Below are 72,089 nucleotides of genomic sequence, written 5' to 3' on the forward strand. Positions count from 1 at the left end.
TCCTGATTTTTTAAAATTGGAAATAATGACTCTGAACTTAGAGAATTCCTCTAAGTATTAGAAACGATTACATATGTACATTGCTTGATGAAGTATCTGAAACACTGTTGTTCAACAAATAATAATTTCTCTCTATTATCCACTATTATGTGAGACCAATCAAGATGTGCATGCATTCTTTAATACAAATGGAATCCTACGATTAGCCCATATTCTGTATATCTACAATTTAGCTGCATTTTGTTTACATTTACAATATCATTAGATTTCTATATTATCAAGTCAGGTTTTTTTGCCCACGTACTATATTCTTCACTCTGTGCTAATAAAAATATTAACATTGCAAATTAATGTAATGAATAGCTACCTTATAGGAACTAAGAATTGCATTGAAAGACAAGGTTACCATCTTCTCTCCACTCCTCACCTTCCACTTACACACACACACACTTATAAATATCAAAGCACCAAATAGAATACAAGGTGATTTAGGAACAAGAGCTACACAATCAGATCATATAAAGTATTTGATCTTGATGACAAAAACTGGCAGAGTTTTCATGAAGAAAATAGATTGTAACTTGAACCTTGAGGGTTGAATTTGGATGGGCAAAGAGGAACAGGGGATATTTTGAGGTTGGAGACAAAAAATGCAGGATATTATATGATCAAGAGACTGAACAGAATAAAAGGGGCAAAGATACATGACTGAGAGGTGTAGGTGTTAGAGATTTAACCTTGAATACTATTAATAAATTGACAAGTTAAAAGAACCTCTACTGGAAGAGATGCTAGATTCCTTAGCTACTATTATACATTCTATGTTTTTTCCAGACATTGGACTCCCAAATTTGGACTCAAATACACAGGACTAATTAGGTAACCAGAAATCAAAACAGTTTTACATTAAATTATGACCTGATTTTTAGGATTTTCCTTTTTTCAGTTCAGTTCAGTTCAGTCGCTCAGTCGTGTCCGACTCTTTGCGACCCCATGAATTGCAGCACACCAGGCCTCCCTGTCCATCACCAACTCCCGGAGTTCACTCAAACTCATGTCCATCAAGTCGGTAATGCCATCCAGCTATCTCATCCTCTGTTGTCCCCTTCTCCTCCTGCTCCCAATCCCTCCCAGCATCAGAGTCTTTTTCAGTGAGTCAACTCTTCGCATGAGGTGGCCAAAGTACTGGAGTTTCAGCTTTAGCATCATTCCTTCCAAAGAACACCCAGGACTGATCTCCTTTAGAATGAACTGGTTGGATCTCCTTTCAGTCCAAGGGACTTTAAAGAGTCTTCTCCAACACCACAGTTCAAAAGCATCAATTCTTTTTTAGTTTCTCCTAAATTTAAGAGTCAATATTTGTAAGGCATACTGTGCTGTACTTCATTTTATTGCTTTTTGCAGATAAGTGCATTTTTTACGAATTTAAGGTTTGTAGCAACCCTGTACCAAGCAAGTCTACTCATTTTTCCAACAGCATTTGCTCACTTTGTGTCTCTGTGTCGTAGTTTCATAATTATCACAATATTTCAAACTTTCCTATTATTATTTTATTTTTTGTGGTGATCTGTGACCAGTAGTCTTGGATATTACTATTGAAAAAGATTATGACTCACTGAAGGCTAAGATGATGGTTAACATTTTTCAGCAATAAAATATATCCAATTAAAATACGGACATTTAAAAAAATATAGCATTAGTTTTCTAGGGTTTCCATGACCAAATATAACAATTGGATGGCTTAAAACAGGAGCAATTTATTTTCTCACAGTCCTGGAGCAAACAAGTCTGAGATCAAGGTATTGACAGGGTCATGCTCTTTCTGAGATCTATAGGGGTGAATCCTTACTGGCTTCTTCTCACCTCAAATGTTTGCCCGCCACCCTTGGTTAGCAGAGGTGTCACTCTGATTTCTGCCTCCACTGTCACATGGCTTTTTCCTTCCCGTGTGTACCTGTCTCTGTGTCTGCTCTCCTTTCTTATAAGGGCATTGCTTATTTTGTATTAAGGGTCCATGCTACTACAGTATGACTTCATTATAATTTGATTTCATCTGCAAAGACCATATTTCCAAAAACAGATCACATTCAGGTCCTAGGTTCTAGGATTTCAAAATCCAACTCATAACAAAGACTGTTGTTACCTGAGAGACAGGAATGAGCCCTTCACAGATCACAGAACACAGCACACTTTACCTGAAGTTGAGGCATCCTGGAAGTGCCCCAGGATTTGGTAAACATCCCTGAGCCACAACCCCATGCTTCCACTGTTATTTCTACTTTTGACAGTTGAGTTTTAAGAATAAAGTATTTTGCCAGAATAAAAATGTACACATTTATATACAGATTTGAATTTGTGCAACAGTTCCATATTCATCATCACACTTGATTCTCAGAACAAAACTGTAATTCACGAATTATTATTGTTAAGTTATTTAAACTCAAGAACTTGTCTTCCACAACAGGAGACATTAAAAATGAAAATTCTAAGTAGATCTGCACATTATTGCCTTATCGTCTTAATTCTTGATCTTGAAGAATCTCATCAAGCTTCTTAACACTGACTGACTCATCCACCTGTCAATCAGCTCGTCAGTGGTTCCTCCCCATGGGAATACCTGTCCCTTTCATAGCTCCTTCCCAAAAGAGAAAAGAAAAGAACTAAAAGGGCACAACTAGATTATTTTCCATAAATTTACCATCCCAATGAAATTGTTCCAATTTTTTTGGAACAGACAAAGGGACAGAGAAGCCAGAATTGCTACCTTGATTGTATTCCTTTCACCTGGAAGGAAACATCAGAAGAAGCAAAGAGATGTTTACTTGCAAAATTTATTACCCACACTTTTTTCAGATAAGAAAAGTGAGGTTCCATGTGATAAGGTCATTAAGTTTTTTTTCCTGTTTTCAATGTTTGTACTTCTTTCCATTACATCACAGTTGTCCTCTTTTTGTAATAAGTATACTTATTAAACGTGGGCTTCCCTGGTGGCTCAGTGGTAAAGAATCCTCCTGCCAATGCAGGTGATGCAGGTTTGATCCCTGGTTTGGGAAGATGCCCTGGAAAAAGAAATGGCAACCCACTCCAGTGTTCTTGCCTAGGAAATCCAATAGACAGAGGATGCTGGGCTACAGTCCATGGGGTTGCACAGAGTTGGACACCATTTAGCTACTGAACAACAACAACATTAACCATGATCTGGTCTCTTCATTGTACACTTGTGCTATGGATTCTATCAGTTTCAATTCTTAGACCGGCAGAGCCTACTGTCACATATCTCAAATGATATAATTAATTCTTAGAAATTATGCTTTGCCATATTTTCCCAGTCAGAATGTATCAGGTTGGCATTTTGAACTTCACTTGAACTCTTAAGTGCTAAAAATAACTGACTCTTGAGAAAATAAATCCTTTATATTCTAAGCACAAAAGTTGAACTTTCTCAAAAGAAGTTAAGGATGTTGAGTTGCCCCTTTACAGCAGGAATCAATGTATCCATCAATCAATTATGTTCCTCTTAACATGTCACCCATCTAGTCTCATTTCTGAAAAATCATCCCATAAGCCTATCTGAAATACCAAAACTGTCCAAATTCTATTTACTTCATAGCACTTTACAAGATCATAAATTATAAAAATTGTATTGATTTTCTATATTTTCCATTAGAATGTGTGCTCAATTAGGACAGAAATTTCATTTGTCTTATTTACCCTTCTTTCCAAGCATAATTTCTAACAAATAAATACAAAGTCAGTTGAAGAAAAAAGCAGTGTGATCTTTTTACACTTGTTGGACAATATAATACTGTTTTATTTGTGCTTTACACAGATAATTCACTAATTTTTGACAGTCTTTAGACACTAAAACATTTCTTTTTAAAATTTTTAATATGGACCATTTTTTTGAGTCTTTATTTAATTTGTTACAGTATTATTTGTGTTTTAGTATTTTGGCCATGAGGTGTATGGAATCTTAGCTCCCTGACCAGACATCAAACCGACACCCTCTGGATTAGAAAGTAAAATCCTAATGACTGGACCACGAGGGAAGTCCCTAGGCACTAAAACATTTCTGACAGTTTTAATGTTCTCACTCTTAGATTCTGAATTTAGTGATGATGCAATGTTGGGAAAATGTCCTCTGCCTCTACAACCATCCCCACTGTATTGTATCTTCCAATATACTGTGTTCTGTTTTGTTTTGTTTTTTTTTTCCCAGTTCTTAGGATCATACCTGTCCTATTTAGGATCAATCCATTCAGACCTGAGTGTAACTATTTGGAGATATTTGATAAGTAAGTTATTGAAATGTACTGAATTTCTACATTTGTTCCAGGTATTGGAAATAATTATCTACTAATATTAAAATAATGCTAAAAATGTGGAAAATTTATTTTTGCCTTCATTATTTAATGTTAGCATACCTTAAATGTTATCATTAATTCCTTTGAAAACATTAAAAAAAACCCAAAACCCTAAAATTAAGAAAAGTTGAGTAACTTTTCTAATGTTCTACAACTTTCTCTTCCTATCTACTGGCTCACATTTTGTTATGAATAGGAACCTATACACATATAATAAGCTGATGAAGGGAATTGTCATTAGAGTTTAATTGATTTGGATTTGCATTCTAACTGGCATCAGCTTTTGCTTGTTCTATGACTTCTCTGAACCTTAGTTTCTTCATCTATGTGTTAGAGAAATAGTGATTTAATCATGGCCTGTTGTGGTGGGTCTTAGCATATTGACATCATGTGCTTATAAAAGGATGTTAAACTCCTGTGGTGTCAATCTGCTTCCCTGTACTGATAATAAGTCAGTAGTGATCTGAGAATTGTGCAAACTACTTGACAATCATGGGCAAGACATCTCATAGCAATTGCTAAGAATTCACTTTCTTCAAATATGGATAGCTTCTTGTGAATATAGCCTGCTGTCTTCTGTGGACCATTCCTATAAAAGCAGCTGTGACCTTTTACCTTGCAGTAGTCCCTTTGTTCTTGGCTGTTTTCACCTCCCACTTCAGCTAGCCATTCATAAGTATTTTGCTGCACCACTTTCTGCAGATACACCTTTTCTTAACATGACCTCTTAACACTTCTGTCCTTGGCAATGCATAAAAATCCATTGCCAGTTGAGGATTTAATCTTCATGTTTAACTGACAGCCCTGCGCACCAGACTCAATAGCTTTATAAAATATCTTGCTGTTAAGAAGTAATATTTTATAGCTTCTTGAGTTTTTTCCATATTTCTAGCGTACTTGTTGCCCTTAAAACTTCTAGTGAATGATAAATATCTTCCTAGAACAACCAATAAACATGCACATATGCTACTGAGCAAAAGACAATATCGGTTCATTCACTGTGGGAGCCATTATGTTTGATTAAGTGCTCATTGGGTCCTAAGATATAAAATATAAGAATAGGTAAAGTGACAATCACCCTCTTAGGCTGGGGCCTTGGAGCACTCTTGAGAAACTCTCTATCACTCCTTTTTCTTTCTCTCCTTTCTTTTTCATCTTCGCTATCTATTGCTTTTTTTTTTTTTTTCTGGCTAGGTATAGTTGGAGACACTCTTAAGATAAAATATTGGTTAGGAAAATAAATTCAAGTCTCCAGTAGCTAAATCCAATCAACACAAAAACCAAAGAAAGATGCCAGGAAAGGAAGAGTCACAGAACAGCTCATGATTTCCAAAGGTTTTCATTATATTCCACCAAGTTTTAGCAACTTCATTCATTGCTCCTACTAGTTAGTTAGGCTTCCCAGATGGTGCTTGTGGTAAAAAAGCTGCCTGCCAATGCAGGAGATGTAAGAAATGTGGGTTTGATCTCTGAGTCAGAAAGATCCCCAGGAGGAGGGCATGGCAACCCATTCCAGTATTCATGCCTGGAGAATCCCATGGACAGAGGAGCCTGGTAAGATATGGTCCATAGGGTCACAAAGAACTAAACACGACTGAAGTGAATTCACACACATGTACTAGTTAGCTATTGGCTATGTCTGTAAGGCCATATTTCTTAACGTCATTTAAAAATCCTTAAAAGATAATGTCTTTGCCTCTGAAAGTAAAATTCTTAGTATATGTTATAAAGAATATTGCATTTCGTTTTCCCATTTGTTGACCCTTTACAGTAGGCATGATGGGAAATTTTGTTTCAATTTTCCAAATGAGACTTGTAGAAGTGACTTAGGTAAGGCCACAGAGCTAATAAGGGCCTTATTAACAGAGGCTAATAACCTAATACGTGTCACAGCTGTACTTTGTTTCAGTTTAGAATGGTATGTTCTAAGGACACCCAAGGCAGTGCCTATGAAGCTCCTAAAAGTTGTTCACATAAGCATCTAGGGAGCCAAGGCCTCATAGACTGGCCTGAGTTTCCAGACCTGAGTGTCTGGAAGAGTCTGATACTCTTTGGTGAGAGCATGGGAGCATTACTTCTGCCCTGCATCTTCTTATCTGTGTAATACCCCAGATACTGTCTGCATCAAAATCACCCCAAGGGTAAAATTACAGCCTGGAAGATGATTCATCATCACAGTCCTGTGTGATGTACATCAGAACTCTAGGAAGGTGTCCAGGCCAGTACAGCAAAAAAGACTGGCGTCAGAAATCACTGCCTAGCATACTGAGACATTTGTTTTAAGATTCAATATCTATCTTCATGGAGAGAATTTTATTCTGGAGTTGCTATCAACATTTTAGAGGGCATATAATTGAGCACCTACTGGTGCCAAGCATTTGGCTGGGCACATTAAAATAATTATTTTATGAAATGTCAATAATACAACTATGAAGAAGTTATGTTTTACCTAGCTTACCATATGAAAATTATACCAAGAAGGTGACTATCTCTTTTACATAAGTAAATCAAGTTTTAGGATTATTCAGGACAAAATTCTTCCAAAACCTAAATTCTAGGGCTTGTCTCCTATTAACTAATAATGGTTTATTAATCAAATGATTCTTTTATTTATTGTTATACCTCCTAACTGTATTGGAACTTTTGTAAATTTTTATTTTATTCACTTTTTGGTTGCGGGAGAAGGCAATGGCAGCCCACTCCAGTACTCTTGCCTGGAAAAACCCATGGACAGAGGAGCCTGGTAGGGTGCAGTCCATGGGGCCTCTAAGAGTCGGACACGACTTCACTTTCACTTTTACTTTTCACTTTCATGCATTGGAGAAAGAAATGGCAACCCACTCCAGTGTTCTTGCCTGGAGAATCCCAGGGATGGGGCAGCCTGGTGGGCTGCTGTCTATGGGGTCCAACAGAGTCACACATGACTGAAGTGACTTAGCAGCAGCAGCAGCAGTTTTGGCTGCATTGGATCTCCGGTGCTGCGTGGGCTTTTTCTAGTTGCCGTGAACAGGGCTACTCTCTGGTTGCAGCGCGCTGGCTTTTCATTGTGGTGGCTTCTCTTGTTGCAGAGCACAGGCTCCAGGTACATGGGCCTCAGTAGCTGTGGCTCATGGGCTGTAGAGCACAGGCTCAGGAGCTGTGGTGCATGGGCTTAGTTGTCCCACAGCATGAGGAATCTTCCTGGATCAGGGATCAAACCTGTGTTCCTTCATTGGCAGGTGGATTCCCAACCACTGAACCACCAGGGAAGTCCTAAATCTTTTCTAAATTTAACTTTATTCATGTATGTATCAGTTCAGTTCAGTCGTTCAGTCGTGTCCGACTCTTTGTGACCCCATGAATCACAGCACGCCAGGCCTCCCTGTCCATCACCAACTCCTGGAGTTCACTTAAACTCACGTCCATCAAGTCAGTGATGCCATCCAGCCATCTCATCCTCTGTCATCCCCTTCTCCTCCTGCCCCCAATCCCTCCCAGCATCAGAGTCTTTTCCAATGAGTCAACTCTTCACATCAGATGGCCAAAGTATTGGAGCTTCAGCTTCAGCATCAGTCCTTCCAATGAACACCCAGGACTGATCTCCTTTAGGATGGATGGGTTGGATCTCCTTGCAGTCCAAGGGACTCTCAGGAGTCTTCTCCAACACCACAGTTCAAAAGCATCAATTCTTCAGCACTCAGCTTTCTTCACAGTCCAACTCCCACATCCAGACATGACCACTGGAAAAACCATAGCCTTGACTAGACGGACCTTTGTTGGCAAAGTAATGTCTCTGCTTTTCAATATGCTATCTAGGTTGGTCATAACTTTCCTTCCAAGGAGTAAGCGTCTTTTAATTTCATGGCTGCAATCACCATCTACAGTGATTTTGGAGCCCAGAAAAATAAAGTCTGACACTGTTTCCACTGTTTCCCCATCTATTTCCCATGAAATGATGGGACCAGATGCCATGATCTTAGTTTACTGAATGTTGAGCTTTAAGACAACTTTTTCACTCTCTTTTTTCACTTTCATCAAGAGGCTTTTTAGTTCCTCTTCACTTTCTGCCATAAGGGTGGTGTCATCTGCATATCTGAGGTTATTGATATTTCTCCTGGAAATCTTGATTCCAGCTTGTGCTTCTTCCAGACCAGCATTTCTCATGACGTACTCTGCATATAAGTTAAATAAGCAGGGTGACAATATACATTCTTGATGTACTCCGCTGGATCATGGAAAAAGCAAGAGAGTTCCAGAAAAACATCTATTTCTTCTTTATTGACTATGCCAAAGCCTTTGACTGTGTGGATCACAATAAACTATGGAAAATTCTGAAAAAGATGAGAATACCAGAACACCTGATCTGTCTCTTGAGAAATTTGTATGCAGGTCAGGAAGCAACAGTTAGAACTGGACATGGAACAACAGACTGGTTCCAAATGGGAAAAGGAGTTTGTCAAGGCTGTATATTGTCACCCTGTTTATTTAACTTCTATGCAGAGTACATCATGAGAAATGCTGGACTGGAAGAAACACAAGCTGGAATCAAGATTGCCAGGAGAAATATCAATAACCTCAGATATGCAGATGACACCACCCTAATGGCAGAAAGTGAAGAAGAACTAAAAAGCCTCTTGATGAAAGTGAAAGTGGAGAGTGAAAAAGTTGGCTTAAAGCTCAACATTCAGAAAACAAAGATCATGGCATCTGGTCCCATCACTTCATGGGAAATGGATGGGGAAACAGTGGAAACAGTGTCAGACTTTATTTTTCTGGGCTCCAAAATCACTACAGATGGTGACTGCAGCCATGAAATTAAAAGATGCTTACTCCTTGGAAGGAAAGTTATGACCAACCTAGATAGCATATTCAAAAGCAGTGACATTACTTTGCCAACAAAGGTTCATCTAGTCAAGGCTATGGTTTTTCCTGTGGTCATGTATGGATGTGAGAGTTGGACTGTGAAGAAGGCTGAGCGCCTAAGAATTGATGCTTTTGAACTGTGGTGTTGGAGAAGACTCTTGAGAGTCCCTTGGACTGCAAGGAGATCCAACCAGTCCATCCTGAAGGAGATCAGCCCTGGGATTTCTTTGGAAGGAATGATGCTAAAGCTGAAACTCCAGTACTTTGGCCACCTCATGTGAAGAGTTGACTCATTGGAAAAGACTCTGATGCTGGGAAGGATTGGGGGCAGGAGGAGAAGGGGACGGTAGAGGATGAGATGGCTGGATGGCATCACTGACTCAATAGACATGAGTCTCAGTGACCTCTGGGAGTTGGTGATGGACAGGGAGGCCTGGCGTGCTGCGATTCTTGGGATCGCAAAGAGTTGGACACGACTGAGCGACTGATCTGATCTGATATATATAAAATTTCCTACCATTTTTTTTTCTATGAAACATCTTTTTTCCTTCTTATTTCAGCCTCAAAGCCAGTGTTATAATTTTGAGGGCCTCAAATACATTGCTACCAATCATGTCACCATCTTTTCTCTAGTTTATCAATTCTTTTTTTTTTTTAATTTAATTTTATTTTTAAACTTTACATAACTGTATTAGTTTTGCCAAATATCAAAATGAATCCGCCACAGGTATACATGTCTTCCCCATCCTGAACCCTCCTCCCTCCTCCCTCCCCATTCCATCCCTCTGGGTCGTCCCAGTGCACCAGCCCCAAGCATCCAGTATCGTGCATCGAACCTGGACTGGCAACTCGTTTCATACATGATATTTTACATGTTTCAATGCCATTCTCCCAAATCTTCTCACCCTCTCCCTCTCTCACAGAGTCCATAAGACTAATGTTTGAGCTTTCAGCCAGTGATTCAGTGTAAGAATCCATAGTTGAACAATGGTTTCATCATCAGTGCTCTATTAGTAGAACACTTCCAATACTGGGTTCTGTAAATGTTAACATTTTAATATTGACTTTTTATGTTATAATTGTGGGAATCCACATCACTAGACAATGAAGATGATTACTAAAATTTAAATTTATTGAACTCCTACTATGTGTTTTCTAAAATTACATCATTTAACATTATCGACAAGCCTACAAGATAAGAAAAGATTATTTGCATTTTGCAGAAGTAGAATCCATAACCAGTATAAAGTTGGGCAGATAATAAATAATGAAGCTTCTGTTTGAATATAGTTCTGTCTGATTTTAAAGTCCGTGCTGGGTCCAGTAATACCTTCAGTTCTCAGGATCAAGCAATATTTTCCTGCAAGGATTTGTCACTGCCTTCTTTGTTTTAGAAATTTCAGCTTCCAATATAGACCTAAACTGCTGCTGCTGCTAAGTCGCTTCAGTCATGTCCGACTCTGTGTGACCCCATAGATGGCAACCTAACAGGCTCCCCCATCCTTGGGATTCTCCAGGCAAGAACACTGGAGTGGGCTGCCATTTCCTTCTCCAATGCATGAAAGTGAAAAGTGAAAGTGAAGTCGCTCAGTCATGTCCGATTCCTAGAGACCCCATGGACTGCAGCCTACAAGGCTCCTCCGTCCATGGGATTTTCCAGGCAAGAGTACTGGAGTGGGGTGCCATTGCCTTCTCCGAGACCTAAACTACAGGCAGAATATTAGCTCTGCCGAGGTTTTAAAATCCAAAAAGATATATCATATATCTACTTTGTAATATTAAAATATTTTTGGTAGATTGATTCCATTTTTCATCAGGAGCAAGAAGTAGTCCTGGAAGAACTAGTGCAAACAAAAAATTTGCCTGCCAAGGCTATTTATAAACTCCTTCTAGATAACCTTACTGCATCCAGTATGTTTTTTGAGCTGGAACAAAATCTCTGGCAATGTGAGGAATGTAAATTTACATTAATGATCAGGGTCTCAGACCAATCTACTCATTCTCCAAATTTATCATAGACATATTTAATGAATGCTGACTCTGAGGAAACTGGCTTCTCAGCACAGGATTCTGCCTCAAAATTTCAGGATCCATTTGAGAGCTTAGCTAATGTTTATGTATTTCAAGACAAGCATCAGCAATAAATCCTGGATTAATATACATGGAGCAGAGATAGGAACAAGAGTGAAGAACACAGCAAGAGCTTCATTATTCAGCTATAAAAATATTTCCATGCTAGAGTTGGAAAGGACCTTAGAGATAAGTGGGTCTGACCTTCTTATCATATTTCTATTCATCATCATAATAATACATTCTTAGGAAAGAAAATCTGGAAACTCAGAAAAGCAAACCAGGAAAAATAATTTACCCTTAGTGTTAACGTCCAAACACAAACTGTGATATGCTGCAGAATTTGTATCCTTTCCTTTATTTCTATGAAAAGATGATTTTTAACTCAGTTTAAATAAATTATATATACAATTGCATTCAATATATGTATATTATTTTTACTTAATATTATAAAATAAGCATTATTCTATGGGATTATACAGTTTTTCAAATGAAAATTTTAGTTGTTAATGTCTAAATAATATTCTACTTTGTGAAAACATCATACTTTACTTAACTGATCTCAGTATTTGGACATTTCTACTCCTTTCCATTTAGGTCATCATACATATTTCTACAATAATCATATTTAAAATTAAAGCTTTTAGTTTCTTAACATTAGTTCCTTAATTAGATTCCCAAATGTGTAATTACTAGGTTAATATTATGTATAGTCAAATTGCTCTTCAAAGAGATTTACTACTAGTAATAAAATGAAAATCTCTATGTCTGCATTCTCAGTATTCTCATAGAACACACATACACACATGTATGCAAAACACACAAATTCAGTATTTAATATCACTGCATTACTGCCTTTAGATTTAGCAAGGATAGCTCTGGGACTCTATAAGACCACACTGGCCTTCCTCTAGCCATCCCAGTCTCCAAGAGACAAGGATTTCACAGGTCCAAGTAGACATAGAACACCAAACTCATGACCCATTTTTGACAATGCTGTCATTACATTGAGCTCTAAAATATCATGTTCAATAGAACCTACATTCATTTCCAAAGGTTTTGGGGACCTTCTTCCCAGGCCCCTATCCCTAAAAACAAACTGCTCAAGGAGTGGGCAAGAGATAGCTTTTTGTGGAGACAGTGAGGTATAGAAGAATCTAGACAGCTTGATCCTCCAGTCTTAGGTGTATATACAGATGTATGCTGAGTGTGGTTAGAAGAATAAGAAAAGCTCTGCTATCACCTCTCTTTCCCAATATGATCCATAAAAGAATGGTGAGGGATACAATAATTCTAAACTCAAATTTGACTTCATAGGTCCTTATGGAGATATTTTTGTCAAAGCAGAAAGATTAAAATGCATTTTTTTCACAGTTTGTTTTGCTTGATTTAAAGCTCTGAAGTATTTATAAATATTTAGAACCATATTCTGTAGATCTCCATTTGTGTTCTTACCCTGGGCCCTACAGATCACAGGGGCTAAGCTGACTTTTTAATTTTTTATAAATTAAATGAATAATACACTAGAAATGTTTATTGTCCCAAACTTATTAATTTGTCTAAAAGAAGTAGAGAAAGATAATGAGACCTAAGTGAATATATAAGGAAACTCTACCAAATCTTTAATGATCAGATAAAGGCCAAACAAAACAAGGAAACTCTAGACCAGCATTTTTGTTTAGTCATTAAGTCATGTCTGACTGTTTGTGATCTCGTGGACTGTAGTCTGCCAGGTTCCTCTGTCCATGGGATTTCCCAGGCAAGAAAGTATGGAGTGGGTTGCCACTTTCTTCTCTAGGGGATCTTCCTGACCCAGGAAGTAACCCCACAACTCCTGTGTTAGCAGGTGGATTCTTTACCACTGAGCCACCTCCCAGGGAAGCCCTTTCTATATTCTAGGATTGATCAAATAAATAAAAAGCAATATTAGCATATGAAAAGAGAGAAAATGAAAATTAAGCATTTGATGTTTGTTTGATTTGAATTGGAGGTGTCAGTATGAATTCTTGGTTTTAAAGAAAGGCTATATAGTATAAATATGCAATAATAGTATGCATATATTTGTATATGTACACATTGCAATTATTTTCTCACCCAAATTCTAGAATTATGACACTTCAGTAATAATGAGCATATCTTGCACCCAGGACTAGGTTTTTTCATACTAAACATAAACAGGAAAAAGAAGTAAAAAAAGAAAAAACTAATATAGAATAAATAATTGAGTTTGAGAATTATAATTTGGCAACCATCAGAGTAACAATTGAATTAAACAAAAATCATCAAACTGCTGGGTAAAATTTGTTGAGAAACAGAGCATTTGCATAGTCTCAAAGTATCTTTTCAATGTTATTTATTAATTATAAGGGAGAAATCCAGTAACTTTGCCATGGAGACCTTAAGGAAGCAATTACATTTACCACCATTAATGGGACAAAGAAACATCATGTGCCTCCATATATAATGCTAATGAGGTCATTTCACTTTTGTAATATTCCTTCTTAAACTGAGCCACCTAAATCTTATCACAAGGAAACATCAACCAAGCCCCAAATGAGAGACATTAAAAAAAAAAAAGAGAGAGCTGTCCTGTACTTTTCTCAAATGCTAGTATCATGGAAGACAAAGAAAATCTGACAAACAATAGTTGATCCTGGATTGGACCTGGGAATAGCGGCAAAGGAAATGATTTCTGAAGACTGATAGAATGTGTTTAGGATCTATAGATTAGATAATATATTGTGCTATTATTGGTTACATTAGTTTAATAATTATGCTGTGGCTAAATAAGATAATATTCTTCTTCAAAAATGCATGCTAAACATTAAACAGTAAAGCAGCATTATGACTGCAACATTTTGCCAAATTATTCAGAAAAATTATTATAGGACAAACATGTACACACATATTATGATAAAGCTAGAATTACAAAATATTAACTGTGGATTCTGGGTGAGAGTACCATATGGTTTTTTGTATTACTCTTACAACTTTTCTGTAAGACTGAGAGTATTTGAAAGCAAATAGTTACAGTAACAATGGCAAGAAGAGATTAAGATGATATTGAAGTCTTCCAGAAAAGAACATTCTTCTCTTACTTCAGGTTCCTGAAAGCTGGATTTTAGCCTCACTTAGCATCTGCAAATACTGAAATAAGGTACCCCAGAAGTGAAAGGAAAAAAAAAAAAAAAACAATGTCTGGTGTGATGGGAAGGGTGAGCTCATTGCCCAGCCTCTTAATAACAGCCTTTCTTCAGATGCTATTTATGTAGGACAGCAAGAGAGAGAACCTCCTCTTAGATAAAAGCCTATTAAAAGCAGAATGGATCTAAGAATTGATTGTTTATCAGCCTACACTTCAAGGCGGCCCATGGGTCATTACAGAGTTGGAAGGTCTATTACCTGAGGAAGACTACGCTGTTGTCCAGTCAACTCGTACGGTATTTTACCACACACATCATCTATATGCTGTCTCTTGGGAGCCACCCTTTTATAATTACACAATGCAAACTGGGAAAGGTTGAGTCACAGCTTTCTATTTGAAGTCTAAGTATGCCAACGTGTTTAGAAGACTGTGTATCTGGGGGCCTGTCTGCTTTTGAGGAAGCCTGAGCATTACCACAGTTCTAGTACTCCAAGACCATCTAAATAGAGTCTGTTGGGCACTTGCCTAGACTGAGTTTCTGACGCTAAACCAAGACAAGATTAAGAATTTTACCACTTTAAATATCAAAGCCATAAAATTACCCCTGCCCTCTTGGCCACATACAGTATATTTCCAAAGCAAGACAAAGCTATACTGTAAAATAAGTATAAAGTCAAACAGAGTTCTATTTTTTTAATGATGGCTATGTCAGTACTATTGTTGTGTTTAAAGTTATCAAACATGGAATAGTTCTTTTTTATATGTGACAATTAAAAAAATATTTATTCACTTATTTTTGTCTGTGGGCTCAGTAGCTGCAGTGCATGGGCTTAGTTGCTCCAAGGCATGTGGAATCTTCCCGGACCAGGGATCAAACCTGTGTCTCCTGCATAGGCAAGCACAGGGAAGTCCAGAATAGTTCATTTATTTTCTTCTCACTTGTGCCTATGCTCGTCATTGGCTTTGACTTATAGTTCTTCTGCCTGTTCATAAGATAGCACCATACCAGCTTGAGAACACACAGCTCCCTGATAGGAGATACTCAACAGGGGAACTGGGGAAGGAAGGAAGGATGCTTATTTCCCTAAGATGTATCAGAATCATCTGAAGTGGTGTTTCAATGTACCCATACCTAGCTGAGACCCCAAACCCTTCATGTCAGAATGAGTAAACCCTACCCTCTATTTATGCTCTTTTAAGACAAGCTGCAACTTTTGAGGCACCATTACCAATAAGTTTAAATGCAATTTCTCAGCTCTATGAATGCTGGGCAATCAGATAAGGAGAAAGGATAAGGTCTATTGTTATAAAGATACACTTCTACTGCCAAGAAGAGAGTAGCTGTGCATTCTTACACATGAGTCTTTTGTGGGAACTCTGGTCCAGCCAGAAAGATCAGTAAAATAAAGGTGATATCAGAATTTCAAAACTATAACTAAAATAAAAGAGGATATGGCTTTTTTAAGAGCCAAGATATTTGGAAACAAAGGAGTATATTTAGACTTTAATATAAAAACCTCCTCTGATTTAAATTCTCTCCAACCCAGTGCTAGCCTTCCATAACCTGCTGCCTCTGCCAGGCTTGCCCTTGGCCCCTGCTCTCTAGTAACCCCATGGGTGGTTCCCCCACCGCTCCCAGGCCTAGCCAGACTTGTGACTCTGTGTGGAAATCTAGTTTTTGAGAATTAGAAAATGACTTGACATTTACTAGGCTATAGTTCCTTGTTTGTCTTTCTGAGTAAGTACTATTTAACCTGAAGTAAAATAAAAATGACCATCTCCCCAAATTTTCATATTTGTTGACATTAACTAAAGAATCCCATGGATCCCCTTTTTTAGAAGTGATCATTTCTCCAGATGTATCTTAATGAGGACCCTAATTAACATTCCCAGATCAATTAAAAGAACTCTATTGATTCTGATTATAGGCACTGAAAGTTTCCTTAAAGGTACTGATTGATTCACTAGCCTGCACTCTCTTGTGAGCAAATTAAATCCATTGTGAGCCATTGTTTTTTTTAATTGAGGACTTTGGTACCTGCCGTAGTGCCAGATAAACAGATATGATTTTTATATTTGATATTCTTCTGAGGAAAAAACATATTAACACACCACATCAGGAAATCAATCCAGGACACCATGCTTTGTCTTTAATGCTATGAAACTGTCTTCACCTCTAAGTCATAGAGTAGAAAATTACTTTTTCCAAACAAATAAAATGCAGCTTTATTTATAATCACAGGCATTTTTATTGGGGAAATTTATTCATCAACAACTCCTTAATCACTGGTAAAGATCCTGCTAATGTTCTTTTGGGTCAAGTGAGTGCTACAAATTCTTATGAATATGTGACAAAACTAGATTTATATAAAGAAACAAAAGGTTTTCTGCAGTTTGACTCATAGAATATAAGGTTAGTGCAAAGATCCAAAGTTCCAGTAGAAATACTACCATGGCATCATTCTAATTCCGAGATCTACTTGACGTTAATATGTAACGCTGGCAGCCATGTTGAATCAGGAGCATTGAGATTCTGATACCCGGACCCTTGCAGTAGCGACCTCCAGACCTTCAGTCTACTTCAGATCCACTTTGCTTAAGGCAGCTCTATACAGGTTGCTGTGTGAAGTCGCTTCAGTCGTATCTGACTCTTTGTGACCCTATGGTCTATATATATAGCCCACTAGGCTCCACTGTGCATGGGATTGTCTAGGCAAGCGAACCCACTGGAGTGGGTTGCCATGGCTTCCTGCAGGGAATCTTCCCCACCCAGGGATGGAGCCAGCATCTCTTACAGTTCCTGCTTTGGCGAACGAGTTCTTTGCCACTAGCACCACCTGGGACGTCCCGTACATGTTGCTAGGTATAATTAATAAAAGTATTTAAATTATTATGTTTTGCTTCTCTTTTTCCATTGTGAGTGCCTCACCACAATAGAACTGCTGTCAAAATACAAAAACATCATTGTTTTTGTTTCTAGGCTTTCCCTGAGTTTCTTCTGGAGAGAATTTTTTTTTTTTTAAATCAGATAAGCCAAAAAGTAGAATATAATTTGGTTCTAAATCTATTTTGAACTTTGACTTTCCAAAATGGCCTTGTAAATATTTGTAAATAGAGACTTGGTTTTATTTGGGGTAAGTTGTAGGAATTTTATTTATTCTTAAAAAATTCTGATAATAATAGTAATAATACCAACATACATACTTCACATTTATCTGAAATTTATATTTGCTCATTGACATAATCAAGCTCCCCAATGAGAAATTTCTAATAAATTAGCAATTTTTTTCTATCTTTCTACTTTCAATTTAATAGATTCAAGAAGATATTTTTCCATTACAAATATCTAAAAATTAGGTAGTATTTTAGGGAAATGTTGAAATAGCAAATTTTTGTAGATAAATGATACCCATAAATAATGGATGTCATCAATACACAAATCTTTGAGAAAATCCAGGCTAGTGACTCACTGATTCCAAACACTCCTTCTTTATTTGCCTATATAATTTTATTCATGCAGGTCATTTTCACATAATAAGCTGTATCCCTACTCAGCTTCTCCCATCCTTCAAGACTCAATTTAAATTCTGCTTTCATATTTCATAAAACTTCATCTTACTACCTAACCTCATAATGGTGTGAGTGAGTGAAATCACTCAGTTGTGTTTGACTCTTTGCGACCCCATCGACCGTAGCCTACCAGGCTCCTCCATCCATGGGATTTTCTAGGTAAGAGTACTGGAGTGGGCTGCCATTTCCTTCTCCAGGGGATCTTCCCAACCCAGGGATCGAACCCGGGTCTCCTGCGCTGCAGACAGACGCTTTACTGTCTGAGCCATCAGGGAATTCCCTCACAATGGTACAATGGTGTTATTGTCTGAGCCATTCTCTTTATTTTTAGTATTAAAATCACAAGTTCTGGAGTCAGATTGATCTAAAGTTTGAGTCTAAGTTTTTCCACTCACTGCAGGGTGAACCAGGCCTTTTAAACCCTTCAATCATTTATTTCCTCTTCCTTAAAATGATGGTGGTGATACTTATTTGAGGATAAATCTGATGAAGGATGTAAAGGATTCAGCACAATGCCTGATCCATAAAAAATAATAAATGTTGCCCTTAATATCATGACTGGCATCCTGATTCTACCATAGTAGGAATAAAATATGGGCACCTCTTTTTAACAACCAAACTAATATTCCAAGATCTCTATCTTGTTTGGATAAACTTGTCTTTCTTTGTTTCTTAGTCCACCTCCATCCTTAATCATATAGTTTTTATACACAATAGCTACTTTAACTCAGGAGACTTTCCATGCTCACATGCAAGATCTGCCTGGAATATTCCCTTTCCTGGTGTTAAAGAGTGGTGATAGTCACCCTTGGTCAGTCATGAAGCCCACTATTTCCCATCAACCATATTTTAAATTTCTTGAAAATAAAAGTCCACCTTATAACATGGTTAGCAAGTAGTGCTAATTAACTTTATAGCTGTAACTTTTTGCTTTCTTCCCTGATGATCTGTAATAATTTTATTATCCCTATAACCCCATTGCCTTGCACATAGTAGTTGTACAATAAATATTTTATTTCCATGATCATCAGCCTACAAACAAGGCCTTTCTTTCCTTTTTCTTTCTCTCTCTTCCATTCTTCTTCTCTCTTTGGTGAAGTTGCTAATAAATTGTGAAAAGTCCAAAGCTGGGACTAAGCCTAGGGCTTAGATAAGCCATACTGCAGAGGAGAAATCCCTGAGTGATTCATGATTGAGCTTGTTTCTGTTATGACTCAGCTTCTATTTTATTTATTGACTCTGAGTTAGGATGGAATTCTACCTCAGGAGAAATACCTCAACTTTTAAGGATAAAGTGATGGTATACATATTTTTCCTTTCAGCCCCAATATTAGACCTAATGGGTAAATTCTGTTTTCCACTATGAAGAGAAGAGAACAGAGTTCATGCTCACGTAGCATTGATAGTGGGTAGTATACTTTGCTGGTTTATTAGTAGTCACAGGCAGAGGCTCAGTTAGAAGACAAATACACCAAAATGTCTGATAATTTTTTCTGAGTTAAACTGCCATGCAGTTGCCACGAAAAGAAATTTAAAATAGTATTTTAAAAATCATGAAATTTTATTAAAAAGGAGAGAGAGAAAGAGTTTTAAAAGACAGGATGGCAGCCTGCTATTTTTTCCTATAAAGTCATAAAGTTTAATTCAAAAATTTCCTGGAATTTATAGTGCCAGAGGCTAAGCTAAAAATAATTTTGCCTCATTAGATCTTGCAGTTTAACCTCTGAAGTGGAAGGTTTGTGACAGCTACATCAAGACTCCAGCTCACAAAAGCACCATTCACAAAGGAGAAGAATGAAAAAGAACTGTTGCTATTAAATGACCCAGCGAGAATGGAGGAGACAAAGAAGACGATTTCTGTAGCTTTCTGGGGCCAAGCAGAGGGCTGCTGGGCTGTTACAGAGGTAGCATGTGCTAACTGAGCATGAAACTCTATCTGGGAGTAAAGCATTGGAAGTTAAACTTAACAATGACAGGAATCTAAGTGGGGGGTGGGGGTGGGGGAGAAGCATAGGGTTTGCTCAATAACTCCAGCGAAGATTATTAGTAATTGTCTCCCTGTCTCCTTTCCCAAACACTAAAGAAAAACTTTTGTATTTTGTCCATGGGATGGAGAAAAACAGTCACAAAAACTTAAACTCTGAGTTACTCATGAAAATCTAAGACTAAGGGAGAGGGGTGGGGTTTATTCTTGAAATAAAAACTTCTAAACTTTAATGCTGTTTTTCTTTAATTTCATGGTCAAACAAGGTTAAACGCTTATTATAGTATCCTGGTCAGATTCTAATATTCTGTGTTTCTACTCAATCATATTTATCCCATGCTACTAAAGGGGGAAGAAAAGAAGACAACTAATGGATCAGTTGATTCAGTCTAGTGAACATAGTCACTTTGAGTGATATAGAAGAAGGGAATTTAATATAATGGGAATTAGACCATACACAATTCTGGAGACTGGTGAAAAAGTCTATGGAAATTGCCTCTATGTCCAGTAGGAGTCTAAAGATGCCACAAATTCACAGAAACAGGAATTGGCAAGGAACAAAAAACTAGGCATAAAATTAGGAAGCGTAGGGACAAACTGGAATCTATGAAAACAAATTGAAATTAACACCTGTCTCCCCAAGCCTTCTCTACATCAATCTTGATGAAGTAGGCAACTTGTAAAAGACACTGGTACCATTGAACTTGACCCAGGATTCAGAAAAACTGAAGGAGAGATATGATTAAAGCTGAAGGAGCTGTGGGCCCACATACTGCCCCATACCAACAAGATGAACCAGCAGACTAATAAAGGTCTGTGTCATTTGCCAAAGCTCCTGGCTGTACATCTCTGTTCACAGCAGAATGGCTGCTGCTTCACTTCTGCCTTCCAGATATCAAATAAGTTTCTCTTGAAGCCAATGCTAATTAAAAAAAGGAAGAAAGAAAAATATACAGGCAAGGAAATTCTAGGATATACAGTTTAGCTTAGCTACATAAAAACAATTCAAAAACCACTATAGTCCAAATGTGTTCAATTACTGGTTTTCCAGTCACTGAACCAATTTCTATTTCATCTACCTTTTTTGTTAAAACAGCCCTCTAGGAAAATATCTCACCCTTGAGAAAAAGGATGTGTCAAAACTTCAATGAACTTTTCTAAAACTTCTATGAAATGACGGAAATCAGATTCAAACTAAGATATAAGTATTTTAGATAAAAATAAAATAAAATAAAAACTAAGTATTTTATTTTGTCTTTGGGTAGTAATTAACCCTTAAATTTTCCTTTACTAACTTTAGACGGCTGCTGCTGCTGCTAAGTCGCTTCAGTCGTGTCCGACTCTGTGTGACCCCATAGACGGCAGCCCACCAGGCTCCCCCGTCCCAGGGATTCTCCAGGAAAGAACACTGGAGTGGGTTGCCATTTCCCTCTCAAATGCATGAAAATGAAAAGTCAAAGTGAAGTCACTCAGTTGTGTCCGACTCTTAGCAACCTCATGGACTGCAGCCTACCAGGCTCCTCCGTCCATGGGATTTTCCAGGCAAGAGTACTGGAGTGGGCTGCCATTGCCTACAACTAAATACTTTTTGCATCAGACATCAGTCAAGTTTCCAACTATGTGCCATGAGGATGGCATACTCATAATGGGTCATGTAAGAGAGAGAGAGAGAGAGAGATAACTCTGAAAGATTTGTTGGCAGGGTTAGGAAAAGCAGTGAAAGCTAGTAAATTCTCCAGCACTGGCAATAGTAGGATGCCATTACAATCCCTAAGTTTGACGATGGAAGGATGAGAAGTAGTTACTCTATACAAGGGGGTAGCTGTATGGTGAGGACCATCAAAAAGGAGCTGGAGCCTTTGGTAAAAGGAAACAGCCAACCTGTTTCTGGTGTTCAGAAAGTAGGGAACAGAGAGAATAAACACTCCAACTTTGATCTCTTTCAGCCTCTTGTTTCTTGTGCTCTCTGCTTAGTGACCCCTGTTCACTCCACTCAACAGAAAACCAATGAGCTAAGGAGTCCTTCTGTGCAGTCAATAGGAGTCAGAATCCTGGAAGACAGAGCAGGATGAAAGGTGGAGATCGATCTAGGGACACAAATGGAAAATATCTAGCATACACAAATTATTCCAGACTTAAACATTAATAATATTTTAAGAAAATATCTTGTTTTTACCCAGACTTGTAAATATCCACCTAAATTTTTCAAGGTAATGCCTAAACTTTTCTTAATTACTATCTAACAAAATATTTCTATGCTTTTCATCATGGAATAGATTTCAAATTCTGGATGTATAATGAACTGGTAAAAAGAACCAAAGTAAGACCACAGCTTTACCAACTCCTTGTGGGGGATGGTTGGGAAGGAGGGGGGAAGATTGATTGGCAGAGGTACATTCCCTGGGCCATGAGTAGATCATCAAAGTGTTTGCTTCTTTAATAAAATATCAAAGGCTGCTGTATGCTGCAGGTATTTCTGAGACTAAAACTAAGGTGAACTGCAAGTACTTCACAGCACAAAACAGGGCAGTAAATATTTTGTGAATCTTTTGGATTCTTTCTGATAAAACTTTCCCATTCTTTTCCTAAGTATTCATTTTCAGGTTTTTTACCATGTAGAACGTCCTTTGAGGGTCCCTTGGACTGCAAGGAGATCCAACTAGTCAATTCTAAAGGAAATCAATCCTGAATATTCATTCGAAGGAATGATGTTGAAGTTCAAGCTCCAATAATTTGGCCACCTGATGCAAAGAGCCGACTCATTAGAAAAGACCCTGATGCTGGGAAAGATTGAGGGCAAGAGGAGAATGGGATGAAAGAGGATGAGATGGCTGGATGGCATCATTGACTTGATGGATATGAGTTTGAGCAAGCTCGAGAAGATGGCAAAGGACCGGGAAGCCTGGCGTGCTGCATCCCATTGGATCTCAAAGAGTTGGTCATGACTGAGCAACTGAACACACACACACACACACACACACACACACACAGTGTAGAAAGGGCTGGGAATTCAGGTTTTCTTACTTTTTTTTTATGGGAGGAAAGATTTTTGGATGTATAATCAGGATTCTAATAGTACCTTCCCAATGCTTATGATAAGTAGATTTTACAGGTAGCAAGAGGAAGAAAAGAGAGCATCTGTCTTCTTACCATTAAAGCTGAGGTTGAGGCTCTAATCCTCCAATGAGTCGACTGCCAGGAAAAGAACATATTAGCAAGGATAAATATCAGTGCTAAATTAAGCCCCTCCTCAGGCTCCAGGTAAAGTTCAAGACAGTATTTATGTCAGATTTTAACACAACTATATAACACAAAGGCTTCCACTGTGGTGCTAGTGGTAAAGAACCTACCTGCCAATGCAGGAGACATAAGAGATATAGGTTCAGTCCCTGGGTCAGGAAGATCCCCTGGAGGAGGGCATGGCAGCCCACTCCAGTATTCTTGCCTGGAGAATCCCGTGGACAAAGGAGCCTGGCAGGGTAGAGTCCAGAGCTTCAAAAAGCATCTGACATAACTGAAGTGACTTAACACACATGCATACACACAACACAAAATTATGGCATGTGGTTGGAAGGAAATGAAGAAACTGAAGCTTCTAGGTCTGGAACCAGTGTTTCCTTTCTGTGCAACTTTGAGGAAATTACTAAACTTCTTAAAATTTCTGTTTTGTCATCTATAAAGGATAGATAGTCTTCCCTGGTGGCTCAGACTGTAAATAATCCACCTGCCTATGCAGGACCGGTGGGTTTGATCCCTGGGTCAGGAAGATCTCCTGGAAAGGGAAATGACAACCCACTCCAGTACTCTTGCCTGGAAAATCCCTTTGACAGAGGAGCCTGGTGGGCTACAGTCCATGGGGATGTGAAAGAGTTGGACACAACTGAGCAACTAAATGACATTAACAACAAAAGATAGATATATAGATAGATAGATAGATTATGGCTTCACCACTTTTCTGTGAGTGAAAATTGAAATAACATCTATAATTGAAATAACATCTATAAAACATATATCAGAGGGTAGGCAGTTAAGATGGGAGCTACTGAGGAATTATGCAAGGGTGGGAGTATGGCATTCATGGGCTGGACACTTTTTGCTGTCCAGAAATACAAAGAAAATCTTTGTATTTCTTTTTTTTTTCTTTCTTGCCTCTTTATTTCTTAATACATATATATATATTTATTTTTTCTTCTACTGGTTTGAAAATTAGATACTACGTTTTTGGTTTCATACTGATTCATTTAGGAATTATAACATGAATATTTCTCAGTGTTTAAAGTTAATCAAGTTATTTACCCTCTCCCTAATAGACAAGGATGAATATTTGCCTACCTTTGGCCATGTGTTTAACTCTTTCTTGGCTCACTGTTCTGTGTCTAGAATCACTCTTGCTTAAAATACATTTTTAATAATTTCCATATAGTAGTTTGTGTCTACCATATGAAAAACATTTCTCTTTGCCCCTTTTTGTTTGTTATACAGAACTGCCAACTAGAAGAGACAGCTACATTCCATGTATAATAACAGAATTTGTGCAGATGGTCCCCAAATTATCATGGCTTGACTTAACAATTTTCAACTTTACGTTGGTGCGAAAGCAGCACACATTTGGAAGAAACCTTAGTTCGAATTCTGAGTTTTGATCTTTTCCTGAGCTAGCCATATGAGCTTCAGTATTCTCTTGTGATTCGGGGCAGGCAGAGCCCCCAGTCAGCCACGTGATCAGGAAGGTAAGCAACTGAAAAAGTGACAGCCACTTTGTACCCATTCAAGCATTCTGTCTTTTACTCTCAGTACAGCATTCAATGAGTTACATGAGATAGTCAACACTTTATTATAAAATGGGCCTTGTGTTGGATGCTTTTGCCCAGCTGTAAGTTAACGTAAGTTGTTCTGAGCACATTTAAGGTAGGTTTAGGCTAAGCTACGATGTAGGTTAAGTGTATTCACTGTGTTTTTGACTTAGGATATTTTCAACTTATGGTGGGTTTATTAAGACATAAACTCATTGTAAGTCAAGGAAGATCTGTATGAACTTCTAGCTTAAACTGTTTAACACCAAAAATAAGCAGGTTTTTTTTAGAGTAGTTGATCCAAATTCTGTTCTATCTGTTGTTTTAAAAAGTCTTCAGGCTTAGATGCAGGAAGCATAAGGGGCTTGTGCATGATAACTTCATGTGACTGTGACATGTATATGTGTGTGCCCTTAGACTTTAGTAAATGTGTCTGAAACACTCAGGTTTAACAAGCATGTATAATTCTGAGACAGTGATTTAATTTGATTTAATTAACTGACAGAAAGGAATAAAAGTCCTCCTATTATAAAGTTAATGCCTACAGCTGGGAAAGAGAACCAACTCAATGAAATTATTAAATAACCAAAGACTAAGTAAGTAGTCAAAAATGGCCTGTACCTACAGTGCTGTCTTTGGGAATCATTTTCTCAGGACACAACAGAGGATTTAGAGGGTTTGAAAAATATGATTTAATTTTACTTCAGTGCAGAAGCAGTGAATGATGTAAAGTAAAATAAATAGAAACTATTTGATTGAGGTAGTAAAGAAGTTAAGAATATCTTAAAAACTAAGATATTAGGACCAAACTGGTGGTGGTGGTTTAGTTGCTAAGTCGTGTCCAACCTTTGCAGCCCCATGGACTATATAGCCTGCCAGGCTCCTCTGTCCATGGGATTCTCCAGGCAAGAATACTGGAGTGGGTTGCCATTTCCTTCTCCAGTAGGACCAAACTAATGGTATATGAAAGGAAAAAAATGAATCTTACAGTCCAAGATAGTGAAGACAAATCAGAATTATAATTGATTAATCATAGTTCAGGCGTAAAAAAAATAGAGTTGGGTGGCTATTGAGGACCTGGTCTCAGACATGTATGCCCCACTGAAAACTTGAATTATACCTACCCTAAGAAATCCAGCTGTTTTTAAAAGAGCATCTGTTAGCTACAACCTTGCATCTCACACCATGCAACCATATCAGACCCCAATCCACCCTTGCTTAACAAGCACTCTTATTTCTTGCCAGTTGCAATTATAATTCTTGCTAAACAACTCTTGTAATTAACCATGGCCTTGCAGTTTTTACCTTTATTATCTTCCTCCATTTTGTAATCTGATGGAACATGATTAAAGTGCTTCTTGAATCTGTGTCTTCCAGGCTGCAGTACTAACAAACCCTGAATAAACTCCTCTTTATTCCAAGCAGTTCTCTGTTCCTGATATTTGTCTGACAGTAGACATTGAGGGGGAAGAAGGAAGAGAAGATTTATTCAGACACCAGTAGGAAGGACCAGAAGATTAGCATGAAAGACCAAAGCAGTATTAGGTGGGATTTTATATAACATGGCTACTAGAGTTGAAGATTTAGTAATTGTCTCTGTCCTCAGGGAGCATACTCAAAAAAGTTACAGAATTAGGACATTAAGGAAAGTCACAACAAATTAGAAATACATCAACAGGGAGCTAATCAGTCCATATTGAAAGCTGATGTTAGAACCCTTCAGAATAGGGTAATCCAAGTCAGAGGGGTGAAAAATGAGAGGATCTGTTTGAACATAATCCATTTATTTCATGTATCTTACTTTGGGAGACTATACTTTTCAAAATCTAGAGGAGCATTTGAAAAACAAACATCTGATCCAGAAAGCCAATGGAAAGTGAAAAACAAATGGGCCCTGGACTCCCACCAACAGTGTGAGCTCTAGGTATGTTTGAAGAGGAATGGAGCCAAATGGACAAGCATATTAAACTCCCAAATTTTAAAGAAAAAAAGCAGGAGAATAGATGCTGCTCTTGCCAAAAGGGATGCAGTGGAACAAATGTTACTCAAGGCACATGACATCGAGAGCCACAGTAAACACAGGAGTGTCTTTGGAAGTGCATGCCAGATGTATGACTCTTTAGGAGGTGCCTAAAATACAGATTTCAGGAGTAACTGAAGCTTTGATCCAAGAATCTGTGAAGAGTGATGCTCTAGCTGAAACAAATGGAGATGAGGCTAAGGTTCCCTAAAAAGAGCTAATTTCACAGTTCCAACAATCCCAAATTGAATGACCGTGTTGATAGGCACTGTAGCAACCAAGCAAAAATCCTTGCTCGCAGGGGAAGGAAGAAGCCAAGTGTGTTAGTCAGGATGAGCTAGACTGTACAGGGCTAACAAGTTAACCCCTGCATCTCAGTGCCTAAAAATAAAAGGGCTTAATTTGTATTAATATGCAATGGAAAGGGCCCTGTTCTCCACATTGATATTCAGGGATTCTGGCTGATCTTGCTCATTGAACCAAGAAGGAGGAGCTGCTGGAGTTTGTCTCAGTAATTTTTTTTTTTTTAACTGCTTCAGCCAAGGAAAGATTTGTATCGCTTTTCATTGTCCATATTGTATTGACCAGATCTAGTCACATGATTCCCCTTAACTACAAGGCAATGGGAAAGTGTTAATATCCATATGCCCAGGAAGTAGACAAAAATTTTGGTGAACATGACTTTGTTTGGTGCACAGTGTTGCTCAGATCATGCCACATCCAATGCAGCATGGGTGGCCAGGATCACAGAACTCAAAGGGAAATGAAAATTCAGTTTTGAATATGATGGATGGGAAATAAAAGACACATCAGTAAACAATATTGGTGATAAAGACTGCCATCATTGCAAACCATCGAATACTTCTCTGAGAAAAGAGAAATTATGACTAGGTAGATCCCCTTCCTCTCAACAACCATAAGGGTAAACACATTTACCAAAATTAGTTTCTTGACTAACTTATTTTAACTGCACAGTTGATGGACTCCACATAACTACAATAAATGGCAGAGGTCACAGGGAGGTGAAAATCAAGATTATTCTCTTCTCTCTTGTCTCCTTCACTCACTAAGGAATCACTCCTCTGGTCTTTCTGAACATCAGGTATAGGGTTGCAAATATATATTTTTGCCTGGAGCTGGGGTTGGTTCATTTTTAAAATTTCATTGCTATGGGATTTGTGGCATGATTATTCAATGAACTCTTGATTCCTTAACAAATGAGACATATAAAAGGCTTTTAGTTGTGCTAATTCGGTTTGGAGTTGTTTAAAAAAAAAAAAAACAAAAACAGAAATTTTCTTGTAGTACTCACCTCAGATTGCAGTTTCTGAAGAAATTAAACCTACCCAGGCATAAAGCACATTTTTTGACATAAATAAGTGAATGTTATATTTTTTGGACTTCAGTTTTGAAAACATCGGAGGGCTGTTTCTTGCTTTTCAGTCACTAAATCACGTCTGACTCTGACCTCATGGACTGCAGCACACCTGGTTCCTCTGTCCTCCCCTATCTCTTGGAGTTTCCTCAAATTCATGTCCATTGAGTTGATGATACTATCTCACCATCTCATCCTATGCCATCCCCTTTGTCTGTTGCCTTCCGTCTTTCCCAGCATCAAGGTCTTTACCAATGAGTTGGCTTTTCACATCAGGTGGCCAAAGTATTGAAGCATCAGCTTCAGCATCAGTCCTTCCAAAGTGTATTTAGGGTTGATTTCCTTGAGGATTGACTTTTTGATCTTGCTGTCCAAGGGACTCAGAACTTCCCATGTAACTCAGTCAGTAAAGAATCTGCCTGCAATGCAGAATACCTGGGTTTGATTCCTGGGTTTGGAAGATCTCCTGAAGAAGGAAGTGACAACCCACACCAGTATTCTTCCCTGGAGAATCTCTTGGATGAGGAGTCTGGCAGGCTACAGTCCATGGGATAGCAAGAATTGGGCACTACTTAGTGATTAAACCACCACCAAGGGGACTCTCAAGAGTCTTCTCCAGCACTGCAATTGGAAAGCATCAGTTCTTTGACACTCAGCCTTCTTTATGGTCCAAATCTCACATTTGTACATGACCATTGGAAAAAACCATAGCTTTGACTATATGGACCTTTGTCAGCAAAGGGATGTCTCCGCTTTTTTTTTATTTAATTAGTTTATTTTTTTATTGTAGGATAATTGCTTTACAGAATTTTGCTGTTTTCTGTCTGTCTAGGTTTGTCATAGCTTTCCTTCCAAGGAGCATCTTTTAATTTCATGGCTGCAGTCACTGTCTGCAGTGAGTTTAGAGCCCAAGAAAAGAAAATCTGTCAATGCTTTTATATGTTCCCCTTCTATAGATGTCCATGTGTAGAGCTGTCTCTTGGGTTTTTGGAAAAACTGTTTTCTATGCTAAGAATGTTCTCTTGACAAAACCCTCTTAGCCTTTGCCCTGCTTCATTTGTACTCCAAGGCCAAACTTGCTTGTTGTTCCAAACTTGCTTTGGATATCTTTTGACTTTCTACTTTTGCATTTCAACCGATCCCCTATGATGAAAAAGACATCCTTTTTGGTGTTAGTTATAGAATGTGTTGTAGGTCTTCATTGAACTGCTAAGTTTCAGTTTCTTTGGCATCAGTGCTTGGGGCATAAACTTGGATTACTGCAATGTTGAATGGTATGCCGAGATCATTCTGTCATTTTTGAGGTTGCATCCAAGTACTGCATTTTGCACTCTTTTGTTGACAACGAGGGCAACTCCATTTCTTCTAAGAGCTTCTTGCCTGCAGTAGTAGATATTAATATAATGTCCCCTCAATTGAATTTGCCCATTCCTGTCCATTTTAGTTCACTAATTCCTAAGATGTTGATGTTCAGTCTTGCCATCTTCTGCTTGGCCACATCCCATTTACCTTGATTCACAGGCCTATCAGTCCAGGTTCTTATTTAATATTGTTCTTTATAGCCTTGCACTTTAGTTTTACCACCAGACACACCCACCACTGAGTGTCATTTCTGCTTTGGTCCAGTTGTTTCATTCTTTCTGGAGCTATTAGTAATTGCCCTCCACTCTTCCCCAGTACCATATGGGATACCTTCCAGCCTGGGGGGCTCATCTTCTGAGGTCATATCTTTTTATCTTTTCATACTGTCATGAGGTTCTCCAAGCAATAATACTGGAGTGGTTTGCTATTTCCTTCTCCAGTGGACCATGTTTTGTTAGAACTCTACTATGACTCATTCACCTTGGGTTGCCCTGCACAGAATGGTTCATAGCTTCATTTAAGTTATACAAACCCCTTTGTCATGACAAGCCTGTGATCCATGAAATTGGGTGAGAGGTTGTCTTCTCGTGCTATGCTTGGTCGCTCAGTCGCGTCTGACTCTTTCCAATCCCATGGACTGTAGCCCACCAGGCTCCTCAGTCTATGGGGATTCTCCAGGCCAGAATACTGGAGTGGGTAGCCTTTCCCTTCTCCAGGGAATCTTCCCAACCCAGAGATTGAACCCAGGTCTCCCCCATTGCAGGCAGATTCTGTATCAGCTGAGTCACAAGGGGACAACCTAATTTCTCCATTATAAAAATAAAATATAAATTTGTAATTATCAAGTAATCCCTATGGTGGTTTTGGCAGGATGCAAATATCTTGTCCACATCAATTTTTGCCTTCTTTTAGCATCCACTGATTATCTTTACCTGACACAGTTACTCTATTTAATGTCCAAATGGTACTTTAAAATAATCTATTATACATTATTTCCTACCTGTCATACTTCTGTTAGAAAAGGTTTACTTTTCAATTGTTAATGAAGTATATTTCTTTATAAAAGGCAGAAAAATAGTTAATTTTTAATTGTTTTCCTTTTTTTAGAGAGGTTACTATAACAGTTACCTTTGTTGATGGCAAATACTCTTTTACTGTCCTTTTTTCTTTTTTTATTACTTTTTCATTTCACTTTATTTTATTCATCTCATTATCATTCTGTTGTATAAATAATTTCTATTTTGTTATTAGTGTGTCTTTATAATGCTCATTTTTTATTTATTTTGTTTTTGTTGGATGTTTATTTTTATTTTCTTATTTTTATGGATGTAATTATTTTAGGCTGTGCAGTTTCATCTAAGTAGTTCTTCTTCTATAGTCTGTCTATTATAATATATATCATTCACATTAAATTATTTTCCAAAATTTTAGAAATTCTGATTATTTTAGTTTAATTATTATATTATATTGGGGTGTAATACATTCACACTGTTGTATTAGTTTCAAGTGTACAGCAAAGTGGTTCAGTTATATATATGTCCATTCCTTTTCAGGTTATTTCCCCTTATAGATTATTACAGAATACTGAGTAGAGTTCTCTGTGCTATATGATAGCAATCTTTGTTGATTATTGTATATATATATTAGTGTGTATATATACATACTCCTTTGTGTAACTGTGTGTTGCTCCCAAAATACGAGTTTGGGTGTGACATACATTAATTTCCAAATGAAAGAGCTTGATTTTGACTTCTGTTTGTTTTGCCATTATTTTCTAGTTTTATTGCATTGCTATCAGAGAACTTTTGGTATTTTCTTTTTCTTTATAAAATTCATTGATATTTTCTTTGTGCTATTAAGTGACTAATATAGTAATCCATTAAATTTTACAGATAGCATCATAAAACTTTGTAAACAGATGTGTTTTTTTTTATTCAGTGTTTGTATTTTGATGAACATCCACTTTAGACCCTCCTTATCGATTATGTTATTAAGTCCTCTATTATTACCTTATTTCAGAGAAGGCAATGGCACCCCCCTCCAGTACTCTTGCCTGGAAAATCCCATGGACAGAGGAGCCTGGTAGGCTGCAGTCCATGGGGTCGCTAAGAGTTGGGCATGACAGAGTGACTTCACTTTCACTTTTCACTTTCATGCATTGGAGAAGGAAATGGCAACCCACTCCAGTGTTCTTGCCTGGAGAATCCCAGGAACGGGGGAGCCTGGTGGGCTGCCGTCTATGGGGTCGCACAGAGTCGGACATGACTGAAGTGACTTAGCAGCAGCATTACCTTATTTATTTGCTCATTTGACTGACTTGAACCATAAAGATCTGTTAAAAATCATCTTAGATTAGTGTAGTTTATTTTTCCTTTCGTGTCCTGTAATTTGTCCTATATGAAGGTCACTAATAAATGTTATTCAGTGCATAGATATTCATAACTCTTATCAAAAATTTTATTGTAAATTGTAATTCTGAATATTAGAAGGTAGATGTTTGAGCTTGTTTTTTATGCTTTTTGGTTTGAAATCTACCTTTTTAAATATCAAAATAGTACCTCTCCATTTGCTTTTATTATTAAGTAGGCATTGCTCAACTACTTAATTTTATAATTTGAATAATTTTATCTCACTTTAGACTCATATATAGTTAGGTTTGAGCTTTGTTTTATGAGCCAATTGGAAACTCATTTTCTAATATATATGAAATCATCATTTTGAGTCTTTCTCTCACCTTTTTCATATACTTAGTGTATATTGTGTTGCAGTTACCCTGTTTCTTTATCGATGTGATATACTTCATACTATTTTTGTCAACTTTTTTATTTTTTGGTATTAGGAATTTTGATATTTTTCCAGTTATTATTTTACATCAATAATTTTATAATATCTCTTCATTTCCATTTATCTTAATTCAGCTTCTACTACTTGAGTTTGTCAATTTTCAATTATATCGTTAAACTGTCACCTTTTTCCTCTGAAAAGTTCCAACTCATATTCTCTTTTCCCTTCACTGCCTCCTTTCTCTAAACATTTTTAAGTGGTGTTATTTCTAATTTGTCAGAACATGTAAGATTCTTATTAATATATTGTCCTTCTGCTGCTATCCTCACTTTGGTTTTGATCTTACTTTACAAATATATTCAATTCTTAAAATTTTTGCTCATTTTCCTAAAAACCTATTGGTTGAGTGGAATTTATTTTTAGTAGATTTCATAGGAAGGGCTTGTGGGTACGGTTTTCCACATATTTCCTACATTTGTGCATGTTTAGATCAGTTTTATTATAGCCTTAATACTTGAAGAATACTTAATATTTGGCTGAGTATACACGGTTGTCACACAATCTCTCTCCTTTGGGTTCTAAACAGTGGTGCTTCACTATCGTCTTGCTCTTCGTTGACGTTGAAAAGTCTGATTAATTTTTGGTTTTTTATTTGCCCCCAAACTTTATGATATATACAGTGTAACTTAAAAACGTACACTGTGTTGATTTGATACACATATATTGCAATATGATTACCATGGAGTGTTATCTAACACCTACATCACATCACATATTGCATTTTCTTTTTTATAATGAGAACATTTTCTACTCTCTTACCAGGTTTCATGTACATAATACAGTACTGTTATCTGTAATCACAATGCTGTGCATTAGATCTCCAGAAGTTATTCACCTTCTAACCGGAACTTTGTACTCTGACTAACATCTCCCCATTTCTCCCACTCCTCACCCTCTGGCAACCTCCATGCTACTCTATGTTTTCACAAGGTCAGATTTTTCACACTCCACATATAAATGATATCATGCTGCATGTGTCTTTCCTTGTCTAACATTTTATTTAGTTTAATGCTCTCAAGGACTGCCTGTGTTGTCACAAATGGACATTTGTTCTTTCTCATGGCTGAATAATATTCCAATATTATTCATTCACCCATTAACAGATATGTACATTGTTTCCATACTTAGCTGTTTTGGAGTAATGCTGCAATAAATACGGGGGTGTAGATATCTTCTTCATATCCTATTTTCATTTCCTTTGGATATATGCCCAGAAATTAAATAGCTGGATCACAATATGGTTCAATTTTTAATTTTTTTGAAGAACCTCAATAATTTTATCCATGGTGGATATATCAATTTATAGTCCCAATAGTGCAGAAGATGTTTTTACTCTACATCCTTGCCAATGCTTTGTTTTCTCTCTCTGATGATAGCCATTCTGATACATATGAGGTGACATTTCATTGTGACTTTGACTTGTATTTGCATTTAATATTAGCATAACAAATATATGACTTTCTCATTCTGTAGGTCACTTTTTCATTTTGTTGATGACTTCCTTTGCTGAGCAGAGGCTTTTAGTTTCATATAGTTGCATTTATTTATTTTTTGCTTTGTTGCTTGTGTTTCTGGTGTCGTATGTCTATTTTTATGCTGGGACCATATTGTTTTGATTGTTATTGCTTTGCAGCATAGTTTGAGATTTGTTGAAATTTTGATAGGGATTACATTCAGTCTATAGATTGCATTGGAAAGTGTGGACATTTAACAATTATTCATTTTATGACCCATGAAAATGGGATATATTTACATTTGTTTGTGTCTTCTTCAATTTATTTTATTAGAGTCTTTAGTGTAGAGATCTTTCAATTCTTGGGCTAGATTTACCTCTAAGTATTTTATTGTTTTTTATGCTATTGTGAATGAGATTATTTCCTCATTTCTTTTTCAGATATTTCATTGTTAGTGTTTAGAAATGCAATTGACTTCTGTATATTGGCTTTCTATCCTGCAATTTTATTGAATTCGTTGATTGAGTCTAACAGGATTCTATAGGATTTTCTCTATATACGATCATATTAACTACAAATACAGACGATTTTACTTCTTCCTTTTGGATTTGGATGTCTTTTATTAATTTATTTTGCCTGATTGCTCTAGCTAGGACTTCTAGTATTGTGTTAAAAAAAGGAGTGGTGAGAGTGGGTACCCTTTACTTGTCCTGATTATAGTGAAAAAGCTTTCAGTCTTTCACTATTGAGTATGATGTTAGCTCTGGGCTTGTCACAAAGGTAGTAGCAATGGGTGTGATGACAAAAGGGGTAATATTTTACATAAATTTGGGAGGACAAGTTGACAAGATTTGCTGATAGACTTTGGTATCAAGTGTACAAGAAAGGAAAAACAAAAAGACAAGACAAACTTCAATTATATTGGCTATGCCAGTGGATGAATGAGGTTGCCATTTACTGAGCTAGGGAAGTATGGAATAGAGGAAATTTACATTCAGAAAGTAGTTTTTGTTGTTGTTAGGTCTTAACATCCACATGCACATGTCAGATACACAGGTGGATATAAGATCCTGAGATTAAGGAGAAAGATCAGGAATAGAGATAGCAAGTTGATAGTTTTCTTGGCTAGACAATAGAGGTGAAATTAATATTATTTATTATCTCACTTAAAAATTACTAGAAGTAGGATAACACTAGTTTTACTTTTTCAAAAGTTGAGGCAAAACTCATTTTGGAGAATACTCTTTAAGAGAAAGAATTGTTCCACTTGGTTTTGTGTCCCCACCTCAGATGGTGAAGAATCCGCCTGCAGTGATGGAGACCCAGTTTAATTCCTGGGTCAGGAAGATCCCCTGGAGAAGGGAATGGCTACCCACTCCAGTGTTCTTGCCTGGAGAATTCCATGGAGAGAGGAGCCTTGTAGGCTACAGTCCATGGGTTCCAGAGAGTTGGGCATGGCTGAGTGACTAACACTTTCACTTAGTCCACCTCCTAAATATTGAAAGTTTTGTTAAATATACCTTGAAATTATGCATACATAAAAGAATTTTGAGTCTACTGGCTTTTTAATGTCAGTAGTTTTTGTTTTTTACATATATGTAAATCTATTCTTTTTCAGTTTTTTCCCATTTTGCTTATTACAGAATATTGAGCATTGTTCCCTGTGCTATATAGTAGATCCTTATTAACCATCTATTTTATATATTTCAGTATGCATGGGTCAATCCCAGTCTTTCAAAAACTAAAAAAAAAATCATCTAACATTCAGGTGTCATGAAAGATGCAAAATGAGTCATAAACAGGTTCTGATTTTAAGAGGTCTATATAATTTCACTGTTTACATGGCATGGAGTGCATTCCATGCCGTGGGGCTGCATGATGAGGTGATTAATTTGTTAATTAGGCAGAAACAGAGGCTACTCTTTTACCACATATGCAGGGGTTTATGTTTCTCCATATTCTTTCAGTCATGGATCAGAGATTCAATTCTATGAATCTTAGTTTATCAGTTAAACACAACAAAATGATTGAAGTAAATGAGGTAATCCACTAAGATCATGTCAAAGTAGTGTGTATTTATAAAAGCTCATGTATCCCAAGGCCCTTTATCTTTGTAGTCACTTTCAAATGATCTCCATCTTACCCCTACATTTTTTGTACCATCATAGCAACCCATATCCATTATTTCTTTATGGTTAAGAGGATAGATTCTGAATCAAACCACTTAGTTTCAGATTCTTAGCCCAATGAAATATTAGTTTGTTCATATGTGATATGAATATAGTTATAATAGTTAACTATTGGTGTTGGTGAGAACATCACTGAGAAAAAACATGAAAAATATAAAACATAGTGTCACATGAATTATAACCAGGATATATCTTAGTAACTATTACAAAATGTCTAATTTTCTCTTTAAAAATTACAATTTAATGTTACCTACACACCTATTTTCCCTTTTTTCCTATTTCAAATTATTTACTACATTAATAGTACATTAAGAATACACCAATTAGGGATATAGGTTTCAAACAATTCAGTAATTTATGTCACAATGGAATTTATAGGAAGGATATCAGAGAGCTCAGAGAATTGACAGAAATGTTGGTGAACCAGGTGTGGAAAATAGGCATAAATTAAGAAAGGATAAGCTATGGAGAAGTCTGTCAAAAAAGGTCACAAAAAGAGTTGGATTAAGAATGCCATCACTGGACACTCATTACTATATAATTGCATCCTTATGTCATTTCACCATAATTCAAAGTCTTCAAATTTATATATATCATATGTCTGTGTTCTCAAATTGGCTGATATTGGAATCACCTGGATAGAGGTTGTGTTAAAAATATATATGTTTAGGTCTCATTCTCAGAGCTTTTAATTTAATTGGTATAAACTGAAGCCTGGATAATGGGATTTTTTTTTCTTTTTTTTGCATTTTTAAGTTTCTATTGAAATACTGTATGATGACAAGTGATATAGAGTTTTTTTTTTTAAGTTTCACATATATGTTAATTATTATAGCATTTTTACAGCTCCCTAGATTAATATAATGTGTGGCAAAATTTGATATTTGCCATTTTGGATGGTAGAAAAGAAGAAAGAGTTGAAATTCTCAAATGACTCCTACATGTATTGTATGTTAATTGCTTGATTCATTAATAAATTACTTTTTTTCAAAATAATTAGTATTCCTTTTAGAAAGTTAAAAAACAAAGATAAGCATGTTATGAGAATTATCCATAATCTCCAATTAAATGATCATTTCTGTAAATATTTTCACATTTTTCTTCAGATATTCCACTTTGACTGTGTGATATGTGATGTGTGTCTATGGGGGAGGTAATCTCAAATTCTCATATGTACTTTGGTTCATAACATCAATAGTTGAAGTTTCATGGTTGCTGTCTCTTCAGAACAGAATTTTTCCTTGTTGAGTTGTGTCTTCTAAAGAGAAGGCCTTCAAAGATTAAGGATTAATTCAACTAATGAACTGTGAATATTGGTAAATCAACACTTGAATGGGCAATGACAGTCAGTGATGCTCTAACACCTGCTATCTTAGTGAAGTAATATTTGCATCTGTTGTTACATCAGAAGCCACAGATTTTCATTCACCTCTTTCCTAATTCCTTTACCTCCATTTTAGACTCTTTCTGCTTACATGCATTTTTCTTTTTTTGACAAATGAGAAAGGAAGGAGCATTTAAAAATGTATGCTTTATTGGATTAGTTTAATGGGCTTTTTCTAAATGTAAGAAACATAAACATATTTTATAGCTTAAACTACTTTGCTGCTGCTGCTGCTAAGTCGCTTCAGTCATGTCTCACTCTGTGTGACCCCGTATACGGCAGCCCACCAGGCTCCGCCATCCCCGGGATTCTCCAGGAAAGAACACTGGAGTGGGTTGCCATTTCCTTCTCCAATGCGTGAAAGTGAAGTTGCTCAGTCGTGTCCGACTCTTGGCGACCCCATAGGCTGCAGCCTACCAGGCTCCTCCGTCCATGGGATTTTCCAGGCAAGAGTACTGGAGTGGGCTGCCATCACCCTCTCCGTAAACTACTTTATAGTTTATTAAAAATAAATTGTAATTTGTAAAAATTGTTTACATAATAGGTCCTATCTAGAATGATGCTTATCACCCTTCTTCAAAGCATAACCAAGATATCAAATTCATGATCAGTATTCTGCTGATTTTCCATATTTTTATGGTTTCACTGTACTAGTTGGGCTTCCCTGGTGGCTCAGATGGTAAAGAATCTGCCTGCAGTGCAGGAGACCTGGGTTTGATCCCTGGATTGGGAAGATTCCCTGGAGAAGGAAATGGCAACCCACTCTAGTATTCTTGCCTGGAGAATCTCATGGACAGAGAAACCTGATGGGCTACATACAGTCCATGGGGTCACAAAGAGTCAGACACGACTGAGCGACTAACTCTCTGGCTGTACTAGTTGGGGTTAAGAACCTTACTGCCAATGCAGGAGACATAAAAGACCCAGGCTCGATCCCTGGAGTGGGAATATACCCTGGGGGAGGGCATGGCAACCCACTCCAGTATTCTTGCCTGGAAAATTCCGTGGATAGAGGAGCCTGATTACAGTCCATACAGTCGCAGAGTTGGACACAACTGAAGTGACTTAACATGTACGCACACCTTGTGTTAGTCTCTGTGTTCTGGCTATAGTCTTAATCCTCAGAGTCCTTGCTCTTCAGATACTTGTCAAAAAGGTACCTGTGCTCTATTAAACTTTTGAATAGTATATGCAGTAGCTTCATATCTAATGAAGAAAGATACACAAATGGTGTGTGTAGAGAGGATAAGGTATATTTGAAATATTAGTTACCAAAGCAAATGTAGGTACTTCATGTTTAAGCCAGGGTTGACACATGACTCATAGAAAGAAACTATTTAGCAGAGGCACAATGCAGACCACTTCTTGCAAGCTTTCATTTGATAAATAAGAAAATTAAAAGTCAACAAGATAAACATCTCTTATTACATATCTTTGTTAAAAATAAAACAGCAAACTCAGTTTCCTTATTCTCAATTCAGTAATATTTCCACTATACTGCAGTGGCAGCTCGAATCTTCACAGATCTGTATTTTATTCTATTTGCACCATTGGAAAATGTGGGCTATAAAACCAGTTGCAACCATTAATTTAACTGCAAAACATTGATTTGAAATTCTACCAAAGACAGAAGAGGGAGAGGGGATGACGGGATGTTAAGGTGATGTAGTATATTGATGAGCAAGAAATAAATCATCTCTTCTTGTTCATTTTACCTGAGATACCTCAGTAGCTAATGATTTGATGGCCAAAAAAACTGCAATGTTTTCAGTACCAGGTGAAAATCACAAGTATGAATAATAGAATATTGACAAAGTAGCATTTTTAGGAAACTCATCCATTAGAAGGAGATTCTGCAGCATGGTACCTAGTGGAGACTGACCTAAAATCATGTTTAGGATAGTACTTAGTGGGTTCTGGGTTAAGCCATGTAATCAGTTTAAAGATAATTCATGAATTTATAGACATCAAAGCTACTGAAAATTAATAGATGCTCTCAATTCCCAAAATGTAAATTCAATTTGCTTCAACTTTGTTGTTGTTAGTGGTTCAGTTGGGTCCAACCCTTTGTGACCCCATGGACTGCATCACACCAGGCTTCCCTGTCCTTGACTATCTCCTGGAGTTTGCTCAAACTCATGTTCATGGAGTTGATGATGCCATCCAACCATCTCAACTTTATTCAAATTTAATTTCCTCCAAAATGTTGTAATAAAGTTGTGATCATTTGAATTAATTTTTAAAGCCCCAAAACCCAAAGTTTGTTTCTGTTCATCAAATCACAACTTTTCTTGAAATAAATGCTATGGTTACAAACCTATATTGTTATATTCATTATGGTTGGATAGAAAATATGAGCTAACTAATGGTCCATTGCAGCTTGAATAAATTAAAACATTCAGTCCTGAGAATCATAAAACAGAAACAAAAAGTGAAAATTATCACCCAAGGGAAAAAAGAAATGTGTTAAATCCTGTTTTATATGGTGCTGAGACACCTGGATACAAAGTACTGACTCTGGTTGAACAGCTGGATCCTGGACCTCTTCTGTGCCAAACATCTGTATGATTTAGGGAACCGAAAACTTCCTAAGCATGTGGATGTTCCGGCATCTGACGACAGAAATAGCGTCTTCTGGAAGTACTGCATTGCAGCTTCCTTTTTTCCTTCTAATATTACCACAGACCCAAGAGATGAACAATGTGAGCCAAAAGTGTCCTATTTGGCTGTCATGCCATGTCCCTCAGCTGGGGTATGGCTGTTTTCAAGATGTGATCAACATCTGCTCTAAATCCACAGTCTGTACCCAGGGGGCATCCTCTGGGGATTGTCTTGGTGCTTTAATTCAAGCGAACCTGTTTTCTCTTTTGATGCATGACTAAAACGAAGAAAGGGGGTGCGATGGAAGAAATTAGGAGGCTGGATTCACACACACACACACACACTATTAATACTATGTATAAAATAGATAATTGCTGGGAAGATACTGTATAGCACAGGTAGCTCTGCCTAAGGCCCTGTGGTATCCTAAATGGGAGGGAAACCCAAGAGGGAGGGAATACATGAATGTGTATGACTGATTAATTGTGCTATGCAGTAAAAGCTAACACAACATTGTAAAGCAAATATACTGCAATAAAAATTAATTGATAAAAATATATATAAATAAAATAACATGAAAATAAGTAGTAGTAAGCAACTTGTACAAGTTCACATAGTAGTGTGGAACCAAGGCTTAGTCTCAAGTCTACCATTCATTTCTCAGCAATTCATCTTCATTTAAAACAAACTATCAGCATTATATATTTATATGGTGATTTTAAATTTGTTATGTATTTTCTCATCCATTTCTATTTCTTGGCATAATTCACCACCACTATAGTCATCCATGTTCATATTAAATATTAATTTATTTCTATAGTGTGCCTTTGAAAAAGCCCCAAATTTTTGATATTGGAATATACACATTCAAATAGAAATGGTTTGTGTGTATATTTAGATGACATAAAAGCATTAAAAAAAATCTTGTTAATTGTTAATTCCTAGGAGTGAACACTTGCTTCTCTGGAAATTTCATTAAAGGTTGATGTGAATTTCTAGCATTAGGCGCATTTCAAAACAATGCACATGTTGACTAAATGACTTTTAAAACCTTTTCTGTTAGTTAAAAAGCACATATTTATCTTCAATTCATTGACAATCTTTGCAACATTTTATTTTGGCTTGAATGTTAAAGCATATCAAATGGCATATGACAATTTGGGGTATTAATTTTGCATATCATGGGCTTCTGTTTACTGTAATTTATGAAAACTAGGCTTACATGTGGAAAGCACAATTATTTATTTATGTATTTATTGAAGTATAGTTGATTTGCAATGTTGTATTTGTTTCTAGTGTATAGCACTGTGATTCAGTGATATGTGTATGTGTGTGTTCTTTTCCAGATTCTTTTCCCTTATAGGTTGCTACAAGATGTTCACTGTAGTTCTCTGTGTTTATCTGTTGTATAAACAGTAGTTTATAGTTATAAACAGTAGTTTATACTGTACCTTGTTTATCTGTTGTATAAACAGTACTTTGTATCTGCTAATCCAAAACTCCTAACTTATCCCTCTAACCACTCCTTCTTGTTTGTTATCTGTAAGTTAATTTTTCGTGTCTGTGAGTCTGTTTTATAAATAAGTTCATTTGTATTATCTTTTTAGATTCAAAAAAATAAGTGATATCATATGATATATGTCTTTCTCTGACTTACTTCACTTGGTATGATAATATGTAGGCCCATCCATCTTGCTGTAAATGGCATTATTTCATTGTTTTTTATGACTGAGTAATTTTCCATTGTATCAGTTCAGTTCAATCACTCAGTTATGTCTGACTCTTTGTGACCCCATGGACTGCAGAACACCAGTCTTCCCTGTCCATCATCAACTCTCGGAGTTTGCTCAAACTCATGTCCTTCAAGTCAGTGATGCCATCCAACCATCTCATCCTCTGTCATCCTCTTCTCTCGCCTTCAATCTTTCATCAGGGTCTTTCATCAGGGTCTTTTCCAATGACTCAGTTCTTTGCATCAGGTGGCCAAAGTATTGGAGTTTCAGCTTCAGCATCAGTCCTTCCAATGAATATTCAGGACTGATTTCCTTTTGACTGATTTTACTGATTGACTGATTTGATCTCCTTGCAGTCCAAGGGACTCTCAAGAGTCTTCTCCAACACCACCACAATTCAAAAGCATCAATTCTTTGACACTTAGCTTTCTTACAGAGAAGGCAATGGCACCCCACTCCAGTACTTTTGTTTAGAAAATCCCATGGATGGAGGAGCCTGGTAGGCTGCAGTCCATGGGGTCGTGAAGAGTTGGACACAACTGAGTGACTTCACTTTCACTTTTCACTTTCATGCATTGGAGAAGGAAATGGCAACTCATTCCAGTGTTCTTGCCTGGAGAATCCTAGGGACAGGGAAGCCTGGTGGGCTGCTGTCTATGGGGTCACACAGAGTCGGACATGACTGAAGTGACTTAGCAGCAGCAGTAGCTTTCTTAATGGTCCAACTCTCACATCCATACATGACTACTAGAAAAACCATAGCTTTGACTAGATGGACTTTTGTTGGCAAAGTAATGTCTCTGCTTTTTAATATGGTGTCTAGGTTGGTCATAGCTTTTCTTCCAAGGAGTAAGCGTCTTTTAATTTCATGGCTGCAGTTATCATCTACAGTGATTGTGGAGTCCAAAAATAAAGTCTCTCACTGTTTCCACTGTTTCCCCATCTATTTGCCATGAAGTGATGGGAACAGATACCATAATCTTAGTTTTCTGAATGTTGAGTTTTAAGCCAGCTTTTTCACTCTCTCTCACTTTCATCAAGAGGCTTGTTAGTTCCTCTTCACTTTGTGTCATAAGGGTGGTGTCATATGCATATTTGAGGTTATTGATATTTTTCCTGGCAATCTTGATTCCAGCTTGTGCTTCATCCAGCTCAGCATTTTGCATGATGTAGTCTGCATATAAGTTAAATAAGCCGGGTGACAATATACAGCCTTGATGTACTCCTTTCCTGATTTGGAATCAGTCTATTCATTCAGTCTGTTTTTCCATGTCCATTTCTAACTGTTGCTTCTTGATCTGCATACAGATTTCTCAGGAGACAGGTAAGGTGGTCTGGTAGCTCCATCTCTTTATGAATTGTCCACAGTTTGTTGTGATCCATTTTCCATTATGTGTATGCATACACAACTTCTTTATCCATTCATCTGTTGATGAACATTTAGATTGCTTCCATGTCTTGGCCATTGTAAATGGTATTGCTATGAGCATTGAGGTTCATGTATCATTTTGAATTAGTATTTCCTGTTTTCTGGATATATGCCCATGAATGGGATTCCTGGATCATACAGTAGTTCTATTTTTAGTTTTTTAAGGACTCTGCACACTATTCTCTATAATGACTGCACTGATTTACATCCTACCAACAGTGTGGCAGGGTTCGTTTTTCTTCACACTCTCTCTAGAGTTTTTTATTTGTAGACTTTTTGATGATGGTCATTCTGACCAGTATGAGGTGGTACCACACTGTAGTTTTGATTTATACTTCTCTAATAATTAGCAAAATTGGGCTTTTTTCCATATAATTTCATTCTCATGCTGTCATGTCTGACTCTGCAACCCCATGAACTATAGCCCTCCAGGCTCCTCTGTCCATGGGATTTTCCAGGCAAGAATACTGGAATGGGTTGCCATTTCGTTCTCCAAGGAATCTTCCTGACCCAATGATTAAACTCATGCCTCCTGAGTCTCCTGCAATGGCAGGCAAATTCTTTACCATTAGTGCCACCTGGGAAGCCACTCTTTTCATATGGAAACCATAATTTTTAAGTTCATCAGTAATTAATCTGAAAATATTTATTAACCTATAGTACACCTAAGACATTGGAATAGGCTCTACTTAATTTGTCACACACACACACACACACACAGCACAACCAAGCAAATAAATTAACATGAGGAATGCCCTTACATGTGTAGAGAAATTAGACATAAATATATGAAACAGAAGCAAATATTATCTAGTCAATAAGGAAGAAGTATTTAGTACTATAGACATTTAGAGATGCGTGTAGTGAGCCAGGTCAATTGAAAAAGAAAGAAGAACAACGATGATAAAAAGAAAAACAAGAGAATTTCATACATGTGCACATCATTAGTAGAAATAGTTTTGCATCCAGAACAGTAGTTGCAATGAGTCTAGGAAATTTAGGTTATAGTCTTACAGCCTCTACATTAAAAGAAACCATGGAATAGACCTTTAATGAGCCAATTCTTAGCATCCATCCCAGGGTTCTAATATAATTTGCAGTTATTTAAGTTAGGGCTTAAATGCCAGACTATATATATATATTAACTATATTAGTTAAAAACTAATACAGATATTTATATATATATATAATAGTTATATTTATTATATAATATATGAATAATATATATGTACATATAAACTAAATATATATATATTATATAGTAAATATAAGTATTATATATATTTATAGGTATTAGGTTTTTTTTTATGTTCAAAGTCTTTATTGGTACAGCTAGAATACAATGTCACAGATCCATTACTGTTTTCTATTTTTGTTCTTATTTTTTCCACTCTTTTTACCTTTAGTGATTATAAAGAAATATTATATATGATCCCATTTTCTCTTTAAGTATATTGGATATACATACACAGTTCAGCCACTCAGTCATGTTTGACTCTCTGCGACCCCATGAACTGCAGCACGCCAGGCTTCCCTGTCCATCACCAATTCCCAGAGCTTGCTCAAACTCATATCCATTGGTTGGTGATGTCATCCAACCATCCCATCCTCTGTCGTCCCCTTCTCCTCCTGCCCTCACTCTTTGCCACCATTAGGGTCTTTTCCAAGGAGTCATTTCCAGTGGCCAAAGCACTGGAGCCTCAGCTTCAGTATTAGTCCTTCCAATGAATATTCCAGACTGATTTTCTTTAGGATTGACTGATCTGATCTCCCTGCAGTCCAAGGGACTCTCAAGAGTCTTCTCCAACACCACAATTCAAAAGCATCAATACATACACAGACATTATATATACATATAGCTATATAGATATATATATATACGCATATATATGTGTGTGCACACCTATACGTGTGTGTGTATATATAAATCCTATGGACGGAGGAGCCTGGAAGGCTGCGGTCCATGGGGTCGCTAAGGGTCGGACACGACTGAATGACTTTACTCTCACTTTTCCCTTTGATGCATTGGAGAAGGAAATGGCAACCCACCCCTGTTCTTGCCTGGAGAATCCCAGGGATAGGGGAGCCTGGTGGGCTGCCATCTATGGGGTCACAGAGTCGGACATGACTGAAGTGACTTAGCAGCAGCAGCATACATGTTTTTTACTTTTCAAATAGTTGCCCTCAAATCTGGAAATACACATTTATAGCCAATCATAGTCTACCTTCAAATAACACTCTACTACCACAGGAGCAGAGTACCTTAAAATAACACCACCAAAAAAAAACAAAAACAAAACACCCCTAATCCTAATTCCTTCCTTCCAACAGTTTGGCACTGTTATTATTCAATTCACTTATATTCATACCCAAGCACATATATACACACATAAGTTGTATAAAAAACCCATACTCAAGTATATCACTGCTATTATTTTGAACTTATCTGTTTGATCAACAAGAAGGATAAATGTATATTACTTTCATTATCCCTTCTTTGATGTGCTTTCCTTATAACAGAGTTCCAAATTTCTGACCTATACGATTCCTCTTATCTTTAAAGGTTTACTTTTAACATTTCTTACAAGGCCAATCTATTGACAACAAATTCCCTAAATTTTTGTCTAAAAAAGTCTTCTTCCCCTCATTTTTGAAGGATAATTTCTAGGGTACACAATTCCAGGCTGTTGGTCTTTCTCTGACCATTTAAAACAGTTCATTCATTCCACCTCTTGCTTGCATGGTTTCCAAAGAGAAGTCAGATTGTAACTCTTATCTTTGTTTCTATACAAAGCACCCTTCCCCCACGAAACCCTTGCTTTTGACCACCCAGTATTTTGTCTTTATTTTTGGGTTTCAGTGGTTAAAAAGTGATATGCTTAGGTGTAGATTTATTGCCATTTTTATTGCTTGGTCTTCTCTGATCCTCTTGGATCTGTAGTTAGGTGGTTGTTATTGTCATTGTTGTTTAGTCACTACGTCATGTCCAACTCTATTGCAACCCCATAAACTGTAGCCGGTCCGGTTCTTCTGTCCATGGAACTTTCCCGGTAAGAATACTGGCATGGGTTGCCATCTCCTTCTCTGGGGGGTCTTCCTGACCCAGGGATCAAACCAGAGTCTCCTGCATAGACAGGCTGACTCTTTATCACTGAGCCACCTGAGAAGTCTGCTTTGCAGTACTGCTGCTGCTGCTAAGTCGCTTCAGTCATGTCCGACTCTGTGTGATCCCAGAGACAGCAGCCCACCAGGCTCCCCTGTCCCTGGGATTCTCCAGGCAAGAACACTGGAGTGGGTTGCCATTTCCTTCTCCAATGCATGAAAGTGAAAAGTGAAAGTGAAGTAGCTCAGTCGTGTCTGACTCTGTGCGACACCATGGACTGCAGCCCACCAGGCTCCTCCATCCATGGGATTTTCCAGGCAAGAGTACTGGAGTGGAGTGCCGTTGCCTTCTCCAAGGAGGTCTCTATTGATGTATCTTCAAATTTCATTTTCATCAGTTACATCCAGTGTTATTATTAAAGCTGAAGCAATTCCTTTGCTTCAGTGTTTTGCTTCTTTTTTTAATTAATTAATTTTTTAATTGAAGGATAATTGCCCTACAGAATTTTGTTGTTTTCTGTCAAACCTCAACATGAATAAGCCATAGGTATACATATATCCTGGAGAAGGCAATGGCACCCCACTCCAGTACTCTTGCCTGGAAAATCCCATGGATGGAGGAGCCTGGTGGGCTGCAGTCCATGGGGTCGCTAAGAGTCAGACACGACTGAGCGACTTCACTTTCACTTTTCACTTTCATGCATTGGAGAAGGAAATGGCAACCCACTCCAGTGTTCTTGCCTGGAGAATCCCAGGGACGAGGGAGCCTGGTGGGCTGCCGTCTATGGGGTCGCACAGAGTCAGACACAACTGAAGTGACTTAGCAGCAGCAGCAGCATACATATATCCTCTCCCTTTTGAACTTCTCTTCCATCTCCCTCTCTATCCCACCCCTCTAGGTTGATACAGAGATCCTGTTTGAGTTTCCTGAGCCATACAGAAAATTCCCATTGGCAATCTATTTTACATATAGCAATGCAAGTTTCCATGTTACTTTTTCCCTACATCTCAGGCGCTCCTCCCCTCTCCCCATATCCATAAGTCTGTTCTCTAGACTTGTTTCTCCATTGCTGCCCTGTAAATAAACTCTTCAGTACCATTTTTCTAGATTCCATGTATATGCATTAGAATAAGATATTTATCTTTCTCTTTATGACTTACTTCATGTTGCATAATAGGTTCTAGGTTCATCCACGTCATTAGAACTAACTCAAATGTGTTCTTTTTTTATGGCTGAGTAATATTCCATCGTGTATATATGTACCACAACTTTTTATCCATTCATCTGTCAATGAACATCTAGCTGGCTTTCATGTTCTAGCTATTGTAAATAATGCTGCAATGAACAAAGAGATACACATGTGTCTTTCAATTTTCGTTTCCTCAAGGTATATGCCTAGCAGTGGGATTGTTGGATCATATGGTGGTTTTATTCCTAGTTTTTTAAGGAATCTCCATCCCATCTTCCATAGTGGTGGTATCAATTTACCTACCCACAAACAGTGCAAGAGCGTTCCCTTTCTCCACACCTTTCCAGCATTTATTGTTTGTAGATTTTTAGTGTGCATTCTGACTGGTGTGAGGTGATATCTCATTGTAGTTTTGATTTGCATTTCTCTAATAATGAGTGATGTTGAGCATCTTTTCATGTGTTTGTTAGCCACCAGTATGTCTTCTTTGGAGAAATGTCTGTTTAGGTCTTTTTCCCATTCTTTGATTGGGTTGTTTGTTTTTCTGGTATTGAGTTGTATGAGCTGCTCGTGTATTTTGGAAGTTAATCCTTATAGGAAACTATTATGAACAACTATATGGTAATAAAATGGATAACCTGGAAGAAATGGACAGATTCTTAGAAAAGTTCAATCTTACAAGACTGAACCAGGAAGAAATAGAAATTATGAACAACTCAATTACAAGCACTGAAATTGAAGCTGTGATTAAAAAAATCTCCCAAAAAACAAAGGCCCAGGATCAGACGGCTTCAAAGGAGAATTCTATCAAACATTTAGAGGAGAGCTAATGCTTATCCTTTGAAAACTCTTTAGAAAAATTGCAGAGGAAGGAACACTTCCAAACTCATTCTATGAGGCCACCATCACCCTGAAACCAAAACCAGACAAAGACAACACAAAAAAAGAAAACTACAGGCCAATATCACTGATGAACATAGATGCAAATATCCTCAACAAAATTTTAGCAAACAGAATTCAGCAACACATCAAAAAGCTCATGCACCATGATCAAGTTGGGTTTTACTCCAGGGATGCAAGGATTCTTCAATACATGCAAATCAATCAATGTGACACACCATAGTAACAAATTGCAAGATAAAAACCATATGATAATCTCAATAGACGCAGAAAAAACCTTTGACAAAATTCAGCACCTATTTATGATTAAAACTCTTCAAAAAATGGGCATAGAAGGAACCTACCTCAGCATAGTAAAGGTCATATATGATAAGTGTACAGTAGACATTATTCTCAATGGTGAAAAACTGAAAGCATTCCCCCTAAGATCAAGAATAAGACAAGGGTGTCCACTTTCACCACTATTATTCAACATAGTTCTGGAAGTCCTAGTTATAACAGAGAAGAAAAATAAAAGGAATCCAGATTGGAAAAGAAGAAGTAAAAATCTCACTGTTTGCAGATGACATGATATTGTACATGGAAAACCCTAAAGATAGTATCAGAAAATTACTAGAGCTAATCAGTGAATTTAGCAAAGTTGCAGGATACAAAATCAATACACAGAAATCACTTGCATTTCCATATACTAACAATGAAAAATTAGAAAGAGCAAGTAAGGAATCAATCCCATTCACCTTTGCAACAAAAAGAATTAAATATCTAGGAATAAACTTACCTAAGGAGATGAAAGAACTGTACACAGGAAATTATAAGACACTAATGAAAGAAATCAGAGATGACCAGAAACTATAAAATTCTGAGAGGAAAACATAGCAGAACACTCGATGACATAAATCAACGCAAAATCCTCTAAGACCCACCTCCTAGAGTAACGGAAAGTAAACAAGCAGGACCCAATTAAACCTAAAAGCTTTTGCACAGCAAAGGAAACTATAAGCTAGGTAAAAAGACAACCCTCAGAATGGGAGACAATAATAGCAAATGAAACAACTGATGAAGGATTCAGTTGAGTTCAGTTCAGTTGCTCAGTCGTGTCCAACTCTTTGCGACCCCATGAACTGCAGCACGCCAGGCCTCCCTGTCCATCACCAATTCCTGGAGCCTACCCAAACTCATTGAGTTGGTGATGTAATCCAACCATCTCATCCTCTGTCATTTCCTTCTCCTCCTGCCTTCAATCTTTCCCAGCATCAGGGTCTTTTCAAATGAGTCAGCTCTTCGCATCAGGTGGCCAAAGTATTGGAGTTTCAGCTTCAACATCAGTCCTTCCAATGAACACCCAGGACTGATCTCCTTTAGGATGGAGTGGTTGGATCTCCTTGCAGTCCAAGGGACTCTCAAGTGTCTTCTCCAACACCACAGTTCAAAAGCATCAATTCTTCAGTGCTCAGCTTTCCTTATAGTCCAACTCTCACATCCATACATGGCTACTGGAAAAACCATAGCCTTGATGAGATGGACATTTGTTGGCAGAGTAATGTCTCTGCTTTTGAATATGCTATCTAGGTTGGTCATAACTTTCCTTCCAAGAAGCAAGCATCTTTTAATTTCATAGCTGCAATCACCATCTGCAGTGATTTTGGAACCCAGAAAAATAAAGTCAGCCACTGTTCCCACGGTTTCCCCACCTATTTGCCATGAAGTGATGTGACTGGATGCCATGACCTCAGTTTTCTAAATGTTGAGCTTTAAACCAACTTTTCACTCTCCTCTTTCACTTTCATCAAGAGGCTCTTTAGTTCTTCTTCACTTTCTGCCATAAGGGTGGTGTCATCTGCATATTTGAGGTTATTGATATTTATCCTGGCAATCTTGATTCCAGCTTGTGCTTCATCCAGCCCAGCATTTCTCATGATGTACTCTGCATATAAGTTAAATAAGCAGGCTGGCAATAAACAGCCTTGGAATACTCCTTTTCCTGTTTGGAAGGATTAGTTTTAGTTTTTAACTAATATAGTCAGTAATGCACATTTGAATAGCTAATAATACCACTAGGACATAGCCTAATGACAGATCTTTTTCCTTTTGGTTTATCATTGAATTTAGCCAAAGATTCAACAGGAAATTGGAGAGTGGAAAATAGAAAAGTTAAGGTATTTAATCTCTTGGTTCACTTACTGCCCAGGAACAGGCTGGCATTGGCTGCCATCATGAGGGACACAGCCTCAGTGGAACAACCCTTCCTTAAAGCAGCAGGTCTCACCTTATTCTGGTAACCACTCCCTCTCCTTCCATCTTAGGATGGTAGTGACTTCCAGAGGTTACTAACCTGAGGATACATCACCATCTGTCATCCCTAATTTGATATTCCTTACATTGTTCATACCTCTATAAACAGTCCTTTGTCTTCTATAACCTGTTTTGATTGGGCCATCTCATTCCTGCCAATGCTCTAGCCATTATAATGTGCCTAACTGTTTCACATAATATTTTATGTCTTTTAACTAAATGTTTATATAACAGAAGCAAGTAACCGAGAGAAACAAAGGATGTAATCTTATTTTTGTAATAAACGGAGGACAGTCAAGAGATCTGAATGAGGCAGCATATCTCTTTTTTCCCTTGTTCTCCTGAATGTCTTCACATAGCCTCTAGGTGCCTGTCTCCACTCTCATCAGTCATGTACCATGATGATTCATCCCCCATGGCCCAGAGATCATGCTTCAATACTAAGAGCAATGCCATACTAGCATCCTATTAAACATTTGCCTGACTCTTCTAAAGATTTTATATGTACCAACCCGATTAATCCTTACACTCACACTTTCAGGTAGATGTTGGTATTATCAGCCGCTTTTCACAGAGAAAGACACTGGCCCTATAGCAGTTAAGTTGTTTTTACCGGTCAACACCACTGGAAATTGAAAAGGTGGGGTTCCAACCCATAGAATGTGGCTCCAGCATCTGTTCTTATCATTATGTCCTATGAACTGGTCAAAATGTACCATCTTTTTTTTAAGATGTACAACATGATGATTTTACACTGTAAAATGTTACCACTGTCAAGTTAATTAACATATTCATCACCTTACATAGTTAACTTTTTGGGTTGTAGTGAGGACATTCAAGATCTACTCTCTCAGCAAATTTCAAGTAAACATTACACTATTACTAACTATAGTCACAATGCTATTCCATAGGTCACCAGAAGTAATTCATCTTATAACTGAGTTTGTACATTTTGACCAGCATCTCCCATCCTGCCATGTGCCTGCCCAGTTGTACTCTCTGATTCTCTGAGTTTGGCATTTTTAGATTAAAAAAGTGATATGTGAGATCATACAGTACTTGTCTTTCTGTATCTGGTTTATTCTGCTTATACTAACTCTTAACATGATCATATTTATTCACAGTATAGGCAGATAAACAATTCCCTGTTTACATTACTTTGTTTTTAATTTGCAAAATGTATAGCACATACCCTACCCAAGACATGGTTACTGGAATGGCAGCTTTGGAAAATGAAGGCCAATGCATGGAGATGTATAAAATAATCCATCTCCCTTTGACTTTTGGGAAATCATTCAACTCCTGCATTCTTAAGTTGTTCATCTGTAAAGCAAAAAGGTTGAATTAAAACCATGAAGAAAAGAGAACACTACTGAAGTGTGAATAAGATAATCAGGAGATAAGGATGAAGGTGAACAAAATTAGTAGAAGATTATTCCAGCTACAATAAGAAATTTAAGAGAAAATAATGATACTGTAGAATTTCATGCTAACTTAGAAGCAGCACCATATAAAAACGGTAGTAGAGTAAACAGAATTTGACTTTAAGCAGGCTGGAAAAAATAATTTTAAAAAATGCAAAGAACTGGACAGGCAGGCAACTGAAATCTAAAATATAAAAAGAACCTATCAAATGAAATACAGAAAAGGTCCAAATTTAAACAGAATAAAGTTTCTCCAAGTTAAATACAAAAACCAAGAAAATAAAAAACTCATTGATTTTCAGAAAAGTATCAAACAAGTATAGAAAATAGGTATAATAATCCTGAGGTTCTCAAATCTCAAATAAAAAGTATCTTATGAGTGTCCAGAGAATAAAGGCACCAGTTGCAGAAGAATATATAAATTATCTAATAAAATATTAATCATAAAATTAAATAACACAAAAAATGAATAAATACAGTATTCCATTAAAAATCTGAAGAAGATCCAATAAAATACTTGAAAAACAAAAATGGTATTAACTAAATATGATTTGAAAAATTTAGTGAACTGCAAAGGAACTGGTTACACAATCAATATGTAGAAATTAGTATTTAATAAAACACTTCTCACTAAAAATTAGGGGTAATATTCTATAATTTGAGGGGTTATTTAAAATGTTTTTAAATGAATTTTATCAGTTCTATTACAAAATAAGCCAATTTTACAATATTGAAAGAAAAAAATAATTCTAATAATAATAATAATACTTGCAAACTTAGGGTAAGGTGAATTTTTGGACCATGAAGATAGAGCCAGGATACCACTCTTTACATGGTGACAATATACTAAAATTGTTGCCAAGATACATTCTTGTGGAAGTCTAGCCCTACAAACCCAAATAAATCAACTGAAAGCAAATGCTTCATAAAAAGTTGAGAGCTTCTGTATTCTGAAATACACTTAATATACTTGTTTTCCTGTTCTACATAGAACATATTGGTTGGGAAAAATTTTAAATTAATAAACAAAATCTCTCCTAAGAATTCCCTGAAGAACTTGCCAATTGTATCAATAAGTGAAGCTACTGACAAATGAACAGGATTTCTTTCCCTAAAATACTCTTAGGAAGCATTACTTGACTGTATGTTTCAGAGTATTTATTAGTCTTTTTCTGCAGAGCTTTGTTAACTGTGGCTGTCAGCAAGTCATCACGATCACTGACAAAAACTGCCAGCTTTCAATGCTCATAAATCTATTAGTCCTCTCACCAACGAATGGAGTACTTTAACAATTCATTTCTTAGGAATAAATTTGGAGGATATAGGGAATAGACTCAGTATTTTTGTCTTTCCAGAATCGTTCCACCATCACCTTTTTTAAAGGAATTACTCCTTCATCATTGCACCCAAATATTTCCTCCTGGGTTTATTAATCATTATATATCATATCACCCCAGAATATAGTGCTTTGTCTGCATATGGGCACATGACCAAAACTTAGCCAATGGAGCCTTCCTTTGGGATTTTTCTAAATTCCTAAATTTGCCTCTAAAATCCTCTAAAAATCCTCTTTGGGATTTTCCTAAATTTCTAAATTTGCCTCTCTGGAGATAGAATTGTAACAATATGGCTTCTGCCTAAATAAAACCACTACCCAAGGAGGAAAAAGAAAAAAAGAAAAGAGGAAAACTAAAAGAAGCATGGTGGATCCAGTTGTAATTCTGATAGCCCCTAAAGTTGTTGTTCACCTTTGGGTGAATCTTGGTTCTCCCTATGATTATGTTAACTCAGAACTGTTTTTCAGGAAAAGAACTCATTTCGTACATCATGAGGTATTTATTTATTCAGGCATTCATCCATTCATTGTTTATTTATTAATTTATTTATTCATCCATCCATTCATTCATTGTTGAAGTCAAGAGCTGTGCTGTATGTAACAACTCTATTGCATGGGCTGGATTTGACAGATGGACTTGCATTAAAGTTTCCTTTTCTCTTCTCTCACAATTAAATTTACTCTATGGACTTGCTCTTCTCTTCATCCAGAAAAGACTTGGGCACATCCAAAAGCATTTCCAGAAACTCTTAGATAATTGTGTCCAATCTTAACCCAAATTTGAAGCTTTTCCTCCCACTCCCATGATTTAGCCTGGTTCAGGTTTGGAATCTGCCATTGGATGAGTGAAAAATAGTCAGTTTCCCTTCTTTTTCTATGCCTCATTTCTTACTCCCCACTTTTCTAACAAATATTTTTTACACTTTTAGCCTTGAGTTAGGGAGGGGGATGATTAAGGGGAAATGTCATGGTCTCACTTGGCCAAGATGTTGAAATCTGATACTGGTATCCTCTGAAGGTGAAAGCAACACTGTCAAGACTTTTTTTCTTGAGTTACTTGTATAGATTTTTAATAAATCCTCTTTAGGATTTAGGTACTTTGAGCTCCACTTGCCACCTCATAGATTATGCCTCCTCAGGCTGCCCAGTTTTGACTCCTTCATCAATCAGTGGGCTTCTTCAAGTGTGTATCCCTGTTGAGATCCTTTTGCCTGTTCAGAACTTTGTCATGAGAGAGGTTCATTTTAAGACAACTCCAGCCATTCTTTTCTGCAGAGACTTCATTTTTATACGCCTCCAAATAGACACACACACACACACAGCCCCTGGTGGCTATGCAGTTCCCGTTTGTGGCAGTGACTTCTCTGCTGTACTTGCCAGTAAGTACAGCTCTAGTCACATCCTCATGCTGCTGCTAAGTCGCTTCAGTCATGTCCGACTCTGTGCAACCCCATAGACGGCAGCCCACCAGGCTGTCCCATCCCTGGGATTCTCCAGGCAAGAACACTGCAGTGGGTTGCCGTTTCCTTCTCCAATGCATGCAGGTGAAAAGTGAAAGTGCAGTCCCTCAGTCGTGTCTGACTCCCAGCGACCCCATGGACTACAGCCTACCAGGCTCCTCCGTCCATGGGATTTTCCAGGCAAGAGTACTGGAGTGGGGTGCCATCACCACATCCTCATAGCTTTAGATATTTTCTAGCAATTTTAGACATCTGAATGCTCTCTGAGGTAAAAATTGTTTACAGTCTAGCTTTTCTTTTTTTCTGCAAGTACAGTTTCGTTTTGGTTTGAATACCCTTAGGTGAGGCATGTAATCCCCAAATGTATAGTTGCCACAAATACTATACTACTTTCAAATTTCATTTTCTTCCTTCCTGGACCAATAGCTCTCTAAAGAAAAAATTTTTGCCCAGATCCACTGTGGAAAAAAAAAAATCACAACCTTATTACTTCCTAAAGATTCTATCACTAACTTAAAGGGATTTTTTCACTATTATAGACATAGCAAGGTTTCTGTTTCAACCAATTCACTCAGTATTTTTCATTATCTCAAGGAAAACATGAAGACATTCAGTGAGACCTGGGAATTCCCAGGGAATGATCATTTTTAATAGATAAACTATTCTAAAAAATGTTGAAATAACATTAAAGTTAGTATGTGGAAGTGAGAAATAGATTTAAGGGCCTAGATCTGATAGATAGAGTGCCTGATGAACTATGGAATGAGGTTCATGACCTTGTACAGGAGACAGGGATCAAGACCATCCCCATGGAAAAGAAATGCAAAAAAGCAAAACGGCTGTCTGCGGAGGCCTTACGAATAGCTGTGAAAAGAAAAGAAGCGAAAAGCAAAGGAGAAAAGGAAAGATATAAGCATCTGAATGCAGAGTTCCAAAGAATAGCAAGAAGAGATAAGAAAGCCTTCCTCAGCGATCAATGCAAAGAAATAGAGGAAAACAACAGAATGGGAAAGACTAGAGATCTCTTGAAGAAAATTAGAGATACCAAGGGAACATTTCATGCAAAGATGGGCTCGATAAAGGACAGAAATGGTATGGACCTAACAGAAGCAGAAGATATTAAGAAGAGATGGCAAGAATACACAGAAGAACTGTACAAAAAAGATCTTCATGACCCAGATAATCATAATGGTGTGATCACTGACCTAGAGCCAGATATCCTGGAATGTGAAGTCAAGTGGGCCTTAGAAAACATCACTATGAACAAAGCTAGTGGAGGTGATGGAATTCCAGTTGAGCTATTTCAAATCCTGAAAGATGATGCTGTGAAAGTGCTGCACTCAATACGCCAGCAAATTTGGAAAACTCAGCAGTGGCCACAGGACTGGAAAAGGTCCCTTTTCATTCCAATCCCAAAGAAAGGCAATGCCAAAAAATGCTCAAACTACCGCACAATTGCACTCATCCCACACACTAGTAAAGTAATGCTCAAAATTCTCCAAGCCAGGCTTCAGCAATATGTGAACCCTGAACTTCCTGATATTCAAGCTGGTTTTAGAAAAGGCAGAGGAACCAGAGATCAAATTGCCAACATCCGCTGGGTCATGGAAAAGCAAGAGAGTTCCAGAAAAACATCTATTTCTGCTTTATTGACTATGCCAAAGCCTTTGACTGTGTGGATCACAATAAACTGTGGGAAATTCTTAAAGAGATGGGAGTACCAGACCACCTGACCTGCCTCTTGAGAAACCTGTATGCAGGTCAGGAAGCAACAGTTAGAACTGGACATGGAACAACAGACTGGTTCCAAATAGGAAAAGGAGTTCGTCAAGGCTGTATATTGTCACCCTGCTTATTTAACTTATATGCAGAGTACATCATGAGAAACGCTGGACTGGAAGAAGCACAAGCTGGAATCAAAATTGCTGGGAGAAATATCAATAACCTCAGATATGCAGATGACACCACCCTTATGGCAGAAAGTGAAGAGGAACTCAAAAGCCTCTTGATGAAAGTGAAAGTGGAGAGTGAAAAAGTTGGCTTAAAGCTCAACATTCAGAAAATGAAGATCATGGCATCCGGTCCCACCACTTCATGGGAAATAGATGGGGAAACAGTGGAAACAGTGTCAGACTTTATATTTTTGGGCTCCAAAATCACTATAGATGGTGACTGCAGCCATGAAATTAAAAGACGCTTACTCCTTGGAAGGAAAGTTATGACCAACCTAGATAGCATATTCAAAAGCAGAGACATTACTTTGCTAACAAAGTTTCGTCTAGTCAAGGCTATGGTTTTTCCATTGGTCATGTATGGAAGTGAGAGTTGGAGCGTGAAGAAGGCTGAGTGCCGAAGAATTGAGGCTTTTGAACTGTGGTGTTGGAGAAGACTCTTGAGAGTCCCTTGGACTGTAAGGAGATCCAATCAGTCCATTCTGAAGGAGATCAGCCCTGGGATTTCTTTGGAAGGAATGATGCTAAAGCTGAAACCCCAGTACTTTGGCCACCTCATGTGAAGAGTTGACTCATTGGAAAAGACTCTGATGCTGGGAAGGATTGGGGGCAGGAGGAGTAGGGGATGACAGAGGATGAGATGGCTGGACGGCATCACTGACTCGATGGATGTGAGTCTGGGTGAACTCCGGGAGTTGGTGATGGACAGGGAGGCCTGATGTGCTGCGATTCATGGGGTCGCAAAGAATCGGACATGACTGAGCGACTGAACTAAACTGAACTGATACATCAAATACAAATAGCATCAAACTAGTATACAAGTCACCTTAACAATACAAGGGCCATCATTTTTCCAATTTTTTTCAAAATAAGCCTGAACTCTGAAAGATAAATGTCACTTGAGGGCAAAAGTAGTGACCATAGTGTGTCTGCACATTTGGAAGACTTTTTCCTTCTCTGTTATGAACTTTATATTCTAACACAAGAGCCAGGCATAGGCTAGGGAAGAGGGAATATTAAAACTTCAGTGGAGGTATTACAAACCGTGTCATCATGATATGGGACATCACCTGAATAAATCACTGTATTACATCATATTAACTGGTGATAAGAACAGAAAGTCTTCCTTAAGTAACTCCCGCCATGGGTGGCCAACTAGAACATGTCATATTGGAGATAAAGGTGGTAAGAAAACAAAGAACCACTAAACTTGTGACCAGAAAACAGCCAATTATGCTTGGATGGTTAGCTTTATTTATAAAAGTATAACTGCTGAAAGTTTAAATTAAGAAGGAAAGAACTCAAATGAAAAGTTAAAATCTTCTCCCTCCTTAAACCTCCACTACCATTTCTCAGAAAGTACTGCTGCTAAATAATGTTTAGCTGTTTCTGGTATATCTTTCCAAAAATCTTTGTCATTTACCAAAATTTTATCATTTCTAATTAAATAATATAAAATATATATTATATTACTCATTAATTTACTTTTCATTTTGCTTAATAATGTATCTCAGCAAGCCTTTTAAATCAGCATAAGCAGGTTAAATTGATTATTTTTAATGGACACATAAAATAGTTGCTAACTTAGGAAATCATATCTATATATCAGCCCCTTTAAAAAATACCGTATGTATATTATCTTAATCCTTGAAACAGCCTTATATGCAAGGTACCATTATTATTATTCCAATTTACAAATGAAAGAAAAGTGGCAAAGAGAAGTTGAGCAATGTATTCAAGATTACATAGCACAGCTAGCTGACATTTCAAGTCAGGGAGCCTGGCTTCTATACTGTCCCAAATAATAGTCCTCTATTAATCATACTAATGTACCACAAGGTTGGGGTGGGTGTGTGTGTGTGTGTGTGTGTGTGTGAAAAAGAAAAGGATGGGTTGAACGGAGAGAAAGAGTGAAAGAAAGTGAAAGAACTTTCATTTTGTCCTATACAAGTAATGTAGTGATAAGCAGTATGGTATATCTATTGAATTAATTTCTAGCATTAGGATTGCTGGGTCAAATAGCATATGTTTATATATATATATATATATATATATATATATAAACACACACACACACATGCATGGCATATGCATTATACACATATGTATATGTGTATCTATGTATCTATATCTTATGTGCCTATGTATAGCAATTATATATATGTATAGATCTCTTAATTACATTTGTACCTTAATCACTTATATATACATACTAAAAAATTATTCCAAATATTGTACCAATTAACACTGTGTTCAGTCACTAAGTCGTGTCTAATTCTTTGCAACCCCATGGAGTGCACCCTGCTGGGTTCCTCTGTCCATGGAATTTTTCAGGCAAGAACACTGAGGTGGGTTGCCATTTGGTACTCCAGGGGATCTTCCTGACCCAGGGATCAAGCCCATGTCTCTTGTGTCTCCTGCATTGGCAGGAAGATTCTTTACCACTGAGCCGCCTGGAAGCCCACCAATTAACATTACTGCTAGGTAATTTTGTCACTATTACCAACATTCTTTCATACTTTTGAAATGTGTTTAGTCTAACAAATAATAGAGGGTATATATTTTCCAATTCATTTCTATTTAATCAAGAGCAAGGTTGAGCACCCCTAGACTGTAAGCCACATGATAAGAGGAGTCAAATGATACCCAACTACATTATAGCACATAACCATGCTTAACAAAACTAGTTGAGCTCCTGAAATCAAAGTATAAGGCTTCAGCAGATTTTGAGGTTATCTCACAGATGTCTGGTTCTGTATCTCTTTGGGATGCTATGCAAATATTTTGTTAGAAAAACTCCCACAAGCAAACATAAAATACTCGCTTAAATGCATGATTTTCAATTAAATTTTATGCCTAAACCTCTTTGGTACAAGAACTGCTTATGTTCTGGCTGCTTCTCCCTCCTGTTTTGATCCCAAAGCAGATGCAGGTTGCAGCTTGCATCTGTTTCCCTACACTGTTAAGATATGAGATATTAGAACTGAATGAACTGATCGAATGTAATTCCATTAGAATAAAGATCATATCTCCAATTGCTTAAGCCAACCAAGGGCAAAGCAGATAAGAATAAAGGGCCTGGTGTTTGAAGAGGTAAACTGCTAACACATGATTTGATCCAATCTGATAATGTGAACAACAGAAGCATGGACAATTAGAGTGACTTAAAAGAGGAGCTCAGATCAAACTAGATCAAACTGATTATGACCAAGGTGGCAGCAACCAAGTTATGTCCAACATGGAACTATTGTACGCTGGGAGATTGTTAGAAAGAAATCTGTGGAGTTTCAAACTGAAAGAATCATTTTTTTTTTTTAAATCAGCTTTCCAAGTGCTTACCATTAACAGAGAGATTGACTAATTCATGTATAGGAAGCTTGCATTGAGACCCATTGCTTTGTAAGAATTCCAGTGTTTGTACAATCTATAACATTTGTATCTGGCTTAACCCCATGGCTACTCTCTACTTGATAAATACATGATTACTTTCTTTTTATATAAATGATTTCTTGTTTCAAAGTAAAAGTCTTATTTCAGTCTCTCACTAATTCATGAAACATTTCATGAACAAATGATAGATCACAAGCATTTACATAACTAAGAAATCATTTTAAGTTTCAAACTATTAAGTTTTCCAGCCATGACTGGTGTAGGAAAGATTGACTAATAATTCTTGCTGTGCTTCTGGTGAAATTATTGAATAATTCAAATAAGAGATTATTTAAAGCAATGCTGCTGAAAGGAGGTGGCTGGATAAGTGACTTGGTGATTCATTAGCCTGTAGTTTCTTCTTGCTGCATATGAAAATAGTGAAGCAAGAGTAATGCCATTTGATAATCTCCGTAGGGGAGATTCTTTTTCAGGAGATGTCACCCAAAGATGATAACAATCAGAGTACTTTGTCTTGTTATGTTGTTAGACTGCCTTATGATAATTTCATTGTTAAAGAAGCAAGTATTGCTCAAGATTTTTTATCAGAGGAATTGCTTGAACTTGTCTTTTCACCAACTCCAGAAAGCCTCACTGTTGCATTTACTGCTCCCAAGTTCTCTACAAAGTTACCCTTCTTCTCCTGAGTGCCCTCTTCACATACCACAATTTTGGTCAGCTTCAAAGAACATTCATGTGTATTATCCTATTTGCCTGATTCCATTTCAAAAGAGGAATCTAAGGCTCCAACTTTGAGATACCCAACAAAGTAGAGTTCAGGCATTTCTAACACTTCTCTCCAGTTACTAAAAATTAAGGTAGTCTTCACTCTTCACATGATTAGAAGGAAAGCTGTCACTAAACCTAGAGATTGAGCTGTATGTATTATGAAAGATCTTACTATGACAGAATCCCTATTGTTTACGGAAGTGTATTTGAGTTATAATATGGTCAGGAAGCAACAGTTAGAACTGTACATAGAACAATAGAGTGGTTTCAAATAAGAAAAGGAGCATGTCAAGGCTGTATATTGTCACCCTGCTTATTTAACTTATATGCAGAGTATATCATGAGAAACACTGGGCTGGAGGAATCACAAGCTGGAATCAAGATTGCCGGGAGAAATATCAATAACCTCAGATATGCAGATGACACCACCCTTATGGCACAAAGTGAAGAGGAACTAAAAAGCCTCTTGATGAAAGTGAAAGAGGAGAGTTCTAAAGTTGGCTTAAAGCTCAACATTCAGAAAATGAAGATCATGGCATCTGGTGCCACCACTTCATGGCAAATAGATGGGGAAACAGTAGGAACAGTGGCTGACTTTATTTTGGGGGGCTCCAAAATCACTGCAGATGGTGACCGTAGCCATAAAATTAAAACACACTTGCTCCTTGGAAGGAAAGTTATGACCAACCTAGACAGTATATTAAAAAGCAGAGACATTACTTTGCCAACAAAGGTCTGTCTTGTCAAAGCTATGGTTTTTCCAGTAGTCATGAATGGATGTGAGAGTTGAACTTATAAAGAAAGCTGAGCACCGAAGAATTGATGCTTTTGAACTGTGGTGTTGGAGAAGACTCTTGAGCATCCCTTGGACTGCAAGGAGATCCAACCAGTCCATCCTAAAGGAGATCAGCCCTGGGTGTTCATTGGTAGGACTGATTTTGAAGGTGAAACTCCAATACTTTGGCCACCTGATTCAAAGAGCTGACTCATTTGAAAAGACCCTGATGCTGGGAAAGATTGAAGGCAGGAGGAGAGGGGGACGACAGAGGATGAGATGGCTGGATGGCATCACCAACTCAATGAACATGGGTTTGGTTGGACTCCGGGGGTTGGTGATGGACAGGGAGGCCTGGCATGCTGCAGTTCATGTGGTCACAAAGAGTCGGACACGACTGAGCAACTGAACTGAACTGATTATACTAGTTAGTGGTATGCCTGTGTTCTTTCTCACTAGCTTTTGTGTATCTATTGTAGGTTTGTGGTTTTGGTTACTTGGAGTTCATATATGTTGACATATATCTATTTGTTTTTAACTGATAGTCATTAAAATTCAAACACATTCTAGAAGATTCACATTTTTTACTCCATTCTCCCTCATTTTGTGTTTTTAATATCATATTTTACATCTATGTGTCTATCCCAATATACTTGATTTCATAATTTTTGTCTTTAATGTTAACATTAGCTTACTGAAGGTGATTTATCACCCTACTATATATTTGCCTTTACTACTGGAACTTCTTATCTCCTGTAAATTCTTACATTTTGTTATAACTTTTACTTTTCTACTTAGAGAAGACCCTTTAACAATCCTTGTAGGTTGGTTTAGTATTGGTATAGCTTCTAAGGAAAACAATATGGAGAATCCTCATAAAAATGAAAGACAGAGCAATCACATGATCCAGCATTTCCACTTCTGGGAATATATCCAAAATAAAAAAAAACACTAACTTGAAAAGATATCTACATCCTATGTTTATAGTAATCATCTGCAATAGCAAAGACATTAAAACAATCTGTTTATGGATGGATGAAAGAATTAAAAAGTTGTACCATTTATATATATGCATATATATATGAATATATATTCTATACATATATTCTCTATATATATACACAATAGAAATTTTTGTTTGTTTATTTAGTTGCTAAGTCATGTTCAATTCTTTGTGACCCCATGGACTATAACCCCACCAGGCTCCCCATCCATGAGATTTTCCAAGCAGAAATTCTGGGGTGGGTTGCCATTTCCTTCTCTAGGGGATCTTCCTAACCCGGGGACCAAACCTTCATCTCCTGTACTGGCAGGCAGATTCTTTACCACTAAACCACCAAGGAAGCCCACAATAGAATATTATTCAACTACTAAAAAATAAGTAATTCCTACCATTTGAAACAATATGGATGGATGCTGAAGGCATTATGTTAGGTGAAATAAGTCAGAGAAAGACAAAGACTGTAGCTGTCACATATATTTGAAATCTAAACTGAAGCAAAAGCAATGAATAAACACCAAAAATCCCCAAACTCAGAGAAAGGAAAGCTCAGATTTGTGATTATCAGAATTGGAAGATAGGAAGAAGATGAATCGGAAGATGGGTGTTCAAATGTACAAACTTGTTATAAGATAAATAAGAACTAAAGATGTAATATACAACATGATGATTATAGTTAACACTGCTATATAATTTATAGAAATGTTATTAAGAGTGTAAATTCTGAGAATGAACATCACAAGTATAGAATTATTTTTCTTTCTTATTTTTTCATTTTTGCTTATTATATTTATACACAGTGAAAGATGTTAGCTGAAACTATCATGCTAATAATTTAACAGTATATATAAATCAAACCATCATGCTATATGACTTAAACTTATACAATGAGATATAACAACTATTTCTCAATAAAACTGGAAAGAATTAAGTAGTGTCCTCAAGTAGGGGTGAGCCAAAAATTATAGAAGAAAAATGAGATTGTCTTCTGACATTTATATTGTAAAAATCAACACACAATCAGTGAAAGCTGAGAGATGAGAATTTCTTTTAAGGACAGAGAGTCACTCTTGGCAAACAAGAATTGATTACTCTTGATTGAAGATGTCAACATTCCTGAAGGAAAAGAGAGTAATCTCCCAAGAGGTTGGTCGTAAAAGTTTAGTGACAGAAGCAAACAAATGTAATAGCCATCCAACCCATATTCCAAGGAAAAGAAAAACTAGATAATAAGATTGAGACTTGTCATTGTTGTTAACAAGGTCACCCATGTTGTGGAGATGAATTTATTATGTAAATCTGATGGTAATTATAATTCTATTCATCTATGGTTTCTTGTTCAGATTCCACATAACATGCTAATTATAATTTGCTTCACTATGAAATCTGCCAACAGAGATAAAATAATGACTCTCATACTTCAAACTACATGACAATTATATTTTAAGCAGAAAATTAAGAAATTGGCATTCTGATTTTATCTGCAGTATCACAAATTTGATAAATGCAGTTTTCCCTGAGAAACATATCTGCTCTCTCAGTTTAGTTTATTGAGCCAGTATGCTTAAGTGTTAAACGCTGGGCATTGCAAAACTCACAAATATAAGAAACTAATAACTGCATTATAATATTTCCGCTAAAATTATGGAGAAAACTTCCTGAAACAATCTGCCCTGTCTGAACTTTCTGAAGTAGTAATAGCTGAGCATTTAATGTGTTCTAGGAATTGTGTGAGATGCTCTACATGTGTTACTCATCTAACTTTCATGTGAACCCTGGTGAAATGTGTTATAACATGAATTTTTATAAAAGAAGGAATTGAACATCAGAAATACAAGAAGGTTTCTTTTCTTCTGGCTTAGTGTACATCTGTGCCTCAGTGTTACACATCAATTCTATTTCAACTTTAACACTTTAGTGTCCCTGAATTCTACTCCTTCAAACCACACATTATCAGATCCATGAATCTGGCACCAACTCCCTTTTACTGGACCTACAACAGAAATTTGGTTATCATCCTCCTTGCAATGCATGAAGCCTTCTTGCCAAACTCAGGAATGTTTAGAAAACTGATGTGTGTGCACAGTCGTGTCCAACTCTGCGACCCCACAAGAACTGCAGCCTCCCAGGCTCCTCTATTCATGGGATTTTCGAGGCAAGAATACTGGAGTGGTTAGCCATCTCCTTCTCCAAGGGCTTTTCCCTACCCAGGGACCAACCCCATGTCTCCTGCATCTCTTGCATTGCAGGCAGATTCTACCACTGGGAAGCCCATAAACAGATAAGAAATCTCAGTGTTGGAACAACACAAGAAGAAAATACATCTAAACCAAACAGGAGATCTATGATAAAAAAACTAAAATTTATCTGGATAGTATTGGCCTAGGTAAAAGAATAGTTAATGAATGAATGACAAAGAAAAATAAAATGAAACAGCTTAGAACCAAAAAAAAAAAAAAATAGTAACTTTGAGAAAATTATTCCTCAAATGGATCAGATCATCTATTTTTAATCCTGTTCATTTATATTACCAAAATTTTAGTTGCCTATAAAAATTACTAACTCAAATTCCCTCAAGGCTTGATGGGGTGAGCAGTGGGCAGGGGGAGTGAGTCTGAATGATTCATTCACCAAACAATTGCCACAGAGACTGAGCAGTTCTGATATGGTATTTGGCCATCTTCAATTATCACTTATTTTGTCTGGGGAAAAAAAGTCTTTAATCAGCAGCAATAACTAGGCAACAAATAAGATCTTGCTGATCTTGCAGTTCAAATCACATGCCAGTTATATATATGTCAGTGGCTGTGCTTAAAGACCCAGTAAACAGGTAACTTATGAAGATCTTCTTTCAGTTAGCCTTGACTTTAAACAAACAAAAAGTAATAATTTAACAAACAGCCAGAGAGGAAGCTGAGAAATTGTCAGTTTTTCTTTTCACAGTTATATCTTAGAACTTGTTCTTTGAGTAGTCCTGTCTAAAGAATTAACTTTTCATACTAAATATCTCTGGAAAGAGGTTAGCTGTTGCTACTGAATTTTGATAGCCTTTAGGTAAAGCAGTTGTAAAGTAAGAGAGACATTTTCTTTGTATTATGGATATTGACCACAGCTAGTCCTTGGTAGAGGGCTTACCAGTGAGAAACCATATATTTATTTATGCAACATCTAATCTGTATGGAAGGCCAAAACTGAGGCATTGGAAAAGTACTGTAGAATAAGAGAATGTCTCAGTCAAGATACTTAGACCCAGAGAGTGAAACAAATGAGCACATGAACAAGTAAAATATAATGATAACACTTTAACAGGTGTTCATCTTCAAAGCCATCAAGATATATACATTAAATATGCACAGCTTGTTTGTATGCCAGTAACACCTGAATAGAAACAAAACACAGCAAAATGCAATGAGACACATTCTATTTCTGTAGTCCTACCATTCATGATCTGTGCAACCTCAAGAAAATGGCTAACCTCTCTGATCTGTTTTTCTCTACATTTATCACAATTAGAAATATGTAAGTATAGTGAATTCAGTTGTATTCCTTAAAAAGACATGTCAATGCCTTAATCTCTAGAATCTATGAATGTTCCCTTGCTCAGAAAAATGGACTTTGTGGTTGTAAATAAGCCAAAGATCTTGAGATGAATTCATTCTGAATTATTTGAGTGGATCCTAAGTCTAATGACAGGTTTCCTTGTAAGAGACACAAAGAGGATAAAGAAATATGATCACGGGGGCAGAGGTTGGAGTTATGTGACCACAACCTCAAGGAAGCTGGCAGCTACCAAAAGTTGGAAGAAGCAAGGAATGAAATCTCCCACACATCTTTAGGAGGGAGTGCAAACCTGCTGATACTATGATTTTAGACTTTTGGCCTCCAGAACTGAGAGAAAATAGAGTTATGTTGTTTCAAGTCACCACGTTGATGTAATTTGCTCTGGCAGCTCTAGGAAACTAATACAATTAGTAAAGGGCTCAGGACATTAACTGATGCCAGGTAGACATTCAATAATTGTATCTAGAATGATAAGGATCATATTTTCTTTTATAAATCAACAGATTCCAAGTATTCATTCAACTTGCATAGTCTTTTGTGAGACTTATCTTTAGATTGTTTTGACAGGCTTATAAAAAACATTTTTAAAACATTTACTTTAATGTGCCTTCCAATTCTATTGGCAAGATGGTCTGGGATGTTTTTATCTATACATACACATGACTTTAATGATTACAGGCATTTTATTTTGCCTTTTAGTAAAAAAGCAAGGGAAAGAGAAAAGAAAGATAGAAGAAGGGATTAAAAATTATTCAGCCATTATAAATACATTTTAAAACTCAATTTGAATGTCAATAGCTGATACATTGATGGAGGCGAGAACAAAGCATAATATTAGCATGTGCAACTCACTGAGTCAGACAGTAGGAACTGTTTAAATCAGAGCCAAGAAAAGCTAATTATAAATATAATTAATATTGTTTTCATTGAGTTCATGGAAACTCTTCAAGGCTGGCATTCATTTAATTCCCCATGAGTGATAAGACAGGAAGATGACATACTATCAAGGCCACCAATATCTCATGCTAGACTGGAGGAACGGTTTTGTGTATATAACATACTCAGAATTTGTGGGTGTAAGCTTTCAAAGCCTGAACCTGAACCTTGGCATTCAAATTTGAAAGCTTAAATAATTGCACATGTCTGAGAGATTAATACTCTGCAAGCAAGAGGACTAAGTGAATTTCTTTTTCTTTTTTTTTAGAACTACAAAGTTTTGGTGATTTTGTGTGACACACTCTCAGTATAGATAGACATATTTACAGCAAGTAATTGAGGTGTTTTTGAAGAATGACACTTATTTTACCACAGAAATTGCTTAGCAATGAAATTGCTTTCTTGACACAAATGAAGAGATTATCTCCAAACAAAAATCAAGCAGGAATATCTACTTTTAAATATATCTTAAGAAACCAGTGGGGAACCTGATGCTAAACCATTTGTAGATGACCTGCTTCTGGGTCGGGATTTTGTACATAGCAGAGTTGCTCCCTTGATGCGATTGATTGAAAGTCAGCCCTTCACACAAGGGTTTGAAGAAGAAAAAAAAAAAAAGGGAAAACAGCAACAACAACAACAACAAAAAAACCTTTGCCCAAATAATCGGTTCTTTATTTTAAAGAAATAACCTCTAACACCGAAAAGAGTTTTACCTCTAATATTTTTATTACAGCAGGAAGTAAAGTTTAAACCTCCCAGCCTAATAACAGGGTGGTGGTTATACAGTGGCATTATTGGTTATTATGTTTCATAAACTAGTGGAGAAGAGGACTGAAGAAGCGAGAGTTATCAGAAATCAGTTTGAGTGAGTGACTAAAGATGAAGCTGGGAAGGAACTAATCCCATGGAGAAAATAAACCAAATATCCCAAACTTCACCAGGTAGTAAAGTTTTAGGGACAGAGCAAAGAGTGACTCTAATCTGTCATTTGGAGTTCCCAGGCAGTTCTAGTGGTAAAGAACCCAGATACCAAAGCAGGTAGACTTCAGAGATTCAGGTTCAATCCCTGGATCAGGAAGATCCCCTAGAGAAGGGCATGGCAACCCACTCCAGTATTCTTGCTTGGAGAATCCTGTGGGCAGAGGTACCTGGCAGGCTGCAGTCCACAGGTTCACACAATTTTGGACACAACTGAAGTGACTTAGCACGCACACACACAACCTGTCATTAGAGAATACTCTTTTCCCCTAGACTTCTGTCTGTGTTCCCAGTAAGTGGACCATTAGTTAAAAATAAAGCTGAGTCACTGCTCTGGTGTCAGGGCCCAACTACTACTCTGGTATAACACAAGAAGTACCATTATTTTTCCTCTGAGCAATCTGTCTAGTATCTGTGGTGGCTTCTGAGATCTACTTGCACACCTGGAATAAAGAAAATGTAGCAGTCACACCACTTAGTAGAGGCTATACTATGTGCCAATGACTTCCAATAAATATGGAGAAATTGTCCATCATTCTTCTAAAATATCCTGGAATCCAGGAAGAATGATGGTAGTCAGAGGGCACAGAACTGCCTGGTGGGCACCATGGTGGCCAGAGAATGTCAGTGGCCTTTGGCAATCATGTGAGAATAGACCAGATCCATATTCCTAAGGAAATGTAAGGTGCTGTTATGTGACCACTTGGGGACTATCCAAAATACATTCCAGAATCTTAGCAGGTTCTGAGGACTTACATAGGGAGGCAAGGACAAGAGCCAATGAAATTTCAATAAATAACTAAATATGACCCCATTTATACTCACAGGTCTTAAGAAACTTGGTGGCTAATATGTAAATAATTACATATTTGAGAAATATATATTTTGACAATAAAATATGTAACCATTAAAAATAATTTTAGAAAGAATTCTAAATATAAATTAAAAAGCTGTTTGCAATCATATATGTAAATAAATGCAAATATATCGAGGTATGTCTGTTTTTCTGTTTGTTATTGTAGCAGGCTAAAATGCTAAATGGATTTTAACCATATCTAGAGGTTGTGACCTAAAATATAGGCTATATGGAGCACATGAAATTAACTCTGAATGGATATATGTAGCACCTCAATATTTACTTTGTATAGTATTTTACAAAAAATTTTTACCAACATTTTAAGTGTTTATGGGAATAAAGTCTAAGAGTTTTTTAATTTAACTATTTAAATCAATTTTAATGGAAATTTTGGTGGGAGCTGAGGATACCACATAACACCCCAAGTCACCAAAGTCCTGAGAAAGAAGAACAAAGCAAGAGGCATCATACTTCTTGATTTCAAACTAATAGAAAATCACATTAGTTAAAATAGTATAGTATTGGCTTAAAAACAGACACAAAGATCAATGGAACAGAATTGAGATTCCAAAGATAAATCCATGCATATATGGCCAATTAGTTTGTCACAAAGGAGCAAAGAATATTCAATGGGGAAAGAAGAGTCTCTAATAAAGGATGATATGTGTAAACTGGATACCCACATACAGGAGAATGAAGGTGGATCCCTACCTTCTACTATACACAAATATCAATTCAAAATGAATTAAAACCTTGACTGTAAGACCTAAAGCCATAAAACTTCTAGAAGTAAACACAGGGGGCAAGCTCCTTGACATTGGTCTTGGCAGTGATTTTTCTTTTTTTTTTTGGATGTAACACCAAAAGCAAAGGCAATAAAAGCAAAAATGAACAAGTGGGACTACATCAAACTAAAAAGTTTGTGTGCAGCAAAAGAATTCCTCAACAAAATGAAAAGATAACCTAAGTAATGGAGGGAAATATTTGCAAACCATGTATCCAATAAGCACTTAATATCCAAAATATATAAAGAACATGTATAGATCAATAGCAAAAAAAGAGTAAACAACTCAATTAAAAATAGGCAAAGGATCTAAGTAGACACTTTTCCAAAGAAGACATACCAAATGGTACATGAAAAGATGCTCAACATCACAAATAATCAGAGAAATGCTAATCAAAAACACAATGAGATATTGCCTTATATCTGTAGGACGCTATTATCAAAAAGACGAGAGATAACAAGTACTGGCAAAGATGTGGAGAAAAGGGAACTTTTGTGCACTCTTGTTGGCAATTAATTGGTGCATCCACTATGGAAAATAGTATGAAGGCTTTTTCCTCCAGAAATTAAAAATAGAACTACCACATGATTCAGCAGTCTCACTGCTGGGTATATATCCAAAGGAAATAAAACCATCATTTCAAAAAGATATCAACACTCCTATGTTCATATCAGCGATTCACAGTAGCTAAAATAGGGAAGCAAACTAAGCATCTGTCAGTGACTGAATGGATAAGAGATATGGTATGTATACATATATATAACATTTTATAATATACATATATATAAAACAATGTGATTAAAAATTTTTTATTTATTTAAATTTTTGGCCCTGCTGGGTCTTTATTACCGTGTGGGCTTTTCTCTAGTTGTGGCGTGCAGGGGTTATTCTCTAGTTGCAGTGCTCAGGCTTCTCGTTTCAGTGGCTTCTCTTGTTGCTGAACCTGAGCTTTAGGGCATGTGGGCTTTAGTAGTTGCAGTTCCCAGGCTCTAGAGCACGGACTCAAAAGTTATAGCTTGCTCTGCAGTATGTGGGTGGGAGAAGGCAATGGCACCCCACTCCAGTACTCTTGCCTGGAAAATTCCATAGACAGAGGGCCCTGGTAGGCTGCAGTCCATGGGGTCGCTAAGGGTTGGACACAACTGAAGTGACTTAGCAGCAGTATGTGGGATCTTCCAAGACAAAGGATCAAACCAGTGTGTCCTGCCTTGGCATGTGGATTCTTTACCACTGAGCCACCAAAGAAGCCCTAAAACAATGTAATTTTTTCAACCTTTATAAAGAAGGAAATTATCTCAATTGTGACAATGTGGCACAAGCTTAAGGACATTATGCTAAGCGAGGTCAGAGAAAGACAAATACTGCATAGCATCATGTATGTGGGATCTAAAAAAAGGTCAAACTCATATAAACAGAAAGCATAAAAGTTGTTGAAGATGAATCTCCAATACTTTAGCCACCTGATGCGAAGTGCTGACTCATTAGAAAAGTCCCTGATGCTGGGAAAGATTGAAGGCAGGAGAAGGGGATGACAGAGGAAGAAATGGTTGAATGGTATCACCGACTTGATGGACATGAGTCTGAGCAAGCTCCGGGAGATGGTGAAGGACAGGGAAGCCTGGCATGTTGCAGTCCATGTGGTTGCAAAGATGGCCATGACTAAGCAACTGAGCAACAACAACAACAAGACCTTAAATGTTCTTACAGAAAGAAAGGAAGGAAGGAAAAAAGAAGAGGTAAACATGTGAGGTGATGGATGTGCTAATTAACTCAATGAGTGGAATTCTTTTATAATGGATACATATAGCACATCATCATGTTGCACACTTTAAATATCTTACAATTTTGTCAATTATACCTCAATGAAGCTGAAGACAGAGGATGAGATAGTTGGATGGCATCACTGACTCAATGGACATGAGTTTGAGCAAGCTCCGTTGAGTTGGTGATGGACAGGGAAGCCTGGTGTGCTGCAGTCCATGGGGTCGCAAAAAGTTGGACACGACTGAGAGACTAAACTGAAAACTGAAGAAAAGAACTAAAAAGAAATCTGAAATTTCCTGGATTTCACTCAAGAAGCTGACTACTTAAATGTTGATTAGGGAAAAAAGACTTTTAAAGATGCATGGAAGTGATATACAGTGGAACAAATGTTTAGTGACTTTTCTGAAGAACTCTGCTCATCAAGCATAACTGAAGTTGATGCCTGACGGGAGGAATGT

The sequence above is a fragment of the Bubalus bubalis genome, chromosome 16 (assembly GCF_019923935.1).
Source record: "Bubalus bubalis isolate 160015118507 breed Murrah chromosome 16, NDDB_SH_1, whole genome shotgun sequence".
NCBI classification, from domain to species: domain Eukaryota; kingdom Metazoa; phylum Chordata; class Mammalia; order Artiodactyla; family Bovidae; genus Bubalus; species Bubalus bubalis.